This window comes from Salvelinus namaycush, chromosome 25 (assembly GCF_016432855.1).
Source record: "Salvelinus namaycush isolate Seneca chromosome 25, SaNama_1.0, whole genome shotgun sequence".
Lineage (NCBI taxonomy): Eukaryota > Metazoa > Chordata > Actinopteri > Salmoniformes > Salmonidae > Salvelinus > Salvelinus namaycush.
This window is the reverse complement of record NC_052331.1, coordinates 5875271-5938391: the sequence shown is the minus strand read 5'-3', so window position 1 is coordinate 5938391 and position 63121 is coordinate 5875271. Positions and strand designations below refer to the sequence as shown.

The following is a 63121-nucleotide window of genomic DNA, read 5'->3' as shown; positions in this document are numbered from 1 at the left end:
CACAGAGGCAGACCAGGCTTCTTCCCACCTGGAGGTTAAAGACATCACCCCTAACACAGAGGCAGACCAGGCTTCTTCCCACCTGAATGTTGTGGACATCACCACTTACACAAAGGCAGAGCCCATCTCTTCTCTTCTTGTGGACGTCACACCTGAAGAAAGGACTCTCACGATGGCCGACTTCGCCACTCTGCCAGCTGACATCCAAGCAGGTGAGTAACACTTTAAGAGCACTCTGACAGGTGCCGTTTGTCATGTCATCTTAGTAGAACCTTTCAACTGGCCGGTGTTTACAACCTACGGTTTGCATTTGTTTACATTCTGTTCCTCTTTTTTCCCTTTCCAGATGATGTTGCTGTGGTCATCCCGGATGTCACCCCACACGTCACCAAGGACGTGACACTGGATGTTCCATGCAGAGCTAGGAAAGGGGAAGTCCGGCGATTTTTTTGCAGGCTTTGGAGGGCAGTGTGCTGCTGCGCCTGCCACAAGGAAGAGGAGGAACAATATGAATTATTCATCAGACCTTCAGAAATGGGATTGAACCATAGACCATTAAATTATTTGCATTATAATTGTACTCAATTCTGCTTTTCTTCTGTTTACTACTTAATTTCAGAACTTTTCTATAAACTTTCACTTTGCGAGTGTGGAGTAGTTTGTGTAAATACCTGGAAAACATCCCAATTTTAATGCTTTTAATAATTTACTTAGTATTTTTTTTTTTCAAATGTATTATTTGACAACCAAAAAACGAAGGGCGCTCAACCAATTTGAGTTGAGGTGCAACCAAAAACTTGAATCATCATAGAAAAGGAAAAAGCGCAACTCTTCCTCACTATAAAAAATGCATTGTTTTATTCAAGCAAGGTTAAAAGATTAACGTTTTGGCTTAGTCTATGACCATATGCAAGTTGTGTTTGCCCAGTTAAAGGGTGAGCCAGACTCACCCTGGTTCTTGAGGGTTGAAGACAGTGAAAAATTATCATTAAGTAAATGGGACTTTTCAATTCTTGAATAAAAATCTTTAATGAACATGAATTTAAATACAATTGACTTGGGGATCAGAGCAGGCAGGCTGACTGGCTAGCCCTGAAGGCCCTCTGCCTCTACCTCTGTGTGGTTCATCTCAACCAAGAGGTTGTGTGGGTTGTCATTCTCTCTGTGGGTGTGAATCACTATGACCTCTCCCTCTGCCTGCCATTTGGCTGATCAGAAGCCTTCTCCTATTTCTTGCTCACATGAACATGAGGAATGGCCTCTGGGGTAACCTCCTCTATCTAACGCCTCTTCCACCTCCTCTTTCTGACTGTGTTCGACTGAGGTCACTCGTTCTCTCTCCCTGGGTGTTGGATAGTTCCTACTCCTCTGTGTCTTTGTGAGTTTGGAGGGAGTTATCCTGTTCCGGCTCCCTCTAAGGGTGTGCACCTTAATCTCTTTCGGTGTGTTGAGGGGTTCAGTGGTTTTGGAGGGAGTCTGAAGTTCGATCTCTAGCGATGAGTGTGGGGTCTGTCCCGTGGTGCTGTCCTCCTCCCTCCTAAGGAGGAGCCACTAAGACATGTGAAGAGGCCAAGGAAGATCACTCTGCAAGGACGGGAGAGGACACATCACAACACTGCTGCTCATTCATATTCAAACACACCTCAGAGTACGCACACAAATATGGACGCCCCCCCCCCCCCACACACAAAATGAACTTACCTGTACATATCAGAATCATACATTCGACAGCCACCTCTTCCCCCACATGTATTGATCCCACACCTCAAACATGTTGAGTCAATTCCAGATGCTGGAATGGTGCTGGAATGCAGGTGCAGTAGGGCCTAGTATGTAATGATGTGATACCATGTGTACCCCATATCCTGTGTTTGTGTTGATGTTTTTTTAATTGTATTTAACTTTTATTTAAACAGGGAGTCACATTGACATTAAACATCTATTTTACAAGAGTGCCCGGTTGCGCTCAAGATGGCGACATGAGAGGGTGTAAGATTTCTAGCTGAGGAACAATTTTAGGGTTTTCTCACAAAGTTTATAATTTTAGACTGCAGTTGCAATTAGTTTTTTTTTAACCAAAAATGATATCTAACCATACAATGTAGCTATTTTGAATAATTTTGTAATTAATCAAACCATTGGAAGATATTTTTGACGATTTCCAACGAACAAGCTAGCTATCGAAAAGTTTCAGCGTGTGTAGTTAAGTTAGCCTGCTAACGTCTTCATAGCTAGTAGCATGTAATCAGGACATGACCAAACTGTTGCTGAGATAATCGATGTTGAAACTTCCAAGGAGAAAAGAGGCATTGTTGAAACTCACTTATATGCTTGCAGTGTAAAAAAGGGGGGTGAATGCGATTCATACCCGAATACCACAACCAAGGAGAAACTTCCAAAAAAGCTGAGAAGTGAACCATCAATGAGCCAGCTACAGGACAACATTGTCCGCATCCTCACGGCTAAAATCAAAGAGAGCGCAGATGACATCATGGATTTGGTGTAAAACAACACTATCAGTATCGTTAACCTGAAGAAATCAATTGATTTCAATGCTGAGGAAGTAAAAACTCTCGCAGAACGCAACATTGAACATTCAGGTTGCAAAGCAGGAGAAGAAACTCACTGAAATTGAGTCAAAGGTAAACAAGAATGACCGGTATAGTCGGAGATGGAGTCTTCGAATTTATGGAATAGCAGAAAAATCTGCCGAGAACATCAAAGCAAGAGTGAAGGACATTTGCAGGGCAATATTCCCGGAGGATGAGCAAAATGTTGTTGTAGGTTCTCTGGATGTAGTGCACCGCCTGGGTAGGCTGAGAGATGGGGACAACAACCAGCCACCACGACCAGTGAACATGAGATTCATCTCCAGGACAGCGAGGGATATGACATGGAAAAGTGCAAAGATAAATGACTATTTAAAGAAGAACAACCTGAGGATCTGACAGCATTTGACAAAGAAGCTCGGAATCGTCTGTGGCCGATAATTGAGAGAGCAAGAAAGGAAGGGAAAAGTGCATACTTTGCTGGAGCTAAGGCTTTTGATAATGGAAGGGAAATTCACGCTGACGCCTAGTTTGTTGACTGCTGGACTTATCAAGTGTGTTGTGCAGAACTGAGTTTTATTTGCATTTGATAAAACTTTATATTTCTTGAGGAATGAGCATTGTTTGTGTGAGCCAAACTTTTTTATATATATATTTTTTTTATGGCAGGGAAATTTGCACTGACACTTAATGTTAGCTTGATAGCTATTCGTTTTTACCAATCTATGGTACAATGTCATTTGTAATTGTATAAAAAAATATATATAGATAATTTAGGTCAACCACTTGCGTGGTGCAAAGGACTGTTTTTATTTGCAACTAGTAAGAACTTTTCTTTTTGTGAGACCCTGATTCATGTGAACGTATACAAGTTTAATGTGCTTCATCTAGTCACTGTGATAGTAAATGTCCATTTCACTTTTTCTATTAATGCCAGGGGAATCCGTAATATTTTGAAAATTAAATCTTTATTTTTGTATTGTAAAGGTAAGAGTGCCGACTTGTATTTCATTCAAGAAACTCATGCCTGTTCCACAGATACTGCGTTTTAGAAGAGTCAATGGGGGAATGATATTTGGTTTTCATTTGGTACTAATCGGTCAGTAGGTGTCACTATTTTAAAAGGTAACTTTAAGGGCCATATATTGAGTTATGAAGCAGATAATACAGGGAGATGGATTATACTATTGGTAGATGTCAACCATGTTCAATTAATTGTTGTAAATACTTATGCTTCCAATAACAAGTCAAGTAACTGTATTTTATTTAGAGACATTGAGAGGAAAATAAGTAAAATTATGTCTAAATTTCCATTGGCAAAATAAATATGGAGTGGAGATTTTAATACAGTATTACATGATAATCTAGATAGATGGCCTCCTAAGGATAGCAATTATGTTTATGAGATAAGGAATATATGTCTAAGGTTAGGTGTTCTAGATATTTGGAGACATAAGAACCCAGATAAAATTATGTTTACATGGAGTACCAAAGATTTATCTATACAATCCCGAAATTGATTTCTGGCTGATATTTGAAGATATGGCTGTGTCGTGTCTTTACTATCATTAAATGAAGACTTCGTTTTTATCAAAGATTCTCTGTAATTAGTATTACGCAATTAAACTGATTAATCATGTAACTGTAATTAACTAGGAAGTCAGGGGACCAAGGAAAATATTCAGATTACAAAGGTATAATTTCCTAATATAACCTTTCAGATATTTTCATATCTGATCAATAGTCTTCTGATTAATGAATTATTTACTTTACCTCACGTTAGTCTCATTCCAAACGTCGTAAATTGTTGGTTATCTGCACGAACCCAGTCTTCACTATGAGTCATCCATACATCAATTGTCTTAAATCATTTATTTATTACTAACTAAGTAATTCACAGAAATGCATAAACAAACAAACAAAGTAAATATGGTTACAGGAAATGATAGGAGAATGTGCCCTAGTGGGCTAAACCGGCATGGCGGCTTGTTAGACCAAAGGGAAGTGGGGGTCGACTAAGAAGTCACTACAGAGTTCATAATTATAACAATTGAAATGCTAATCCTTTGCACATGAACGCTCACTCATTCGGGAACAATTGCAATCAATATATATATTTACGCTCAGTGTGTCGTCTTGATCGGTGTTGAAAAGTTAGTTTCTGTTGGAGAGTTTCCGTCCTCTCTCTCTCTCTCTCTCTCTGTCGTGGGTAGCTCAGAGTGACATTCATTCGTGTTGTTGTAGAATGGATGTTTCGGCGGTTGTCGTTCTTCACGTTCAATTATAGCGAATTCCTAGCTGCAGACTAGTAATTAATATCAAAGACTTGTTCTTATTCTGTCGGTATCGATAGTCTAAGAGTTTAACAACGTGGTATGGTTAAAAGATTCAGCAGTCTGGTCTCAAACCTTGGCCCTCTCGTTATCGAGGTAAGCTGGTCTGGTGATAGAAAACCTGAGTGGGGGTTTTATTCGGAAGGGCAGAAAAAGGGCCTGTCCCAGGATGCCTGACCTTAACTAGGGCTCATGGGCGGTCCTCTGATTTAGTTCAACTCAAAAGGGAATTGGAGTTTCCTTCATTAAACAGTCAAAAATCACATTACACAATTTTACAAACAGTATCATACTCACTCATTCATCTTATACAACAATTAGATGTAAACCTCATATCTGAGGCTATTATATAAACAGCGTTATGGTAATGTGGCCGCACCGTCTCCCATGAGCTTCCCCAAGTTGTAACAAACGGACCAGTTCGTAGCTGGATTCTTCACCAATCTTTTATTTTGAACGTAAATGTTGTTCGGACCTCAAGTTCTGTGAGGTGGAAGAAATTCCTTTGTTCTCTATGAAAGCTCACTCAATCTCTATACTGTGTGGCCATGAGGCAGGGTCTTCCCTAGGAATTTACGACCTCACTGACCACAGCAGCCTGGTTGAAGGAGGCAGGGAGAGGCAGGGAGAGGCAGGGAGAGGGGGATGGGGCTTGCTGTACCCAAAGAGGGCAACAGTATCAAAGGCTCATGACAGTGTCAAAGGCTTTTATTGACAATTACATGAAGTTGATGCAAAGAGTCAATATTTGCAGAGTTGAACCTTCTTTTTCAAGACCTCTGCAATCCGCCCTGGCATGCTGTCAATTAACTTCTGGGCCACATCCTGACTGATGGCAGCCCATTCTTGCAAAATCAATGCTTGGAGTTTGTCAGAATTTGTGGGTTTTTGTTTGTCCACTGGCTTCTTGAGGATTGACCACAAGTTCTCAATGGGATTAAGGTCTGTGCAGTTTCCTGGCCATGGACCCAAAATATCGATGTTTTGTTCCCTGAGCTACTTAGTTATCACTTTTGCCTAATGGCAAGGTGCTCCATCATGCTGGAAAAGGCATTGTTCGTCACCAAACTGTTCCTGGATGGTTAGGAGAAGTTTCTCTCGGAGCATGTGTTGGTACCATTCTTTCTTTACCATTCCCCCGCCTCTTAAATTTGCAGACGTGTTGCTGTGCGTTTTGTTGCTGTGCGTTTTGTTGCCAACCTTACTTTACTAGCTGACAACTTTACGTTTGTTTTTTTTTCTTTTTAATTACCGTTTATATTTTTAGTTTTTCCATCACAACTTTTTTCCCTCATTCAACTTTTTCACTCCGGACGCTTTATCTGGACATGGTTCGTCAGCACTTTCAACAGCCGAAGCTAAGTAGTAACATTAACATGATGTCTTTTAATTGCAGTCGCTGTACTCATATTATACAGGAGAACGATCGCCTTACGGCGAGGATAGCTGTGCTGCAAGCCCAGCTTCAGACGCAATCGTTAGGCAAGGGTAATTTCAGTGTAGGAAAGGATGAAACAGCGTCTGTGCCACCAGTAAGTACAGATAGTAACGTTAGTATAAATCCCCCGCACAGTCCCCGCAGCCGGACAACTTTCTCATGGCTTCTGGAGGGAAATGCTGTAGGAATGCTCAACTGGTGTCGCTCATTCAGCCGACAGAAACTTTCAACCGGTTTTCCCCATTAAGTAGCGAGTCGGAGTCTGAGGCCGAGTCTTCTCTTGTCTCTACTCCTCCCGTTACGGGGTCTGAGACGCCGAAGGCTCCCACCATTAGCTCTGACAAATTGAAAACCCTAGTCATTGGCGACTCCATTACCCGCAGTATTAGACTTAAAACGAATCACCCAGCGATCATACACTGTTTACCAGGGGGCAGGGCTACCGACGTTAAGGCTAATCTGAAGATGGTGCTGGCTAAAGCTAAAACTGGCGAGTGTAGAGAGTATAGAGATATTGTTATCCACGTCGGCACCAACGATGTTAGGATGAAACAGTCAGAGGTCACCAAGCGCAACATAGCTTCAGCGTGTAAATCAGCTAGAAAGATGTGTCGGCATCGAGTAATTGTCTCTGGCCCCCTCCCAGTTAGGGGGAGTGACGAGCTCTACAGCAGAGTCTCACAACTCAATCGCTGGTTGAAAACTGTTTTCTGCCCCTCCCAAAAGATAGAATTTGTAGATAATTGGCCCTCTTTCTGGGACTCACCCACAAACAGGACCAAGCCTGACCTGCTGAGGAGTGAGGGACTCCATCCTAGCTGGAGGGGTGCTCTCATCTTATCTACCAACATAGACAGGGCTCTAACTCCTCTAGCTCCACAATGAAATAGGGTGCAGGCCAGGCAGCAGGCTGTTAGCCAACCTGCCAGCTTAGTGGAGTCTGCCAATAGCACAGTCAGTGTAGTCAGCTCAGCCATCCCCATTGAGACTGTGTCTGTGCCTAGACCTAGGTTGGGCAAAACTAAACATGGTGGTGTTCGCCTTAGCAATCTCATTAGGATAAAGACCTCCTCCATTCCTGCCATTATTGAAAGAGATCGTGATACCTCACATCTCAAAATAGGGTTACTTAATGTTAGATCCCTCACTTCAAAGGCAGTTATAGTCAATGAACTAATCACTGATCATAATCTTGATGTGATTGGCCTGACTGAAACATGGCTTAAGCCTGATGAATTTACTGTGTTAAATGAGGCCTCTCCTCCTGGTTACACTAGTGACCATATCCCCCGTGCATATCCCCCGTGCATCCCGCAAAGGCGGAGGTGTTTTGCTATTTACGATAGCAAATTTCAATTTACAAAAAAAAAAATGACGTTTTCGTCTTTTGAGCTTCTAGTCATGAAATCTATGCAGCCTACTCAATCACTTTTTATAGCTACTGTTTACAGGCCTCCTGGGCCATATACAGCGTTCCTCTCTGAGTTCCCTGAATTCCTATCGGACCTTGTAGTCATAGCAGATCATATTCTAATTTTTGGTGATTTTAATATTCATATGGAGAAGTCCACAGACCCACTCCAAAAGGCTTTCGGAGCCATCATCGACTCAGTGGATTTTGTCCAACATGTCTCTGGACCTACTCACTGCCACAGTCATACTCTGGACCTAGTTTTGTCCCATGGAATAAATGTTGTAGATCTTAATGTTTTTCCTCATAATCCTGGACTATCGGACCACCATTTTATTACGTTTGCAATCGCAACAAATAATCTGCTCAGACCCCAACCAAGGAGCATCAAAAGTCGTGCTATAAATTCTCAGACAACACAAAAATTCCTTGATGCCCTTCCAGACTCCTTCTGCCTACCCAAGGACGTCAGAGGACAAAAATCAGTTAACCTGTTTGGGCTGAAGGGGCAGTATTGAGTAGCCAGATAAAAGGTGCCCATTTCAAACGGCCTCGTACTCAATTCTTGCTTGTACAATATGCATATTATTATTACTATTGGATAGAAAACACTCTCTAGTTTCTAAAACCGTTTGAATTATATCTGTGAGTCAAACAGAACTCATTTGGCACAAACTTCCTGACCAGGAAGTGGAAAGTCTGAAATCGGGGCTCTGTTCTACTTCCTGCCTATAAATGGGCATGATACGTAAGAGTATACGTGCACTTCATAGACCTTCCCCTGGATGTCAAGAGGCGGTGAGAGAAGAAATTTAGTGTTTATCTTGGTCTGAAGTGGAATACAAGCTCTTTGTATGACGTGTCCGCCCATTTCCTGTTTTCTGGAGAGCGCGAAGGGGGACTTGGATTTGCCTTCTGTTTAGCTGCCGTTATAGGCGACTAATATCTTCGGCTTTGATTTTATTTGATACATGTGACCATATCATCGTAAAGTATGTTTTTTCAATATAGTTTCATCAGATTATTGAACATTTTTCGGGAGTTTTGCCGTGTTCCGTTCTCTTCCGTTTGTTGACATGGAGAGCTTCGAGCCACTTGGCTAGTGTGCTTGCTAAATCGAGAGGGAAAATGGACGTTCTAAATCCAAACAACGATTGTTCTTGACAAAGGACACCTTGTCCAACATTCTGATGAAAGATCAGCAAAAGTAAGAAACATTTTATGATGCTATTTCATATATCTGTCGTACATGTGAACTAGTCGCCGACGCCCAACGTTTGGGTACTCTAGCTATACCGAAGCTGCATATCGTAATGAAGTTATTTTTTAGAATTCTAACACTGCGATTTCATTAAGAACTAATGGATCTATCATTTCCTATACAACATGTATTTTTTAGTTATGTTTATGAATAGCTATTTGGTCAGAATATGTGTGTCAGAAAAAGTGTCAGAAAAATATCGTTGCTGTTTAGACGTTGTGGAAAAAGTAGCTAAGTTAGCACAATGTGTAACCACTGATTTCAGCTCTAAATATGCACATTTTCGAACAAAACATAAGTGTATGTATAACCTGATGTTATAGGACTGTCATCTGATGAAGAATATCAAGGTTAGTCAAAAAATATATATATTTTACTGGTTTGTTACGATCGCTAACTTTTACTGCTGGGAAATGGCTTGTCTTTCTGGCTATTGTGGTAAGCTAATATAACGCTATATTGTGTTTTCGCTGTAAAACACTTAATAAATCGGAAATATTGGCTGGAATCACAAGATGCCTGTCTTTCATTTGCTGTACACTATGTATTTTTCAGAAATGTTTTATGATGAGTAATTAGGTATTTGACGTTGGTGTCTGTAATTATTATGGCTGCTTTCGGTGCAATTTCTGATTGTAGCTGCAATGTAAATTATGATTTATACCTGAAATATGCACATTTTTCGAACAAAACATAGATTTATTGTATAACATGTTATAAGACTGTCATCTGATGAAGTTGTTTGTTGGTTAGTTTGGTTGGTTCTTGGTTAGTTAGGTTGGCTTTGTGCATGCTACCTGTGCTGTGAAAAATGTCTGTCCTTTTTTTGTATTTGGTGGTAAGCTAACATAAATATACGTGCTGTTTTCGCTGTAAAACATTTAAAAAATCGGACATGTTGGCTGGATTCACAAGATGTGTACCTTTCATTTGCTGTATTGGACTTGTTAATGTGTGAAAGTTAAATATTTAAAAAAATATATATTTTGAATTTCGCGCCCTGCACTTGAGCTGGCTGTTGTCATAAGTGTACCGACGTCGGGCTTGCAGCCAGAAGAAGTTAACCACCTAACTGAGGAACTCAATTTAACCTTGCGCAATACCCTAGATGCAGTTGCACCCCTAAAAACGAAAAACATTTGTCATAAGAAACTAGCTCCCTGGTATACAGAAAATACCCGAGCTCTGAAGCAAGCTTCCAGAAAATTGGAACGGAAATGGCGCCACACCAAACTGGAAGTCTTCCGACTAGCTTGGAAAGACAGTACCGTGCAGTATCGAAGAGCCCTCACTGCGGCTCGATCATCCTATTTTTCCAACTTAATTGAGGAAAATAAGAACAATCCAAAATTTCTTTTTGATACTGTTGCAAAGCTAACTAAAAAGCAGCATTCCCCAAGAGAGGATGGCTTTCACTTCAGCAGTAATAAATTCATGAACTTCTTTGAGGAAAAGATCATGATCATTAGAAAGCAAATTACGGACTCCTCTTTAAATCTGCGTATTCCTCCAGGGCTTAGCTGTCCTGGATCTGCACAGCTCTGCCAGGGCCTGGGATCGAGAGAGACACTTAAGTGTTTTAGTACTATATCTCTTGACACAATGATGAAAATAATCATGGCCTCTAAACCTTCAAGCTGCATACTGGATCCTATTCCAACTAAACTACTGAAAGAGCTGCTTCATGTGCTTGGCCCTCCTATGTTGAACATAATAAACGGCTCTCTATCCACCGGATGTGTACCAAACTCACTAAAAGTGGCAGTAATAAAGCCTCTCTTGAAAAAGCCAAACCTTGACCCGGAAAATATAAAAAACTATCGGCCTATATCGAATCTTCCATTCCTCTCAAAAAATTTAGAAAAAGCTGTTGCGCAGCAACTCACTGCCTTCCTGAAGACAAACAATGTATACGAAATGCTTCAGTCTGGTTTTAGACCCCATCATAGCACTGAGACTGCACTTGTGAAGGTGGTAAATGACCTTTTAATGGCGTCAGACCGAGGCTCTGCATCTGTCCTCGTGCTACTAGACCTTAGTGCTGCCTTTGACACCATCGATCACCACATTCTTTTGGAGAGACTGGAAACCCAAATTGGCCTACACGGACAAGTTCTGGCCTGGTTTAGATCTTATCTGTCGGAAAGATATCAGTTTGTCTCTGTGAATGGTTTGTCCTCTGACAAATCAACTGTACATTTCGGTGTTCCTCAAGGTTCCGTTTTAGGACCACTATTGTTTTCACTATATATTTTACCTCTTGGGGATGTTATTCGAAAACATAATGTTAACTTTCACTGCTATGCGGATGACACACAGCTGTACATTTCAATGAAACATGGTGAAGCCCCAAAATTGCCCTCGCTAGAAGCCTGTGTTTCAGACATAAGGAAGTGGATGGCTGAAAACTTTCTACTTTTAAACTCGGACAAAACAGAGATGCTTGTTCTAGGTCCCAAGAAACAAAGAGATCTTCTGTTAAATCTGACAATTAATCTTGATGGTTGTAAAGTCGTCTCAAATAAAACTGTGAAGGACCTCGGCGTTACTCTTGACCCTGATCTCTCTTTTGACGAACATATCAAGACTGTTTCAAGGACAGCTTTTTTCCATCTACGTAACATTGCAAAAATCAGAAATTTTCTGTCCAAAAATGATGCAGAAAAATTAATCCATGCATTTGTTACTTCTAGGTTAGACTACTGCAATGCTCTACTTTCCGGCTACCCGGATAAAGCACTAAATAAACTTCAGTTAGTGCTAAATACGGCTGCTAGAATCCTGACTAGAACCAAGAAATTTGATCATATTACTCCAGTGCTAGCTTCCCTACACTGGCTTCCTGTTAAGGCAAGGGCTGATTTCAAGGTTTTACTGTTAACCTATAAAGCGTTACATGGGCTTGCTCCTACCTATCTTTCCGAGTTGGTCCTGCCGTACATACCTACACGTACGCTACGGTCACAAGACGCAGGCCTCCTAATTGTCCCTAGAATTTCTAAGCAAACAGCTGGAGGCAGGGCTTTCTCCTATAGATCTCCATTTTTATGGAACGGTCTGCCTACCCATGTGAGAGACGCAGACTCGGTCTCAACCTTTAAGTGTTTACTGAAGACTTATCTCTTCAGTAGGTCATATGATTGAGTGTAGTCTGGCCCAGGAGTGTGAAGGTGAACGGAAAGGCTCTGGAGCAACGAACCGCCCTTGCTGTCTCTGCCTGGCCGGTTCCCCTCTCTCCACTGGGATTCTCTGCCTCTAACCCTATTACAGGGGCTGAGTCACTGGCTTACTGGTGCTCTTTCATGCCATCCCTAGGAGGGGTGCGTCACTTGAGTGGGTTGAGTTACTGACGTGATCTTCCTGTCTGGGTTGGCGCCCCCCCTTGGTTTGTGCTATGGTGGAGATCTTTGTGGGCTATACTCGGCCTTGTCTCAGGATTGTAAGTTGGTGGTTGAAGATATCCCTCTAGTGGTGCGGGGGCTGTGCTTTGGCAAAGTGGGTGGGGTTATATCCTTCCTGTTTGGCCCTGTCCGGGGGTATCATCGGAAGGGGCCACAGTGTCTCCTGACCCCTCCTGTCTCAGCCTCCAGTATTTATGCTGCAGTAGTTTATGTGTCGGGGGGCTAGGGTCAGTTGGTTATATCTGGAGTACTTCTCCTGTCTTATCCAGTGTCCTGTGTGAATTTAAGTATGCTCTCTCTAATTCTCTCCTTCTCTCTTTCTTTCTCTCTCTCGGAGAACCTGAGCCCAAGGACCATACGTCAGGACTACCGGGCATGATGACTCCTTGCTGTCCCCAGTCCACCTGGCCTTGCTGCTGTTCCAGTTTCAACTGTTCTGCCTGCGGTTATGGAACCCCTACCTGTCCCAGACCTGCTGCTTTCAACTCTTAATGATCGGCTATGAAAAGCCAACTGACATTTATTCCTGATTATTATTTGACCATGCTTGTCATTTATGAACATTTTGAAAATCTTGGCTCTCTCTAATTCTCTCCTTCTCTCTTTCTTTCTCTCTCTCGGAGGACCCGAGCCCTAGGACCATACGTCAGGACTACCGGGCATGATGACTCCTTGCTGTCCCCAGTCCACCTGGCCTTGCTGCTATTCCAGTTTCAACTGTTCTGCCTGCGGTTATGGAACCCCTACCTGACCCAGACCTGCTGTTTTCAACTCTTAATGATCGGCTATGAAAAGCCAACTGACATTTATTCCTGATTATTATTTGACCATGCTTGTCACTTATGAACATTTTGAACATCTTGGCCATGTTCTGTTATAATCTCCACCCGGCACAGCCAGAAGAGGACTGGCCACCCCTCATAGCCTGGTTCCTCTCTAGGTTTCTTCCTAGGTTTTGGCCTTTCTAGGGAGTTTTTCCTAGCCACCGTGCTTCTACACCTGCATTGCTTGCTGTTTGGGGTTTTAGGCTGGGTTTCTGTACAGCACTTCGAGATATTAGCTGATGTACGAAGGGCTATATAAAATAAACTTGATTTGATTTGATTAGATTTATTCATGGCTATGTTCTCAGGCAAAATTGTGAGTGAGCCCACTCCCTTGGCCGAGAAGCAACCCCACACATGAATGGTCTCAGGATGCTTTACTGTTGGCATGACACAGGACTGATGGTAGAGCTCACCTTGTCTTCTCCGGACAAGCTTTTTTCCGGATGCCCCAAACAATCGGAAAGGGGATTCATCAGAGGAAATGACTTTACCCCAGTCCTCAGCAGTCCAATCCCTGTACCTTTTGCAGAATATCAGGCTGTCCCTGATGTTTTTCCTGGAGAGAAGTGACTTCTTTGCTGTCGTTCTTGACACCAGGCCATCCTCCAAAAGTCTTCACCTCACTGTGCGTGCAGAAGCACTCACACCTGCCTGCTGCCATTCCTGAGCAAGCTCTGTACTGGTGGTGCCCCGATCCCGCAGCTGAATCAACTTTAGGAGACGGTCCTGGCGCTTGCTGGACTTTATAGGGCTCCCTGAAGCATTCTTCACAACAATTGAACCGCTCTCCTTGAAGTTCTTGATCATCCAATAAATGGCTGATTTAGGTGCAATCTTACTGCCAGCAATATCCTTGCCTGTGAAGTCCATTTTGTGCAAAGCAATGATGACGGCACGTGTTTCCTTGCAGGTAACCATGATTGACAGAGGAAGAACAGTGTTTCCAAGCACCACCCTCTTTTTTTTATGTTTTACAGCGAAAACACAATATATATTTATATTAGCTCACCACAATAGCCAAACACACAACGCCATGTTTTCACCATGTTTTCACCGCCAACATAGCTTTCACAAAACCCACAAATAGAGATAAAATGAATCACTAACCTTTGAAAACTTAATCACATGACAGCCTTATAACATCATGTTATACAATACATTTATGTTTTGTTCGAAAAATGTGCATATTTCAGGTATAAATCATAGTTTTACATTGCAGCCACCATCACAACTCTCACCAAAGCAACTAGAATAACTACAGAGACCAACGTGAATTACCTAAATACTCATCATAAAACATTTATGAAAAATACACAGCGTACAGCAAATGAAAGACAAAAATCTTGTGAATCCAGCCAATATTTCAGATTCTTTAAGTGTTTTACAGCGAAAACACAATTTAGCATTATATTAGCTTACTACAATAGCCAACCACACAGCAGCATTGATTCATGCACGTTAGCGATAGCGAATAAACCAGCAAAAGATATTACATTTTTCACTAACCTTCTCAAAACTTCATCAGATGACAGTCCTATAACATCATATTACACAATACATATATTGTTTGTTCGAAAATGTGCATATTTAGCGGCACAAATCGTGGTTATACAATGAGAATAGTAGCCAAGCTGCAAAGAAAATGTCGGGAGAAATCTTGGGAGAGGCACCTAATCTAATCAATAACTAATCATTAACTTGACTAAAAAATACAGGTTGGACAGCAAATGAAAGATACATTAGTTCTTAATGCAACCGCTGTGTTAGATTTTTTAAATGAACGTTACTACGACATACAGCGTGCGTTAAAGCGAGACCGCACCGAAATTAATGGCGGAATAGTAGTTTTACATTTTTCAACAGAACAACGAATTAACATCATAAATAGTTCTTACTTTTTGATGAGCTTCCATCAGAATCTTGGGCAAGTTGTCCTTTGTCCAGAAGAATCGTTGCTCGGTTGTAGATTGTCGCCTTCAACTTTGGAATTAGCAGTAAACATTAGCCATGTGGCGAAGACGTGTCCAACTCACTATAACGCAGCACTAAGAAAATTCCGAAAATCGCAATATACTGATATAAAATGATATAACTCGGTTTAAAATAACTACATTATGACGTTTTTTACACCTATATCGAATAAAATCAGAGCCGGATATATCTAAGGCCTATAACGAGAGCTTTCCAGAATGCCATCCTGAGGTCTGTCTCGCGTCATGGCGAACGTTGAAAAGAGTGCACCCCACGTACCAAGACCCTTTATATGGCCTCAGATCTGCCTAGCAACTCCATTCCAATTCTCACTGCTTGCTGACATCTAGGGGAAGGCGTATGCAGTGCATGTCGACCAATAGAATACATGCAAATTAATAAACTGACCCTAGAACAGTGCCCGATTTCAGATTTCTCACTTCCTGACAGGAAGTTTGCTCCAACTTGAGTTCTGTTTTACTCACAGATATAATTCAAACGGTTTTAGAAACTAGAGAGTGTTTTCTATCCAATAGTAATAATAATATGCATATTGTACGAGCAAGAATTGAGTATGAGGCAGTTTAATTTGGGAATGAATTTTTACAAAGTGAAAACAGCGCCCCCATATTGACAAGAAGTTAATCCTAAATCATCAATTTTATTTTCCAATGATTGCACGTTAGCAAAAAGTATGGAAGGCAGTGGGAGTTTACTCACTCGCTCGCCTCCGGATTCTCAGAAGGATGCCCACCATTCTCACACGCCCACACACAAAATAAAGTAACTGAATAATCATACATTGAGAGACACTCACAAGCACACATTGAAATGAGATTGGCATTCATGAAACCTTTGAAACCATTCGACATCAGTGGAATGTGATTTTCAAAATAAAAGTTGCAATAGAAAACACCTTTACTTAGGCCGGGATTCAATCCGATAAATTGTTCAACGGTTAACGTATTACCTTTTCCTGTTTATTATTATGTTATCTGGTGGTTATTACATTATCAGGTGAGTAGCAACTTTTTTGATGAATAACGTAATAACTTCAACTGATCATGTAATAGCTGTCACGATCGTCGTAATGATGAGACCAAGGCGCAGCGTGAGTTCCACATCATTTTAATCAACTGAAACTCACCTAACAAAACAACAAACAACCAAACAAAACGTGAAGCTACAGATGTGTACTCAGGCAATTCAATGTAGACAAGATCCCACAAATGACAATGGGGAAAATGGCTACCTAAATATGATCCCCAATCAGAGACAACGATAAACAGCTGTCTCTGATTGGGAACCATATCAAGCCAACATAAACATACAAAAACCCTAGATGACATACACAAACCCTAGACATACAAAAACGAGAGTACCCACCCTAGTCACACCTTGACCTAACCAAAATATATAGAAAAACAGAGATATCTAAGATCAGGGCGTGACAATAGCATACTAAAATCTATGTTTTTATGTATTATGTCCTTTATTTTGATGTTCATGGAATAGTTCCAAAAGTGCAGAACCCATCAATCTGGCCAATCAGGGCAAAGCTAAAAGTATTTCAAATAGTATTTGAACCAAGATCTGGAATGCACCGTGTCTTTTGAAAATGTTTCCTTGCTGGAAACCTGAAACCTTTCATTAGCTACTCAAGCTAACATCTTGGCTTAAGTTTAGCAGAGTCTATCAAAGTATTTTGGTGTGCAGAATTATTCTCGTCAGTAACACCAGCGACTATCCAATTCAATCCCACCAGATATTTCTACTACAAAATAACTTGTAATACTGTAATGAACAGGCCTTTGGTTTAGAAGATTGCATATGATTGATGTTGTATTAATGTGGTATGAGGGTTATCATGAATGATGCAATATTGCAACATTCATGAAGGGGTTATTAATTATTTAATAAAGGTCTAATGAACGCATTATGGTATACCCGCTTTTGTGTTGCCAAAATACACATAATGTACTGCTATATTCCCACACATACAGGGTGTGCATGTGTATAATGGAAACATGTATTTTTGTTGTCACCGTGCCCAACCCTATGACACACCAAACGCAGAACAATAAAAAATAATAATACAGTTTTCAATTATGTACAATCACTTCCTGGAACTGTGGTTGAAAGTACCAATAGCAGAACAACAATGATCAAATAAAATTTGAACACTTTTTTTTTACACTTTAGTGTATTTAAACTTGGGAAATCCCTTTTCAACAGGAAAACAAAAAATAATCATTGTAAGTATGTCTTTAAATACATTTGCATAATGTCTGGTAATTTTTTGGGGTCTTAGACCCACTTTTGTAAAACTTTAAATAGAAAATTAATTGTAATGTGTTTTGTTCACAGGAAACATTAACAGTTTGTTTTCATCAGAAAACATCAGAAAACATTACTGTTTATGGAAATCAGTAAATACTACTAAACAAAATTGTGAATGGCTTCATCAGTAGTCAATCAGGTATAATATAGGGAAAGATCTAGGCAACGGGGGCTATCGATTTTTATGATTTTTTTACAACACTGTGAACATGCAGAGATGCAGATAAGGAAGTTTGTATTACTTCTACTTCTAAGTAACTTTGGGTTACTCCTACATGTACATATGTCGGATCTTAATTTGAGCCAGTTTCACACAGCAGGAAAATATTCCTGCAGCAACAAGAAATGTGAATTGTCATGTGGATTATAATTAATGAAAAGTTTGTGGTCATACACACATCCTTAAAAACATACTGTAGGTGCTGGGCTAATAAATCATTCTAGTGTAGAACAAGAAGGTCCGCACACTGTTAAAGCTCCCAATTCACTGCTTTATTGACAACGCTTTGATCTGAAACAAAGATCCGTTTCAGATGGAAGCGTTGGCAATAAAGCAGTGCATTGGGAGCTTTAACAGTGTGCGGGCCTTCTATTTCTATACGATTATAATTAATTGGCATTTTTGAGGGGTTGATACATTTTTTGGTTAGGGCGTATCAAGTCTGGCATTTTAAAGTGGAAATGAAATGTAGATGTATTTTTAAACCATGCATACACTACAAGTTTGCATTTCAAATGTATGCAAGAAGAGAATGATCAAATTAAGATGGGGCATCTGTAAGTCATCATTTCAACATTGTGATATAATAATATAATATATAATATAATATAATATAATAAAAGTGTTTGATGACGAGAAGTTAAGCATTACAATTCCTCCTGAGAATGAAACGCGCCACAAATCATCAGCCACAGATGAACGCTGTGCGCATCAGGATACGATGGCTGTGACGAGGACGCAAATCTTGTTGAAATAAATAAACCTGGAAAGAGGGCGAACTACACACAAGTCAACTGGCCATTGCAGAGCGTTGCTTTGGTGTAGTTGAGGCCTATACATTCATATCAGTTGTGTTCCTCCACTGTGTTCACCATTCCTTATTTGTATTGGGGATTGTGTTTATGCTTGCTGAAGGTAAAGTCTACAAAACTATGAGCAGACCAGTCTTTATATTAAATACATGGAATTGGATTGTGATGAATGAATCCTGCACACATTGTGATATTTCCCATTTTCTTTTCGATCAGGAATTATATTTGATTTTTGGTGTATGATAGCAATCCCTGATCTAATACATATGCTTAAACTTAGTAGGGTAGTAGGTGTTCTGTGGCCTGCAGGAGACCTAGGTTAGAAACTAGTCTGTCCCGTTGGTGCCGTGACCTGGATAGGTGTGTGAGGAAGTGAAATGGGTGGTGGAGTGTAACGAAGGTGGTTCTGTAAACCATTAGAAACCTTTTTTGATACCTAAAGAGGTTAAAGTGGCAGGTCAGTAACTGGAAGGTTGCCAGTTTGAATCCTAGGACTGACAGGAAAAATCTGCCGGGTGTGAGATAGACAGTTGCTGGTGTTTTCGACTTAGTTCAAATCAAATCACATCGCATTTTATTTCTCACATGCGCCGAATACAGCGGGTCTAGACTTTACAGCTAAATGCTTGCTTACAAGCACTTAACGATGCAGAGTAAAAAATAAACACAAATAAAATAGTAACACAAGAAGAATAAAACACACAGAATGAAGCTACAGTATATACAGGGAGTACTAAGACCAGTACCTGAGGCACTTTTTACCCTGCTGAACTATGTAGCCTAGAAGTTAGAGGGTTGCTGGTTTGAATCCTGGGTCTGATTGGAAAGATCTGGTGGATGTGAACCAGCAAATGGAGGGTTGCTGGTATCTAATTCTAGATTCCATCTCCTGCTGTTGTACCCTTGAGCAAGCCACAACTGCAAAACAATTCCAAGATGTAATCTTCTTTATCTCGGGGGAGCTAATGCAATCTTCAGCTCCCACACAAAAATTACACAACATACAAGTGCGGTTCATTACCAAACAACCCTCTGTTACAATTTTAGACCTATCTGGGCAGAGACTGGATTGTGACCCGGGTCTCTCTAACCCGGTCCACCACAAAGTCGCAAGCAAGGTTACTCATCATGATACACATCCTGTTGTGTTTTTGCTGTACACAAGTTTCAGGATTCAATTTCGATCCGCATTGTTGCGCGGTTGACATTTAATGGATAACGTTTTTTTTCAATTGCTTTGGTGCAATTTTCAAAAGGTATGTGGTACATTTTCACAACGCTTAGTACAAAACTCAAAATTCTAAGCACATGTTCAATTGACTAAGTACAACACACAAAATCATATAGTCATTTTTTTTCACCAAACTTAATCAGTGTTTCATCTAGAAATACATGTTTCACATTGCAACACATGTTCATATAAAGTACATGCTTTTCACAATGCAATGCTCACATTACTTTTGATATGATTTACTATTAATCCAAGTTCTCTTAATTGATCATCTCAAAGTGGAGGTGCATACTTTTTTATATAGAATTAAACAGCTTAGAATATATATATATATAACAAATCATTTTCTTAGGTTCTGCCACAATAAATTATATTGAACTGGATAAATAAATTAAAAAAATTAAAGAAAGTCCAGAAAAAAATATGTGTATATTTATCTACATGCCAACAACGCCTAATTTATCATTACAATTACAGATAACAAATCCCAATAGCTAACCTGCGCAATATACTGTATATTCAGTCAATAAAATAAGTGGCATTTAAGATTGATTTATTGAAACCGTAATATCAGCTGGTTATATTGTAGATATATATTGTTGCTTGTAGAAGCCTATGGCTGTGCAATGACACAGCCAGCCATGTTTTGTTCATTTAGTAGACAGACGCTCCTTATTTCCCAAACACGTATCACAGTCAAGACACACCTATTTTATAGTAAAGAACATTATTTATTATAACAGAATAAAATATAATAGAATATTTTTCAAAATGGAAAACGTTGGCAGTGCAAAGTAATGCACATCTCAAAGAGTGATCATTTGAAATGGGTTTGGCGAAGTTGAAAGACAATTTTTCCACGGTTACAAACCAAAATTGGTCTTCCTTTCTATATACATATGTTTGATTTATTTTATTCTGCCTGTTCTTTGACGTTTTCTAAATGGGCAATTCCATATTGAAGACTGCATGGTGATGAATTACGGTCACAGCATCTGTTTGGCAAGGAATGTAGCTTGTGTATCCCATCAGTTAGATACGTTTTTATAGGCATTTATTTCTGTATGTCTAGTGGGTGCTTGTGCGCACATTCTGGACACGTGGGTAGAGGGAGGGGTAAGAACGCAATTGAGTGAGTGAGACACAGAGGGGAAAGGGAATGTACAGAGAGGAACATGGCTTGGTTTCTTTTTTGTTGTGCCCTGCAAAGGCACATGTATGCCTATGGAACACTAGAGTCCATGCAAATTATTTTCAAAATGTGTGATCTCTGTTTAAAGATCGAGTTTTGTCATCCGTCGAAACTCACGCCCATCCCTATCTCTAACATGTTTTTTTTAAAGCGCTGTCACAGTATCACCATGAAAATGTTAAAACCCTGTCCCAGCAGCATACATATTTGATCCATATAGGGTAGAATTTACTTATTTGGTTGATTTTACTTACCAAGCAAAGCCGAACTGTTTTATCAACGTACAAATACCCTGTGCTTTCTCATTTTGCGCATAGCCAGGCACAGCATACAGCTTGGCAACATTGTAACCGCAAAGCGGCCACAGTACGCGTCCATATGGGGCTCAGCCAGGACTTACTTCTGTGAATGAAACATTTCAGCAATGTGATTTAACCGATTCATGTTAGGAAAAAAGATGGCAAAATGCAGAATGGTATTAAATGCCTGTAAACCGCTTGAGGATAAAACATTTCATATATTTAATAATGTAATATAATCCTATACAGCAAATCAGACATGCCCGTGTTCATCGTGGTTCTTACAGGCAAAGTGAAATGACAAAATTTGCTCATGGTGAACGCCTCTCAAATGATGAATAACAACAACAAAAAATTGCAAGCCTTTTCCATTTTAAACACCAGCAGTGCAACTAGTGTTTTCTAACTGCACTGAACAAAACAGTGGAGCAGTAATGATTGCAGAACTTTCCAGTGGGCAAAACCATTCATCATGAGGCGACAGGGGAAGGTGTGCAAAATGCAAATTGTTAATTATTGTTTAATGTTTATAATGGTCAAATCTATTTTAATACCGACTAGCTCAAAACATTACTCATCACTGAAAATGACAGATTACCCAATGGATAATGATACTTTTCTGGTAAAAAGTGGGGGTGTAAAAACACGTTTACACCCCTATTTTGAAAGTGGGGATGCAGCTGCTCCGTTTGCTCCATTGCTCAGGTGCCTGTGTGTGTGCGTGTGCGTGTGCGTGTGCGTGTGTGTGTGTGTGCATTTAAATGAAGTTTGGTAGTTTGGTGAACACACTTACGTGTCTTGTATGAGTTTATGACTATTCCGTTACTTTGGTGTTTGTGTGTTTCTATGACTGTGCATGTGCGTAGCCTACATATAAATGAGTGCTTATGAATGTCTGAGTATTAACGTGTGATGTGCATGAGTTTGTTGGTGGTGTTATGTATATCAAATTGAGGGAAATAGTACGTTAAAACATTGATTTTGGTATTTTATTACATCGGTTGAAGTTATTACCTTATTCATCAAAACAGTTGTTACTCACCGGTTAAGGTAATAACTACTGGTTGATGTAATAACTTATTACATTTAGCGAAAAAAAAGTTGTTATATCAAACTTTCAACATTTTATTACGTTGACCGACACGTTATTACATTAACCGGTTTTATCATTAACAAAATTGAGAAGGTATTACATTTAGAAAAGTTATTACATTTAGAAAAGTTATTACATTAACCGTTATTCATTTGATCACCCTGACATAAAACGTGTAGTGTATTTGAGGTTGAAAAAGTCTTCTGAAGTCTGTAATTTTCACACTTGATTTTCCCTTCCCTTACAATCCACAGAATAATTCACATTTCCTGTTGCTGCAGGATTATTTTCCTGGCTCAAAGTAAGATCCCATACTGTAACTGCAATGTTGTTGATCCATCCTCTGTTTTCACTAATCACAGTGGTAAATCCCAACAACAAATAAATGTGTATTTGGGTTTATTTGGCTTATCTATAACCAGCTAATTTTCTTGGGAACAGTAATATTTAGACAACATGATGCCATGTGTGTTGTTTTTACATAGACAGCCACTCCTTTCCCTTTTTGCAATATATCACACCTGAAGATATTTTAACCACAAATCTCAATGTCCTTATCCGAGACTGAATCAGTCAGCTAAGTCTCTGTTAGAACCAGAATACCAGGGATTGTCCTGCACCCAGACATGAAGAAGGTCCGACTGATACAAACAAAGACACAGCCAGGAGTACACTCAGACTAGCTTGGAACATAGAGTAGCTTCTTGTTTTTTGTACCTCTTATCAGGGTGTTTGACAGTTTGTTGATAATTGTGAGACCTTTGTTGTTTTGGAACAAGAGGTTTCTCTTCTGCACATTGTTTCAGACTAGAAGGACAGACAAAGAGACATAGACGGAAAGAAAAGAGAGAGACACACAAAGCAATAAACACACAGACATTCAGTGTTGGAAGACAGCCATGGGAGTTGAGGAGCAGAGGGCTGGGGAGTTTTACGTGGAGAGGGATGTTATGAATGAGCTTTGCTTGGACAAGTTGGCCAGAAGACGGACTCACTCCACCAGACCTCTCCTGAAGGAGCGGGTGAAAGATTCCCTCAGGTAAGATAGTAACATCCCACTGGGCACAAACTGGTTGAATCAACGTTGTTTCAATGTAATTTGTTAACGTATTGTGATGTGGAACTTAGTAAAATACATTGGATTTGCAAAGTCATCAATGTAGACTGCTATTTAGAGGGTGACATTTCAACAACGGGATTAGTATGTCATGGTAACCAATTTTCAACATAGACAAATAAATGTGCAAATAAATTTGCAGAAATGTGTCTCCACTTAAAAACTCAATACATTCACTATTGCAATCAAAGTCATTTCAAAGGGTAGATTTAACAGAGCAAATGAAAAGTAAATATACTTTATCAATCATATATCATCAATTATGCTTTTTAGGCCCATGTCTTCAACAGCTATCATTTCAATTCAAACCAGGGTTCAACAAGAAATTTGAAAATGGGCTTAGGGTTTCAAGCTTTGGTTGATTTCACATTTATTCTACAAGTTAATAATTAATATGTTGAATTCACGTCTCCATCGCAACCAAAAATCTAAGTTAAAGAATCGGTCTAAATCCAATCAAAATTTAAATAAAGTTTGATCTGATTTGGGGCTCGATTCAATCTGTATGGTAGAAGTTCAGCATAATAGTGGGATTTCAATTTAAAGCCAATGTTCACAATGCTTTCGCATTGATGGTAAATGCTGCATATCTTGGCTCAATCAGAAATTTACTTTACATTTCAATCGTGCAATAGCACTGAACTTCCGCGATATGGATTAAATCTAAATCAAATAAAATTTTCTGGGTCGCATACACATATTTATCAGATGTTATTGCGGGTGTAGCAAAATGCTTGTGTTCCTAGCTCCAACAGAGAAGTAATATCTGACAATACACAACAATGCACACAAATCTTATTCCATCCCTTTACATTTGTGTGTATAAGGTAGTTCTTGTGGAATTGTTAGATTACTTGTTAGATATTACTGCATTGTCGGACCTAGAAGCACAAGATTTGATTTGATTTGATTTGATAAATCTACAAGTAAAATAATAGAATTAAGAAATATTTAAATATTAGGACGAGCAATGTTGGAGTCCGGAGTGTATACTATATATAAATATATATATATACATATACTTTATACATATATACAGTGCATTCTGAAAGTTTTGAGACCCCTTGACTTTTTCCACATTTTGTTGCGTTACAGCCTTATTTTCCTTATCAATCTACACACAATAACTAATAATGACAAAGCAAAAAGTGTTTTTTTAACATTTTTGCAAATGTATTAAAAATAAAAAGCGGAAAAATCACATTTACATAAGTATTCTAACCCTTTATTCAGTACGTTGGAGAAGCACCGTTGGCAGCGATTACAGCCTTGAGTCTTCTTGGGTGTGACGCTACAAGCTTGGCGCACCTGTATTTGGGGAGTTTCTCCCATTATTCTCTGCAGATCCTCTCAAGCTCTGTCAGGTTGGATGAGGATCGTCGCTGCACAGCTATTTTCTGATCTCTCCAGAGTTGTTTGATCGGGTTCAAATCTGGGCTCTGGGTGGGTCACTCAAGGATATTCAGAGACTTGTCCAGAAGCCACTCCTGCATTGTCTTGTCTGTGTGCTTAGGGTTGTTGACCTGTTGAAAGGTGAACGTTCACCCCAGTCTGAGGTCCTGAGCGCTCTGGAGCAAGTTTTCATCAAGGATCTCTCTGTACTTTGCTCCTTTCATCTTTCCTTCAATCCTGCCACTGAAAAACATCCCCACAGCATGATGCTGCCACCTCCGTGCTTCACCGTAGGGATGGTTGCAGGTTTCTTCCAGACGTGACACTTGGCATTCAGACAAAAGAGTTCAATCTTGGTTTCATTGGACCCGAGAATCTTGTTTCTCATGGTCAGAGTACTTTAGGTGCTTTTTGGCAAACTCCAAGCGGGCTGTCAAATAAATTAAATGAAATGAAATTTTATTGGTTAAATACACATGGTTAGCAGATGTTAATGCGAGTGTAGCGAAATGCTTGTGCTTCTAGTTCCAACAGTGCAGTAATAACTAACAAGTAATCTAACATTTTCCCAACAACTACCTAATACACACAAATCTAAAGGGATGGAATAAGAACATGTACATATAAATATATGGATGAGCGATGGTCGAGCGGCATAGGCAAGGTGCTATAGATGGTATAAGGTACAGTATATACATATAAGAGGAGTAATGTAAGATATGTTAACATTATTAAAGTAAAATTGTTTAAAGTGACTAGTGATCCATTTATTAAAGTGGCCAGTGATTCGAGTCTGTATGTAGGCAGCAGCCTCTCTGTGTTAGTGATGGCTGTTTAACAGTCTGATGGCCTTGAGATAGAAGCTGTTTTTCAGTCTCTCGGTCCCAGCTTTGATGCACCTGTACTGACCTCGCCTTCTGGATGGTAGCGGGGTGAACAGGCAGTGGCTTGGGTGGTTGTTGTCTTTGATGATCCTGTGACATCGGGTGCTGTGGTTGAGGGCGGTGCAGTTGCCATTGGGTACTTGGTCAACTCCCTGACCAAGGCCCATCTCCCCCGATTGCTCAGTTTGGCCAGGAGGCCAGCTCTATGAAGACTCTTGGTGGTTCCAAACATATTCCATTTAAGAATGATGGAGGCCACTGTGTTCTTGGGGACCTTCAAAACTGTAGAAGTTCTTTGGTAACCTTCACCAGATCTTTGCCTCGACACAATCCTATCTCGGAGTTCTTCGAACAATTGCTTTGACCTCATGGCTTGGTATTTGCTCTGACATGTATTGTCATCTGTGGGATCTTATATAGACAGATGTGTGCCTTTCCAAATCATGTCCAATCAAATGAATTTACCACTCCAATAACGTTGTATAAACATCTCAAGGATGATCAATGGAAACAGGATGTACCTGAGATGAATCTCATAGCAAAGGGTCTAAATACTTATGTCAATACATTTGCAAAATTTCAAAAAAACTGTTTTCACTTTGTTATTATTGGGTATTGTGTGTAGATTGACGAGGAAAAATAAATAATTTAATACATTTCAAAATAAGGCTGTGACGTATCAAAATGTGAAAAAAGTTAAGGGGTCTGAATACTTTTCCGAATGCACTTTATATACTGAACAAAAATGTAAATGCAGCATGCAACAATTTCAATATTTTACTGAGTTACAGTTAATATAAATGAATTAGGCCCTAATCTATGGGCGCAGCCATGGGTGAGCCAGGGAGGGCATAAGCCCACCCACTTGGGAGCCAGGCCCACCCAATGGGGAGCCAGACCCAGCCAATAAGAATGAGTTTTTCCCCAACAAAAGGGCTTTATTACATACAGAAAAACTCCTCAGTTTCATCAGCTGTCCGGGTGGCTTGTCTGAGATGATTCTTCTACCTGAAGCCGGATGTGGAGGTCCTGTGCTGGCATGGTTATATGTGGTCTGCAGTTTTTAGTCTGGTTGGACGTTTTGCCAAATTCTCTAAAACGACGTTGGAGGCGGCTTATTGTAGATAAATTAACATAAAATTCTCTGGCAACAGCTCTGTTGGATATTCCTGGAGTGAACATGCCATTTACACGCTCCCTCAAAACTTGAGACATCTGTGCAATTGTGTTTTGTGACAAAACTGCACATTTTAGAGTATCTTTCTATTGTCCCCAGCACAAGGTGCACCTGTGTAATGATCATGATGTTTGTCCAGCTTCTTGAAATGCCACACCTGTCAGGTGGATGGATTATCTTGGCAAAGGATACATTTCTCACTAACAGGGATGTCAACAAATTTGTGCACAACATTTGAGAGAAATAAGCTTTTATTGCGTATCTAACATTTCTTGGATCTTGGGAACAACACTTTACATGTTGAGTTAATATTTTTGTATGCAGTACCAGTCAAAAGTTTGGACAAACCTACTCATTTAAGGGTTTTTCTTTATATTTACTATTTTCTACATTGTAGAATAATAGTGAAGACGTCAAAACTATGAAATAACACATATGGAATAATGTAGTAACCTAAAAAGTGTTAAACAAGTTAAAATATATTTAATATTCTGAGATTCTTCAAAGGAACCAACCTTTGCCTTGATGACAGCTTTGCTGTAACGATAGTCTATTTCGTCCTCCTCATCGGACGAGGAGAGGCGAGAAGGATCGGAGGACCAATTTGCAGAGTGGTAGGTTTCCATGAATTTAATGTACACGAAAACAATACACGATATAAAACAACAAACGAAACTACCGTAACAGTCCCGTGTGGCGAAACACTAACACAGGAACAAACACCCACAAACCACACGTGAAACCCCGGCTGCCTAAGTATGATTCTCCATCAGGGACAACGATTGACAGCTGCCTCTGATTGAGAATCATACCAGGCCGAACACAAAAAACCCAACATAGAAAACACACATAGACAACCCACCCCAACTCACGCCCTGACCATACTAAATACATACAAAATAAGGGAAAATAAGGTCAGGAACGTGACAGAACCCCCCCCTTAAGGTGCGAACTCCGGGCGTACCACCTAAAACTCTAGGGGAGGGTCTGGGTGGGCGTCTGTCCGCGGTGGCGGCTCTGGCGCGGGACGTGGACCCCATTTCACCATTGTTTTTGTCCGCCTCCTTAATCGCCCCCGTGGCCTCTTATGAGCGGCGATCCTCGCCGCCGACCTTGGCCTGGGAACCCTAGCCATGGGTCCCGAATGGACAGGATACCCCGGCATCACCGGAGTGAAAGACGACTCCAGCAGTGCCGGAGTAAAAGGCAATTCCGGCATCGCCGGCTTGACAGGCAGTTCTGGCAGATCCTGGCTGACTAACAGCTCCGGCAGGTCCTGGCTGACTGACAGTTCCGGCAGGGCCTGGCTGGCTGGCTCTGGCAGGTCCTGGCTGACTGACAGCTCTGGCAGGTCCTGGCTGGCTGGCAGCTCCTGGCTGACTGGCTCTGGCAGCTCCTGGCTGGCTGGCTCTGGCAGCTCCTGGCTGGCTGGCTGGCTGGCTCTGGCAGCTCCTGGCTGGCTGGCTCTGGCAGCTCCTGGCTGGCTGGCGGCTCTGGCAGCTCCTGGCTGGCTGGCGGCTCTGGCAGCTCCTGACTGACTGGCGGCTCTGGCGGCTCCTGACTGACGGACGGCTCTACTGGCTCGGGCAGGCAGGCAGCTCAGACGGCGCTGGGCAGGCAGACAGCTCAGACAGCGCTGGGCAGGCAGGCAGCTCAGACGGTGCTGGGCAGGCAGGCAGCTCAGACAGCGCTGGGCAGGCAGGCAGCTCAGACGGCGCTGGACAGATGAGAGACTCTGGCTGCGCTGGAGAAGAGGAAGGCTCTGGCAGCGCTGGACAGGTGGGAGCAACTGGAGAGATAACCCGGAGAGACAGCCTGGTGCGGGGGGCTGCCACCGGAGGACTGGTACGTGGAGGTGGCACCGGATATACCGGACTGTGAAGGAGTACAACAGCTCTTGAGCACTGAGCCTGCCCAACCTTACCCGGTTGAATGTTCCCCGTAGCCCTGCCAGTGCGGCGAGGTGGAATAGCCCGCACTGGACTATGCTGGCGAACCGGGGACACCATTTGTAAGGCTGGTGCCATGTACGCCGGCCCGAGGAGACGCACTGGAGACCAGATGCGTTGGGCCGGCTTCATGGCACCCGGCTCGATGCCCAACCTAGCCCGGCCAGTGCGGCGAGGTGGAATAGCCCGCACTGGGCTAAGCACGCGTACTGGGGACACCGTGCGCTCCACCGCATAACCCGGTGTCTGACCAGTACGACGCCCTCTCACTCCACGGACACCACGGGGAGTTGGCTCAGGTCTCCTACCCGGCTTAGCCACACTCCGCGTGTGCCCCCCCCCCCCCAAATACATTTTTGGGTCTGACTCTCGGGCTTCCAACCGCATCGCCGCGCTGCCTCCTCATACCAGCGCCTCTCTGCCTTCGTTGCCTCCAACTCTGCCTTGGGATGGCGATATTCCCCTGGCTGAGCCCAGGGTCCTTTTCCGTCCAGGATCTCTTCCCAAGTCCATGAGTCCTGTGTCTGTTTCCTCTCCCACTCTGCTTGGTCCTTTGGAGGTGGGTGTTTCTGTAACGATAGTCTATTTCGTCCTCCTCATCGGACGAGGAGAGGCAAGAAGGATCGGAGGACCAATTTGCAGAGTGGTAGGTTTCCATGAATTTAATGTACACGAAAACAATACACGATATAAAACAACAAACAAAACTACCGTAACAGTCCCGTGTGGCGAAACACTAACACAGGAACAAACACCCACAAACCACACGTGAAACCCCGGCTGCCTAAGTATGATTCTCAATCAGGGACAACGATTGACAGCTGCCTCTGATTGAGAATCATACCAGGCCGAACACAAAAAACCCAACATAGAAAACACACATAGACAACCCACCCCAACTCACGCCCTGACCATACTAAATACATACAAAATAAGGGAAAATAAGGTCAGGAACGTGGCATTTGCACACTCTTGGCAGTCTCTCAACCAGATACATGAAATGCTTACTTACAGTACAAGCCCTTAACCAGCAATGCAGTTTTAAGAAAAATACGAGGATCGGACCCTTTAAAAATTTTTTTGCCTAAAGTGTCATACCCAAATCTAACTGCCTGTAGCTCAGGACGTGAAGCAAGGATATGCATATTCATGATACCATTTGAAAGGAAACACTTTGAAGTTTGTGGAAATGTGAAATGAATGTAGGATACTATAACATGTTAGCACTGGTAAAAGATAATATTAAGAAAAAACATTTTTATTTTTTTCATCATCTTTGAAATGCAAGACAAAGGTCACAATGTATTATTCCAGATTAGGTGCAATTTCACTGTAAAGCTACTTTAAATTGGACAGTGCAATTAGATTAACAAGATTTTAAGCGTTCTGCCCATATAAGATATGTCTATGTCCTGGGAAATGTTCCTGTTACTTACAACCTCATGCTAATCACATTAGCCTACATTAGCGCAACTGTCCCTCGGGGGTGACACCGATCCTGTAGAGGTTCATTTAGATTGACAACCAAATACAATTCAATAAAGCTTTAGCAATACAGTTAAATAGCCTAAAGGTAACACTATCTTACTATTGTAACAATATTTATTCAACCTTAAAATTAGAAACACATCCATGGACACATTTGTCTTGAAGTTTACTGTAACTATAAATGTCCTCCTATGTAATCTTAGAAAGTGTGCATGTTCAAGATAGCATGCACATGTTGCAGGTCTGTGGAGATCACATTTGCTTTAATAATCTGCACAGAACTTTGTTGTCCTTTAAAATGGTTAAAAGCACAGTGACACATTGGGAATTTAACAAACTTTTGGCTGTCTTTTTGAGTGGGTACCGAACAAAAATATAAGCGCAACATGTAAAGTGTTTCATGAGCTGAAATAAAAGATTGCAGAAATGTTCCATACGCACAAAAAGCATATTTCTCCAAGAATGTTGCACAACATTGTTTACATTGCTGTTAGTGAGCATTTGTCTTTGGCCAAGATAATCCATCCACCTGACAGGTGTGGCATATCAAGAAGCTGATTAAACAGCATGATCATTACACAGGTGCACCTTGTGCTGTGGACAATAAAAGGCCACTCTAAAATGTCCAGTTTTGTCCCACAACACAACAGTTTTGATGGAGCGTGCAATTGGCAGGTAGACTGCAGTATTTTCCACCAAAGCTGTTGCCAGAGAATTGCATGTTCATTTCTCTACTGTAAGCCACCTCCAAAGTCGTTTCAGAGAATTTGGCTGTACATGCAACAGTCCTCACAACTTCAGACCATGTGTAACCATGCCAGCCCAGCACCTCCTAATCCGGCTTCTTCACCTGAAGGATCGTCTGAGACCAACCACCCAGACAGCTGATGAAACTGTGGGTTTGCATAACCAAAGAATTTCTGTACAAACTGTCAGAAACTGTCTCAGGGAAGGTTATCTGCATGCTCATCGTCCTCACCAGGGTCTTGACTTGACTGCAGTTTGGCGTCGTAACTGACTTTAGTGGGCAAAAGCTCTACTTCGATGGCCACTGACACACTGGAGGAGTGTGCTCTTCATGGATGAATCCCGGTTTGAACTGGCAGATGGCAGACAGCATGTATGGCGTTGTGTGGGGGAGCGGTTTGCTGATGTCAACATTGTGAACAGAGTGCCCCATGGTGGCGGTGGGGTGATGGTATGGGAAGGCATAAGCTACGGACAACGATCACAATTGCATTTTATTCATGTCAATTTGAATGCATAGAGATACCATGATGAGATCCTGAGGCCCATTGTCGTGCCATTCATGTAATTTTTGTGCACATAGAAAGGAGTCATGAGTGCATTCAGGTACGTGTTCCGCAGCAAATTGTATTCACAATACGACAAACAAATGCTCATTCGGTTCAGGACAACCCAGTGAATAACATCCTTGCATCTGTGGATTAAACATAACAATCATAAAGGTTGATAGTGTAAATTACATGAGTTTTCAAATATGTAAATGTGACGTAGACATTTGGACTCATGGGTGTGTGGTTTGATTGTATGACATCAACACGGTCTTTATTAGAATCCTCAATGTCTCATCTTTTAGAACACATCGACTCTTCTCAATGTACAGCATTTCCCTCACTCAGACAACAACAAATGTGCAAAAGTAGTCCAATTAGTGTGAGGAATGGGGGCATCTTCTTGTTGCACTGTCCTCAAGTTTATAACAGCTGTCAGTCAAAACTCATACAGAGCTGTGAAGTGGAGAACTTGAATTCCTACGTCATGTATAGGATGTTACCATACAGCTAATGCGTTCCAATTTATGCGCTTATTAATGACAAAATGTGCCATTTTCAACCCGTATACAGGATGACAGGGAATGTGAGTGGAAAGGGCTACGTTATGCAAATCTTTATTGGTTTTAGTTAAAAAGGTTTACACAGTATAAAAATCTGTATGCAAGCAATCAAACACACAGTTCAGACACAGAACTTATGGTGAGTCATAATTAATTAAAATTAAGAGTGGGTTTGCACGTTTGAGAGTTTTAGTTGGCGTTCTGACTGGTTTCAAACACCCGCTCTCAACACTGCAGACTTCCTCGTTGGTATTGGGTATGTCAATTCAGGCATAACAGCGACTTCTTCTGTGGTTCTTCAGAAACCATAACGTTTATTGTACTAAAAAGACAAAGAAAGACGATTCACACACCTGTGCCAAAGTTAAAGCAGTAATATGTAACTTTTTGGGCGACTTGACCAAATCACATAGAAACGTGAGTTATAGATCTGTCATTCATGTTGAACACAAGTCTAAGACACGGTCAATCTATTCTATGTGCACTATTTCTATGCTTCCCGTTCTTAAGTTTAGTTTTGACGTCTTTTACTTTCGGTTTTGTACAGCAGCTTCAAACAGCTGAAAATACAATATTTTTGGTTATTGAAAAGGAATTTCACAGCAGTTTAGATGGTTCAATGATTCTCTACACTATATATGGTTCATTGTGCCACATAAACCGAACTTAGCTAAACTATTAGAATTTTAGTAACCAGGAAATGGCGTTGCGATTTCTGCATATTGCACCTATAATGTTTGAAAGAGTGAATATGATCGGTTTAATGTGTCTCGGTTAATGTGTCTTCAGATTTCATAACATTAACTAAGGAATCATGAAGAGTCTCCTCATACATAAAATAAACAATAAGTATGTTAGCGATGATGATATTATTGTGCAACGTAGACATTATATTTTCTCCCAAAATTGTTAAACAATTCGTATGTTGATGTACTGCCCATCATGTTTCAACCTCTGTGTTGAGAAGTCTTGTTTTTACTGTTAGTTGCCCAAAATTACACTAACCATGAGTCTTTTAGCATTTCTGCTGCCACAGAAACAGACCCTGAGTCTGTTCTAACTTGTCCACCTGCGAATCCGGGGACATGTTTGTGGCTGTATCGCATTAGTGGAAACCAAGTCTGTTCTCAGGCAAGGTCTGCCGGTTTAGACTAGCAGAAGTTACTTTTTGTTTGGAGAACTTACGCTGCAAGTTAGAATAATTAACGTGGTTGGTTAAGAGAATAATGTGTCAGGTTAGGAGAATTATGTTAAGGTTAGTAAAAGTTAACACCGGTTACTTAAACAAATCTAGCTACAACCAGGGCCTGCCCCGAGAACAGTCTTGGTTTCCACTAATGTGATGCCGCATTATTGTGCTTCCGTTGTGGGTGTGGTAGCAAAGCAAACTTTATTTAGAATTATAAAACTAAGATATAAATCTAAAGTTGTGCTTTTCCTTCAGCAAGCACACCTAATAAGACTATGTAAGAAATCTAGAGTGTTCGTTCTTGCCTTCAACAAGCACACTAATAAACACAGTTACATTAGTTTGTAAGATAGCAGTAACTTTAGGCTATTTACTGTATTAAAAAAGTAATAGTCTCGTCAACCAGCCGGCTCTTCCTCTGTCAAGATGTCTGGATTCACAATGCCTCAGAATGGGACTTGACCAGGAGTCTATGGCAGGAGCTGCAAAAACAGTTGCTGGTTTTAATTGGCTGATCTCTAAGTTCATCACCATGTAGCGCAACCCTTAGAACACGGATCATCAACTAGGCGGATGGTCGGGGGGCCGGAACATAATTAGTAATAATTACAATTATTAAGTCAATTTGACGGAAAGAATCCCAAACAGATATAATATTTGACTAAAACATAATAATTTCAAAACTTTCTTTCATTTTTATACGATCATGTCACTCTACCATGTGTGGGAATACTTGGGAACAGATTTCAAAAATGTAAAATCACTTGGAGCTGATTTCTTGGTGTTTTTACAGTCTTTTGTGTCCAATGACAAAAGGCAATTTTGGGGGCCAAATAAAACCATTTGTGGGCCAAATTCGGCCAGTAGGACGCCAGTTGGGGATCCCTGCCTTAGAACCTCCCCCCTACATTGTGAACTTCAAACCGCGATTAGCGCAAGTGATTTGTACAAAATCTGAGCGTAAACATCTTATTAAGATGTTTAAACTTAGAATCAATTATGCTTCCCCTAAATAATATTGTCAAAGTGATAGAACATTTATTTTAATTGCAGAATTTCGCCATTTTTCTAAATCCTATGTAGGCTTACTCCCTCGATTTTACCTACAGCCCTATGGCACAGTGTTACCAGGCTCTATGTGCCACTAAAGGAGATGAAACCTGGTCCTGAATGGCCACAATGTGTGCTGTCTTATGTTCCAGCCTAGCTGTAAGACTCCTGGTTCGTTTAATTAGATGTGTAAGAGATGGAATGGAACCAAATCCTGCACTCACTGTGGCACTCAAGGAGCTGAGTTGCCTGCATGCCCTATCCACCAACTTCAACTTCAACACACAGCAGACACATATCTGTTGTCACAAATGGATAAAAAAAAATTATTATTCTTTTCTCCACTTCTCCACCTCTCCACCACTCCAACTCTTCCCCCTGGTCTCAGGTGTTCAGTGCCCAAGCTGAAGCGTTCTGTGCTGAGCTTTGTACCTATCCTGTCATGGCTGCCTCGTTACTCATTGAGACAAGACGCACTGGGAGACCTCATATCTGGCATAAGCGTTGGCATCATGCACCTGCCTATGGGTCTGTACCACCTCTACTGTTTGAACACACAGGGTCCAATCCTAACTTGAAATCAACAACACATGGTGGGAAAAGTATTAAATTGTCGAACCTGACCAAAATGTATAGAAAATGACTCAAGTAAAAGTGAAAGTTAACCAGTAAAGTACTACTTGAGTAAAAGTCTAAACTATTTATTTTAAAATGTACTTACTGTAAGTTCAAAAGTACCAATTGTTATACTTGAGTATAAGTAAAGTTAAATTCTTATATTAAGCCAACCAGACAGCAGCACAAAAAAATCTCCAACAATCTGACATTATTTACAAATGAAGCATTTGTGTTTAGTGAGTTCGCCAGATCTGATGCAGTAGGGATGACCAAGGATGTTCTCTTGATAAGTGAATAAATTGGACAGTTTTCATGTCCTGCTAAGCATTCAAAATGTAACCAGTTCTCTTGGGGGTGAAGGAAAATGTTTAAAAAGTACATTATTTTCTTTAGGAATGTAGTTGAGTAAATGTAAAAGTTGTGACAAATAGAAATATTAAAGTACAGATAGGCCTTCCCAAATGAATTACTTAAGTAGTACTTTACACCACTGAGTGAAACCGCATGTAAATATTTCATTGTTACCAATGCTTGAGGTGAAAGCCTGATTTACACAAGTTGATCTCAAGTTAGTGTTGCATCTCTTTGGGCTGAGAATACTATATGATAACTATCTATTTTGTGAAGACGATGGAGACTGACATTTCTGTAATGTTTCCCCAGGTTTGGCCTATGCTCTCCTGGCCTCTGTGCCCCCAGTGTATGGCCTCTACACTTCCTTCTACCCTGTACTCATGTACTGCATCTTTGGCACCTCCAAACACATCTCCGTAGGCAAGACAGAGCGTTGAAGGGGGGAAGGAGAAAGAGAGAGAATTTGAATGTTTTAATATCATTTGGTCAAAGGAATATGCTAATTAATTCACTAACATGATCTTGTGTGTGTTATGTGTGTGTGTTCCCTCAGGCACATTTGCTGTGACCAGCATCATGATAGGCACCACAACAGAGAGGCTGGCCCCAAACAGTAACTTCATGACCCTAAATGGAACCAATGGGACTGCAGTTCTAGATGTAGTAGCCCGCGATGCCCTCAGAGTACAGATAGCAGCCAGCACCACTTTACTGAGTGGGATCTTTCTGTTTCTGCTGGGAATGATTCGGTTTGGTTTTGTGGTGACGTTCCTGTCCGATCCCCTGGTACGTGGTTACATGACAGGAGCAGGTATACAGGTGGTACTTTCCCAACTCGCAAGCCTCTTTGGGATCCGCACTGCACGCTTCTCCGGACCGCTGTCTCAGGTCTATGTGAGTGCACACAACACATCCACACACAGAAACAGATGATTCACACGTGCAAAAGTTGTATATGTTTTCCAACTACTGCATGTATGCAGAAACACTCTCTCTCTCCCTCTCTATTCTCTCCTCTCTCTCTCTATTCCCTCCTCTCTCTCTCTCCCTTCTCTCTCTCTCTAGCTCCTAATAGATATCTGTAGACATCTGCCAGAGACTAACGTTGCGGCCGTGGTGGTAACTCTAGTGGCCTTGGCAGTCCTCATAACGGTCAAAGAACTCAACATTTACTATGAGAAGAAAATGCCTGTGCCTGTTCCTATAGAACTCATAACGGTAAGTCCTCTACACCAGGGTTAACCAACCTCGGTTATTTGAATCAGCTGTGTAGTGCAACGGGCAAAAACAAACACGTGGACCAAGTTTGGGAAACCCTGCTCTACACCTAACACCTCTCTGTGTGTTTCCGTTTATTTGTCATACAATCATCCTCTAGTCTTTTGCTCCTCATTCCTCTCTCTCTCTTTTGGTCTCTTGAACGACACTTCTAGTGAAAACCACTAGAGGGCAACCTGTCCCCATGGCCTGATAGGAGAGTAAGGCCAGAATGTGGTTAACCTTATTTTCAGTTTAATGTTCCATATTTTCACATAATTTTGTAATTTCATCAAGAGGAGTGTATGTGTTTCTCTGTGTGCATGTGTGTGTGTGCCTAGTCAGTCACATTGATCCATTAAAATATGGTGAAGTGATTAGTTATGTTAAATAATCGGCCTGTATTTGTGCATGGAATCCAAACACAGCAAAGCCACAAAGGTCTGAAATAATGATTTACTAAAAAATGCACATGTACACAACAGGACAGGCGATGTTGTGTTTTTGTGAGCATGGTAACTTATGTGTGTCTATGTGTGTGTTACAGATCATAGTAGCAACACTTATCTCTTACTACTGCAAACTGCGCAGCCAATACAAAGTGGCCGTCATCGGACAGATCCCCAAAGGGTGAGTGTTTATGAGTGTGGGTTTGTGCGTTAGTGTTTGTTTGTGGATGGGTGGGGTGTTCTAAGATCAGTTGAATCCACAGGAGAAGAGGAGAGGAAGAGGAAAGATAGGGGAAGGTGATATGGTGTAGTTCATTGGGAGAGAGTCATCCTATTCGCCTTGTTCTGGAATGTCACAGTGATCGCGAGTTAGTTGCAACTGTGTTTCTATTTCCGGCAACATTTGTGCGACGCTGGCACATGCAAAAGTGGTACTTTTAGTTGAGAGCTTGATAGTTTTACACTGACAGAACCGCACAGAATCATAAAATTGGTCAACATGACAAGCATTATATGTTCAGTACGAGGCTGTCTCAACAATTGGATGAAGAGGAGGCAGTTTTTACAGCAATGTTTTGAACACCAACCTCTACGTCGATCTGAATGTACCTGTGGAGCCCCATACGACCTGCATCCACCTCCTAAAGACGCGGAGACTGCGGTTTTGGCTCAAAGCATTTGAACCTAAAGAAATCACCAAAACATCCCTTTGTGGGCTCCTACCACTTCTTTGACAAGAAGCCTACAGTGGAGCATCCTTACCCCAAAAAATGGCTTGGCTACGACGCTCCACTCATGAAGAAGCATCGGGTGTTGGTCAGGCAGTCATCAGTGACAGGTAAGCCAAATGCTTGAACAGTTTTCCTGCTCTCATTTTGTGTCTCCCTCTTACATTTGTATCTAAGCACAGTCTCATAATATACGCATTTTTTTCCTCTACAACTCAATAATAAAAACTCACATTTTATATGTAATTAAAACTTCTTCAGGCTAGGATCTGTTTTTCTCCACTTCCTGTCTGATTGACGTGCCCAAAGTCAACTGCCTGTTACTCAGGCCCAGAAGCCAGGATATGCATTTAATTGGTACCATTGGATAGAAACACTTTGAAGTTTGTAGAAATGTTAAAATAATGTATGAGACTATAACACAATTGATATGGTAGGAGAAAATACAAAGAAAAACCAACCGGAAAAAGTTTTATTTTTTGAGAGCGAATGCTATTTCAATGAAAGCTATGGGTCCTATGCAATTCCAGCTCCCATATTGCAATTCCTATGGCTTCCACTAGATGTCAACAGTCTTTGTTCAAGGTTTCAGGCTTGTTTCTTCCCAAATGAGGAAGAATGTTGAGTTTTAGTACTGGGAGTCAGAGTTGGAAATCAGTCTGTGAGCTCGCGACGAAGAGGACGTGCACTTGCTAATTTTACTTTTCTATTGAACATCCTTCTTTCTGTATGAAATATTATAGTTTAATTACATTTTAGGGTAACTGAGGATTTAGTAGAAATGTAGTTTGACTTGTTTTAACAAAGTTTAGCAGTAGTTTTTTGATTCCTTTCTCTGCACGTTGAACGAGTGGATTACTCAAATCGCCGGTGTCAACTAAACAGATTCTTTGGGATATAAAGAAGATTTTTATCTAACAAAACGACTATGCATGTTGTAGCTGGGACCCTTGGGATTGCAAATCAGAGGAAGATGTTCAAAAGTAAGTGAATATTTAATTGCTATTTGTGATTTTACAAAGCCTGTGCTGGTTGAAGAATATTTTGATGTCGGGCACCGTCCTCAAACAATCGCATGGCATGCTTTCGCTGTAAAGCCTATTGTAAATCAGACAATGCAGTTAGATTAACAAGAATTTCAGCTTTTAATTAATTAAAACCTCTCTGGGATAGGAGTCCCGCTAGCGGGACACCTGTCGACAACTTCTGGTGAAATCGGAGGGCACGCAATTCAAATAAATAATACAAAAAATTATGGATATTAAACATTTTGGTACATACAAGTATCTTACATCGGTTAAAAGCTTAAATCCTTGTTAATCTGACTGCATTATGAAGTTAACAGATTTCAGGCACTTGTATGTACCTAGATGTTTAATATCCAGAATTTTTACGAATTTTTATTTGAATTGTGCGCCCTCCAATTTCACCGGAAGATGTCGACAGATGACCCGCTGGCCCTAAGAAGTTTTAATTATTATGATTATTAAATATTATTAGGAGCGTCCATGCAGTATGGTGTATTATTGTATGGTTTTGTTATTAATTGTCCATTGACTTGTTTAACAAGCCATACTGGTTTCTTAACAGATGACACAACAGGCTCAAGTGTCACCAAATTGAAAATGGGAATTGGCCAACACAGATAGAACGAATGTATATGCCTTCAGAGAAGGATGCCCAAACCCAATGGGAAGACCCGTCTCTAAGTGATCACAACTACAGCTCAGGTGATCATGTAAAGCCCACCACCTGTGAGGCAGGGACACAGTGCCCAGCAGCACCTCTCTCCAAAACCCTGCTGAGGAACGAAGCACTCTGTCGACTGCATACAGGCGTGTCTCTTGGTGCCTTTTCTACCCTGGAGGAACATCTTCTATCCCTCTACAAAGGCAGCTTTCAGTTGGACTTGACAGACCAACTCCTGATGACACTGATGACGCTGAAGCTCAACTTGCTGCACCAGTACCTAGCAGGGAGGTTTGGTGTTTCCCAGAGTGTTGTCAGTCGAGTGATTAGTTATTGGATTGACATGATGGAAAAGAATCTGAGGGAGTACATTCCATGGCTGCAAAGGTAGACCATCCGTGCTACAATGCAACAATGTTTTAAGGACCACCACCCAGGAACAACCTGCATTATTGACTGCTCAGAAACTGCTTTACAGAAGTGCAAGAATCTGGATTCAAGGGGAGAGTCATTCAGCCATTACTACGCCCAGAACACTATCAAGTACCTGGTGGCCATTGATGTTCATCTCCTCAGCATATGGAGGTATATGTAGCGACAAATATATAAACATCGGATTCTGGGTTCCTGGAGTACCTCTGTCCAGGTGATGAGGTCATGGGTGACCGGAGCTTCACAATCCGTGATCTGCTACACGACAGGAAGGTCAAATGAACAACTCCAACCTTTACAAAAAGAGGCACACAGCTGTCAGAGGAGGACACCACATGTACAAGATGGATAGCTTGAGATAGAAGAGCCATTTGTGTGTGTTCCTAAATGTTTTGTTTTTGTTAATTTGTTAAGATGTGTTAATGACGCATGTTTTTTAATTATTAGCTGGCTACCACTCTGAGGTAATTCGCTAGCGTGGACAGAAGTTGTGAAAGGGAAACACAAACACAATCGCGTTCGAATGGAACTGGGTCGAGTGGGCCGGGCTAGATAAGGCGAATAGATAAAAATGTCAAAGTCAGATAAGGAAACACAGATACAGTGAGCAGAGAAGTGTGTTGACAGTGAAACAATTATCAACAGCCTGTAAATGTCAACCTGTTTCATCAAGATTTGCTAAGGCAGTTTTGGACATGTGTTTTAGCTGATTCTGCATGGTCTTCAGATTTCAGGACTGCCAAAGACAAAAGCTACAGTAGAAAGTGGCTACTGCTACTGCTCAATAGCAGCTGTTGTAGGCAGCTTATCTGAATGGAGGAGACAGTATTCATAAGCTTGATCATTGTTACTGGTGTAAATTGATCATTTCATTCTTTCAAGTATCAAATCATTTTCTTCATAACAATGCTTTACCTCAGGTAGCCTATAGGTCCTTTATCACTTTGTTTATCATTTAGGTTACTTTGAGCCATCATAACATAGCCTGTGCATTGATACACAATTAAACCCCAATGTAATTATTTGTTTGTGTACATGTTTCAACACTTGTTACCAGCAGCAATAATCAAGGGGATGTGTTGGGCAAGGAGGGGTCTGGATGAGGCAGTAATCAATGAGATACATTTTTACAGTGTCTTTGAACCACATAATTCTCTTCTATCCCTTCCTCCCCCTGTCCACTTGAATCTCTCCCTCTCCTTCTCTCCCTTTCTCTCCACTCCTGTCTTCTCCCCATCTCCCTTTCCTCTCTATCCTTAGACTACAGCCTCCCAGTTCACCTGACATTAGTCTGTGGGGTTCGATAGTTGGTGATGCATTCGCAGTTGGCATAGTGGGATATGCCGTTAACATCTCCTTGGGCAAAATCTTCGGCCAAAAACACGGCTACACTGTGGACAGCAACCAGGTGGGACATGCACGCACGCACGCACGCACAAACACACACACACACACACACACACACACACACACACACACACACACACACACACACACACACACACACACACACACACACACACACACACACACACACACACACACACACACACGCACAAACACAAACACACACACACACACACTGGCATGCAAGCAGACCAACAGAGGCATGTGCTTGGGGTTGCTTTGCTCTGAAGGAGTGAGACAGGAAGGGAACACACAGTGTCTGTACCAGCTTACAGCTCTGGTCCTGAATGTTTAATTGCCGACACGCTCTGCTCAGTCAAATATGAAGGAGAAGTACACCAGGAGCAGTGAAAAAAATTCTGAATATACCACTGAATAAGCACTATGACTTATTTACTGGGGGTGGCCACAAGTAAATAAACCCCAATGTAATTGAGCCTCTGCATTCCTCTAATCTCCCCCCTCTCTTTCACTCTCTTGGTCTTCTTTCTCTCTTTCCAGGAGATGGTGGCTATTGGTCTCAGTAACATAGTGGGAGGATTCTTTCAATGCCACGTTGTTGCTGCTTCTCCGCCCCGTACCCTCCTCCAGGATAGCACTGGGGGCAAGACACAGGTAACACACACAGACATACACTCATGCATGCACATACACGCATCTACACTTGCTAATATTTACGCAAACGTACACACTAACTGATGTGTGTGTTTGTACATTTTGTCAGGTTGTGGGGCTGATTTCTTCAGTACTTGTGCTAATCTTCATTCTGCAACTGGGGACACTGTTTGAGGAGCTACCCAAGGTATCTATCTCTCCATCACCTCCACGCCAGCCAAACAAAGATAACACCACTGATCTGATGAGTGTTTGTGTGTCCCCTAGGCTGTCCTGGCCTGTATAGTGCTTGTGAACCTGAGAGGCCTTTTTATGCAATTTAAAGACATTCCTGAACTCTGGAAGAGCAGTAAGGTCGACCTGGTGAGAACTTTTATTATTATTGTTACCTTTATTTAACTAGACAAGTCAGTTAAGATCAAATTCTTATTTACATTGACGGCTTACCCTGGCGATGCTGGGCCAATTGTGTGTCCGGCTGGACTCCCAACCCCAGCCAGATGTGATTTAGCCTGGATTCGAAATAGGGTCTATAGTGACGCCTTGTATACTGAAATGTAGTGCCTTAGACCGCCGCGCCACTCGTGAGTCCGAGTGGTGAGCAACACATCTATACACTAAAACATGCATCCTAACTTGAGATTAACGTATATGGACTCCCAAACCCAGCCGGATGTAATTTAGCCTGGATTGGAACCAGGGTCAATAGTGACGCCTTGTATACTGAAATGTAGTGCCTTAGACTGCCGCACCACTCGTGAGTCCGAGTGGTGAGCAACACATCTATACACTAAAACATGCATCCTAACTTGAGATTAACGCATATGACTCAAATGGGGTTTGGGAAACCCTGATTCCTGGGTATTCCCCATATTGATTACCTGTGTCTCTGCTGTCCCCTAGCTGGTGTGGTTGGTAACTCTGGTGTGTACTATTTTGCTGAACCTGGACCTCGGCCTGGCTGCATCCATCGGCTTCGCTATGCTCACTGTCATCTTCAGAACACAACTGTGAGTCTGAGTGTATTTTATTTGTATTTATTATGGATCCCCATTAGCTACCTCGGCAGCAGCTACTCTTCCAGGGGTCCAGCAAAATTAAGGCAGTTTATACAATTTTAAAAGTGTGTATGTGTGTGTGTGCGTGAGCTCACGTGTTTGTTTGCTTTGTTTTGTTATAAGAGAGAGTAATAGAGAGATAATATAAAAGAGAGATTTACCTTCTAAAACAGTGGTATTCAAACTTTTTCAGCGGGTACCCCATTTTTTTGCGCAATAATTTCTCGCGACCCCACCCCAAATATGATGATACAACCTTAAAATCGGTACATTTACATTTTTACATCAAAAAATAACCTTCATTACATTTCAATCTCTTACCGAAAAGAAAAGAAACCAGTAAATATCTTTCTCAAAAATGTTATATATTGTCCCATACATAAATGTTATATATTGTCCCATACATAAATGTTATATATTGTCCCATACAAAAATCTGTACTAGTATTATTATAATATTTGGGGCGACCCTACTGGTCGCGACTCTTTCTTCCTCTTTCTTCATAAAGTAGATAACATCCGTTCTCTCTCTATCGCGCTCTCTCTCCCAGGCCGCGGTACTCTATCCTGGGGCATGTTCCTGGGACTGAGCTCTACCTGGATACAGACACATATGAGGAGGTGAGTCGGAAGAGTTTACAGGTTTTTTGTATCGCTTTAGTGCAATTTTCACAAGCATGCGGTACATTTTCACAACTTTTAGTACAAAACTCAAAACAGGTCTCCAAAAAGTACATTTTCAACTGAACAACTACAACACAAAATCATACAGTCCCTTTTTCACCAAACTTAATCAGTGTTTCATCTAGAAATACATGTTTCACATTGCAACACATGTTCATATAAAGTAATTGCCTTTCACAATAAAATGCAGAGTTCACACTGCTTTACTAAAATTGTGTTGGCCAATACAGTACTGTAATATATGCCAATTACTTAGCAGACCCTTTTGTCCAAAGTGACAACATTTTTGGTATGTGACCACAGTTGGAATCGAACCCAGAACTCTGGTGTGTGAACTCTGGTGTCTAGTGCCATGCTCTTACAAACTGAGCCAAATACAGGACTTCTACAATACATAAGTACAATACATTACTGTAAAATACACATTACATCATTACAATACAGGTGAAAGATTTATGATTGCCATCCCCATGAGCGTACCACCTCATGGATGAGGCATGCAACGATTTCAGTGGTTGTGTGGTGAACAAACAAGATTAATGCACAATGAAAGGTTTTGAATGCAAGACTATCAATGTTACAAGTGTTACCAGTTTGGAGCTTTGTACTAAGAGTTTTGGAAACTCATCACATACTTTTGAAAATAAAATCAAAGCAAAAAAACAGAACTGTAATATGTAATTAGGTGGGTGTGAGTGGGTTATTCAACAGTGGGTTTTAAAACAGTTTTTAGATGACCATCTATTGAAGTCCCCTGTTTGTGTGTTGGTTTGTCCCACAGGCAAAAGAGATACCAGGTATCACTATCTTCCGTTCCTCCACCACAATGTACTATACCAACGCTCAGCTATACCTGGATGCACTGCAGGAGAAGGTATACACCCACACCCTTCCAACACAGAAAATCTGCATTTTAACATACTTAAAACAATTCTAAAGGAAATTATTTGATGATGAAATATGAAAATGATAATGAAAATGATAATAAAATATTTAACAAATAAACGAAAGTAAAAAAATAATAAAAAGTAACACAAAAACATAACATTAACGAGGCTATATACAGGGGGTACCAGTACCAAGTCAGTGTGCGGGGGTCCAGGTTAGAGGTCATTTGTTCGTGTAGGTAGGGGTGAAGTGACTATGCATAGATAATTAACAGCGAGCAGCAGTGTACAAAAAAAATGGAGGGGGGGAGTCAATGTAATAGTCCGGTGGCCATTTGATTAATTGTTCAATAGTCTTATGGCTTGGGGTAGTGTCCCATTGGTAGGATAATCGTAAACGTAGGTCATCAATTTCATTTTCCAATGATTGCATGTTAGCAAGTAGAATTGATGGTAGTGGGAGTTTACTCGCTCGCCTACGGATTCTCAAAAGGCAGCCCGATCTGCGTCCTCTTTTCCTCCGTTTTTTCATCACGCAAATGACGGGGATCTGGGCCTGTTCCTGGGAGAGCAGTATATCTTTCTCATCGTTAAAGGAAAAAGATTCTTCCAGTTCGTGTTGAGTAATCCCAGTTCTGATGTCCAGAAGTTATTTTCGTTCATAAGAGACGGTAGCAGCACATCGATATGAATCATCCAGAGTCTTGATATTACATACAGACCATAAGCAAGTATCCTAGTGCTTAAGAGGGTTAGGCAAGTAATCAAAAGTTTGCTGGTTTGAATCCCAGATCAAACTTGGTAAAAAATCTTACGATGTGCTCATGAGCAAGGCATGGAACCCTAATTGATCCTGTAAGTCACTCTGGATAAGAATGTCTGCTAAATGAGTTAAATGCAACTTAAGACAAAGGAGATGATTGTGGACTACACGAAAAAGAGGACCGAGCACACCCCCATTCTCATTGACAGGGTTGTAGTGGAGCAGGTTGAGAGCTTCAAGTTCCTTGGTGTTCACATCACCAACAAACTAACATGGTCCAAGCATACCATGACAGCTGTGAAGCGGGCACGACAAAACCTATTCCCCCTCAGGAGACTAAAACGTTTTTGCGTGGGTCGTCAGATCCACGCTGCACCATCAGGAGCATCCTGACGGGTTGCATCACTGCCTGGTATTGCAACTGCTCAGCCTCCGACCTCAAAGCACGACCGAGGGTAGTGTGTACAGCACAGTACATCACTGGGGCCAAGCTTCTTGCCAACCTTGACCTCTATACCAGGTGTTGTCAGAGGAAGGCCCTAAAAATTGTCAAAGACTCCAGCCACCCTAATCATAGACTGATCTCCCTACGACCACACGGCAAACGCTACCGGAGCGCCAAGTCTAGGTCCAAGAGGATTCTAAACAGCTTCTACCTCCAAACTATAAGACTCCTGAACATCTAATCAAATGGCTACCCAGGCGATTCGCATTGCCCCCCCCCTCCCCATCTCCACACCACTGCCACTCTCTGTTGTCATCTATGTCACTTTAATTAACTCTACCTACTTGTACATACTACCTCAACTAACCTGTGCCCCCGCACATTGACTCTGTACCGGCACCCCCCTGTATACAGTTGAAGTCGGAAGTTTACAAACACCTTAGCCAAATACATTTACACTCAGTTTTTCACAATTTCTGACATTTATTCCTAGTAAAAATGCTCTGTCTTAGGTCAGTTAGGATCACCACTTTATTTTAAGAATGTGAAATGTCAGAATAATAGTAGAGAGAATTATTTATTTCAGCTTTTATTTCTTTCATCACATTCCCAGTGGTTCAGAAATTTACATACACTCAATTAGTATTTGGTAGCATTGCCTTTAAATTGTTTAACTTGCGTCAAACGTTTCAGGTAGACTTCCACAAGCTTCTCACAATAAGTTGCGTGAATATTGGCCCATTCCTCCTGACAGAGCTGGTGTAACTGAGTCAGGTTTTTAGGCCTCCTTGCCCGCACATGCTTTTTCAGTTCTGCTCACAAATGTTCTATAGGATTGAGTTGTTTTATTTCACCTTTATTTAACCAGGTAGGCTAGTTGAGAACAAGTTCTCATTTACAACTGCGACCTGGCCAAGATAAAGCAAAGCAGTGCGACACAAACAACAACAGAGTTACACATGGAATAAACATGCGTACAGTCAATAACACAATAGAAAATAGAAAGTCTATATACAGTGTGTGCAAATGGCGTGAGGAGGTAAGGCAATAAATAGGCCATAGTAGCAAGTAATTACAAATTAGCAAATTAACACTGGAGTGACAGATGTGCAGATGATAATGTGCAAGTAGAAATACTGGTGTGCAAAAGAGCAGAAAAGTAAATAAAATGTACATGGGGATGAGGTAGGTAGATTGGATGGGCTATTTACAGATGGGCTATGTACAGCTGCAGCGATCGGTTAGCTGCTGGGATAGCTGATGTTCACAGTTAGTGAGGGAAATATAAGTCTCCAGCTTCAGCGATGTTTGCAATTCGTTCCAGTCACTGGCAGCAGAGAACGGGAACGAAAGGCGGCCAAAGAGGTGTTGGCTTTGGGGATGACCAGTGAGATATACCTGCTGGAACGCGTGCTACGGGTGGGTGTTATGGTGACCAGTGAGCTGAGATAAGGCGGAGCTTTACCTAGCAAAGACTTATAGATGACCTGGAGCCAGGGGGTCTGGCAACGAATATGTAGCGAGGGCGACATCATTGATAAATACCGAGAAAAGAGTTGGCCCGAGAATTGAACCCTGTGGTACCCCATAGAGACTGCCAAAGGTCCGGACAACAGTCCCTCCGATTTGACACACTGAACTCTGAGAAGTAGTGGGTGAACCAGGCTGTTAAGTCTGCCGATAAGAATACGGTGATTGACAGAGTCGAAAGCCTGGGTCAGGTCGATGAAGACGGCTACACAGTACAATCTTTTATCGATGGCAGTTATATCATTTAGTACCTTGAGCGTGCTGAGGTGCACCCGTGACCAGCTCTGAAACCGGATGGCACAGAGGAGAAGGTACAGCGGGATTCGAAATGGTCAGTGATCTGTTTATTAACATGGCTTTCGAAGACTTTAGAAAGGCAGGGCAGGATGGATATAGGTCTATAACAGTTTGGGTCTAGAGTGTCACCCCCTTTGAAGAGGGGGATGACCGCGGCAGCTTTCCAATCTTTAGGGATCTCGGACGATATGAAAGAGGTTGAACAGACTGGTAATATGGGTTGCAACAATGGCGGGCGGATAATTTTAGAAAGAGAGGGTCCAGATTAACTAGCCCAGCTGATTTGTACTGATCCAGGTTTTTCAGCTCTTTCAGAACATCTGCTATTTGGGTGAAGGAGAAGCTGTTTAGGCTTGGGCATGTAGCTGCGGGTGGTGCAGAGATGTTGGCCGGTGCAGGGGTAACCAGGAGGAAAGCATTGCCAGGCGTAGAGAAATGCTTATTGAAATTCTTGATTATCGTGGATGTATCGGTGGTGATAGTGTTACCTATGCACAGTGCAGTGGGCAGCTGGGAGGAGGTGCTCTTGTTCTCCATGGACTTTAGTGTCCCAGAACTTGTTGGAGTTAAAGCTACAGAATGCAAGTTTCTGTTTGAAAATGCTAGCCTTTGCCTTCCTGACTGACTGCGTGTATTGTTTCCTGACTTCCCTGAACAGTTGCATATCGCGGGGCCTATTCGATGCTATTGCAGTCCGCCACAGGATGTTTTTGTGCTGGTTGAGGGCAGTCAGGTCTGGAGTGAACCAAGGGCTATATCTGTTCTTAGTTCTACATTTTTTGAAAGGGGCATGCTTATTTAAGATAGTGAGGAAATTACTTTTAAAGAACGACCAGGCATCCTCGACTGACGGGATGAGGTCAATATCCTTTCAGGATCCTCGAGCCAGGTCGATTAGAAAGGCTTGCTCGGAGAAGGGTTTTAGGGAGCGTTTGACAATGATGAGGGGTGGTCGTTTGACCGCGGACCCATAGCGGATGCAGGTAATGAGGCAGTGATTGCTGAGATCCTGGTTGAAGAAGGCAGAGGTGTATTTGGAGGGCAAGTTGGTCAGGAATATATCTATGAGGGTGCCCATGTTTACGGATATAGGGTTGTACCTGGTGGGTTCCTTGATAATTTCTGTGAGATTGAGGGCATCTATTTTAGATTGCAGGACTGCTGGGGTGTTAAGCATATCCCAGTTTAGGTCACCTAACAGAACGAACTGTGAGGTCAGGGCTTTGTGATGGTCACTCCAATATCTTGACTGTGTTGTCCTTAAGCCGTTTTGCCACAACTTTGGAAGTATGCTTGGGGTCATTGTCCAATTGGAAGACCCATTTGCGACCAAGTTTTAACTTCCTGACTGATGTCTTGAGATGTCGCTTCAATATATCCACATAATTTTCCTCCCTCATGAAGCCATCTATTTTGTGAAGTGCCACAGTCCCTCCTGCAGAAAAGCACCTCCACAACATGATGCTGCCACCCCCGTGCTTCAGTTAGGATGTTGTTCTTCGGCAAGCCTCCCCCTTTTTCCTCCAAACATAATGATGGTCATTATAGCCAAACAGTTCTATTTTTGTTTCATCAGACCAGAGGACATTTCTCCAAAAAGTACGAGCTTTGTCCCCATGTGCAGATGCAAACCGTTGTCTGGCTTTTTTATGGTGGTTTTGGAGCAGTGGCTTCTTCCTTGCTGAGCAGCCTTTCAGGTTATGTCAATATTGGACTCGTTTTACTGTGGATATTGATACTTTTGTACCTGTTTCCTCCAGCATCTTCACAAGGTCCTTTGCTGTTGTTCTGGGATTGATATGCACTTTTGTGCGTCTCCTTCCTGAGCGGAATGATGGCTGCGTGGTCCCATGGTGTTTATACTTGCGTACTATTGTTTGTACAGTTGAATGTGGTACCTTCAGGCTTTTGGAAATGTATCCCAAGGATGAACCAGACATGTGGCGGTCAAAAAAAAAGGTTTTGGCTGATTTATTTTGATTTTCCCATGATGTCAAGCATAGAGGCACTGAGTTTGAAGTTAGGACTTCAAATACATCCACAGGTACACCTCCAATTTATGCAAATTATGTCAATTAGCCTATCAGAAGCTTCTAAAGCCATGACATCATTTTCTGGAATTTTCCAAGCTGTTTAAAGGCACAATCAACTTAGTGTATGTAAACCTCAGACCCACTGGAATTGTGATACAGTGAATTATTAGTGAATTAATCTGTCTGTAAACAATTGTTGGAAAAATTGCTTGTGTCATGCACAAAGTAGATGTCCTAACCGACTTGCCAAAACTATAGTTTGTTAACAATAAATTAGTGGAGTGGTTGAAAAACAAGTTTTAATGACTCCAACCTAAGTGTATGTAAACTTCCGACTTCAACTGTATATTGTTATTTTTTACTGCTGCTCTTTAATTACTTTTATCTCTTATTCTTATCCATATTTTTGGTTAGGGGCTCGGTTAGGGGCTCGTAAGTAAGCATTTCACTGTAAGTTCTACATCTTGTATTCGGCGCATGTGACTAATAAAATGTTATTTGATTGAAATACATTAATGTCAGTTGAGAACTCTGAACATTCCAGTAATAATAAGATACATCAGTACTCATCTGAAAAAAAATGCGCATATGGTTCTTTGGTTGAAGTGTTCTACTAGGAATATTCAGAGTTGATGACAATGCAAAGACTGTCAATGAACTTGAGACAACGGCATGCCATATTAGGCTGGCTTCACTTGCTTGTGGGAAGTCTTAAGTCTGACATGGATGTGTTCAAGTGCTTCTGAACTCTGAACAATTCTTCAACCAATAAGATTTTAGATAGCAATGTCAGCAAGCGTATCAAGCTAATAATTAGGTAGCTAGCTTGCTTAACATTGACAATATGGTCAGACCAGCTTCATTATTCATATTGATGAGCAATTTATTTCCATCTTTTGGTTGAAAGAGTAAAAGGTCAGTGGTGAAACGTCACAACTCGGCAACTCGGGTAACAACATTTTCTCAGAGTTTCCCACTTGTTATTCTGACTTGGATTCGGGGTCATTCAAGTGAAATTTCCCACTGGGAACTAGTAGCTTCCGATAACTCCGATAGCATGTGGACACGGCATTAGGTCATGAAACATGTTGATTGGCCAGTGAGTGGCCATGCCCTCGTCACACCTACAATGCATTTATTTATTCATTAAAACAGTCGTTTTGTGCCACTTCCACCTATTGCGCTCGTAATTTCCACTGTGAAAATAGCACAAATATTTCCTGACACACCCCTGTGGTTGAACATGTGTTATTAGCAATTGTGGGTGTGTGCGGGTGAACAAACAGCTGAACCACGCATCACTAGTGTTTGTGTGTCTTTCTCTCAATAGCCCTCTTTCTCTGAATTGCTTTCTCTCATTATCTCAAGCGCACCGTTTCATTTTCTTACACAGAGTGGAATTGACATTGGAATGCTGCTGATGATGAAGAAGAAAAGAGACACTGAAGAAAAGAGGAAAGACAAGAAAGAAAAAAACAAAGCTAAAAAAGAGGCAAAAAAGGTATTATACACACACGTCCAACACACCACTGTTCAAATGGTTGGGGTCACTTGCTTCTACACCTGCATTGCTTGCTGTTTAGGGTTTTAGGCTGGGTTTCTGTACAGCACTTTGAGATATCAGCTGATGTACGAAGGGCTATATAAATACATTTGATTTGAATTGACTTAGAAATGTCCTTGTTTTTGAAAGAAGAGGACAAGTACATTAGAGTGTCTAGTTTGAGAAACAGACGCCTCACAAGTCCTCAACTGGCAGCTTCATTAAATAGTACCCGCAAAACACCGGTCTCAACGTCAACAGTGAAGAGGCGACTCCGGGATGCTGACAATGGGACCAACCTGATATGGTTGGACCAATTCTTTGCAGAGTTGCAAAGAAAAATCCATATCTCAGACTGGCCAATAAAAATAAAAGATTAAAGATGGTCAAAAGAACACAGACACTGGACAGAGGAACTCTGTCTAGAAGGACAGCATCCCGGAGTCGCCTCTTCACTGTTGACTTTGAGACTGGTGTTTTGCGGGTACTATTTAATGAAGTTAGTTTCTAGGCTGTTTCTCGCATGGAATAGCCTTCATTTCTCAGAACAAGAATAGACTGACGAGTTTCAGAAGATAGGTCTTTGTTTCTGGCAATTTTGAGCCTGTAATCGAACCCACAAATGCTGACGGTCCAGATACTCAACTAATCTAAAGAAGGCCAGTTTTATTGCTTCTTTAATCAGGACAACCAGTTTTCAGCTGTGCTAACATAATTGTAAAAGTGTTTTCTAATAATCAATTAGCTTTTTAAAATGATGAACTTGGATTAGCTAACACAACGTGCCAATGGAACACAGGAGTGACGGTTGCTGATAATGGGCCTCTGTACGCCTATGTAGATATTCCATTAAAAATCAGTCGTTTACAGCTACAATAGTCATTTACAACATTAACAATGTCTACACTGTATTTCTGATCAATTTGATGTTATTTTTATGGTAACAAATTGGCTTTTCTTTCAACAACAAAGTGACCCCAAACTTTTGAACGGTAGTGTAGGATTAACAAACACACACACAAAAATTGCACTGTTAGTGACCTTATTTCTCTTCCCTTCCCAGAATGGTGTGAATGGATACCTACCCAACAATACAGTCCATCCAGAGGACAAGGGGGATGAAGAGAAAGGTTCCCCAGACCTGAAATTGAACCAGACAGCCATTGCCCTAGTTGACCGACCCATCAACGGACAGGTGTGTAGTGTGATGTACTACAGTATAGTGAGGTATTTAAGCAAATCAATTGTGCAGATGTATGTACCCTGAAAATATTTACATCTGGAGCCACCACACATTTGGCACCTGGGGGCCATGGTGTCCATCTTACAAATGGCCACTGTCGGTAATAAAATGTTACAATTCTGACGGCCTTTTTTGAGATACATGCACAACAATTGGCACAGAGGTAGATTAATGTACCCTGGAAAGATTTAGAGATTGAGACATCATATATTTAAAAAAAAAAAACAGAGCTAGATTTATGAACCCTGAAAAAACTTAGATATGGAGCCACCACATATTTGGCCCCTGGGGGTCGTGGCATCTTACACAATGGCCGCTGTTGGTAATACAATGTTACAGTACCGAAGGCCTTTTTTTAGATACACTTACAGAAGGTGCCATATAGGTAGATTCCTAGGGGCATGCAGGTGGGGCAACCCAGCTATATTGTGTGCCAGTAAAGAACTCTACATTATTATTATTATGAGATGAATTCTATGGAGGCTGTGCTTTGTCTGTGTGTTTATGTATGAATATTTGTGTTTTTGATGTTTCATCTTTGACATTTGTTTCTAAACCTTACCCTTGGGAATTTATAAAAAAAAGGTGGGAAGGAAATAGTGCTGGGGAGAGTTAAATTATTGACAGGCTGGCTGTGCAATCTCGCTGTTCTACTGGTCACTCTTGTGGCGGTCGATGGGCTTGTCGGCCCGGGTGGCTTGGGCTGGTGGCAAGTGTCTTGGACCCTTCTATTCCTGACCAGTGTCATATGGTTGGACCCATTCTGGTATGTGTGTGGGGGGCGGTGTGTGTGGGGGTCTGTGTGGGTCTGCTTGTCCGCACGCATAAACATGGACTGAGTATGCTCGAGGGTAATGTGGCTCCCTGTATCTTTGTGGCAGCCGTCTTACAAAATGCATTAGACCCCAATTAGGCTAGATGTTATACTGTATGTTATAGTGAAGAGACCTTTGTGTACATCTCCTAACATTTTTGTAACATGCCTGCCATTGGTTGATATACAGCATTGGTTGATGTGCAGCATACACTTGAATACAGGGATTTAGGTCAGGTCCAAGGCCAGGAGTTTATTTTGCTTAGTAGCCACTAGGAAATTAGCTGACTAGTGTCAGGGCTTTTGATGCTGTACTCATCTCTTTCTATTCTGTGTATGGCTCCACTGACCCAGTCATTATTTTTTGAATGATGATTTTAGAGGTCCATGAAATACACCTTTACCTGATGCTGTCTCAAATCAACAGTTAACAGCTAAATCCATGTCAGACTAAACTCTGTTATAGACTTTAATTTCTTCCAATTGCAGTCCATTATAATCAGCTGGAATTAGAAAAACTGGTTGAAATTCAAATATTATGCTCGACAGGCACATTTCTGACTGAAACATAACCTGAGATAATAGTTCACTATTCCACCTCATTGGCTAGGATATTTTCCAAAGTAGCTTTAGTGGCCATTTGTTAAATACCTCATGTGGTAGGACGTGAACCCCGGTCTCCCGCTTCGGGACCAAACGTCTTAACCAGTAATCCAAAATATTATTCTGTGTTTGGCCGAAGGTGGTTTTATGTGTGTGTTTTAACTCACCTCCACTGCATTCATCTGAGAAAATGTATTTATTCTACAATTTGGCCTACTGTAATATACTGTGTTACTGATACAGTTTTTGGTTTTCAGGTGATCCAGGGCAAGAAGTATAGGCCAAAAATACATAAAAGAAGTATAGGCAATAACTTTGTGTAGATTAAAGGTTAGTAAAGTAGTGGTACAGTCTGCAACCTTTTAGTAAAATGTCTGTCACGATCCAAGGGCCAGATCTATGATGGGTCTATATCTAAATCTTTTCAGGGTACATGCATCTTCCTCTGTGCCAAATTTGGTGTGTTTATCTAACATTGTATTACTGACAGTGGCCTTTTTGTAAGATGGCCGCCACAGTCCCCAGGGTCCAATCAATCAATCACATGTATGTATAGAGCCCTTACATCAGCTGATGTCACAAAGTGTTGTACAGAAACCCAGCCTAAAACCCCAAACAGCAAGCAATGCAGGTGTAGAAGCACGGTGTTTAAGGAAAAACTCCCTAGAAAGGCCGGAACCTAGGAAGAAACCTAGAGAGGAACCAGGCTATGAGGGGTGGCCAGTGGTCTTCTGGCCACCAACTTACTATCCTGAGACAAGACCGAGGATAGCCCACGAGATCTCCCCCACGGAAGAACCCAAAGAGGGGGGCGCCAACCAGGACAGGAAGATCACGTCTGTGACTCAACCCACTCAAGTGAGTTGCACCCCTCCTAGGGATGGCATGGAAGAGCATCACTATGCCAGTGACTCTGTAATAGGGTTTGAGGCAGAGAATCCCAGTGGAGAGAGGGAAACCGGCCAAGCAGAGACAGCAAGGGCGGTTCGTTGCTCCTGTGCCTTTCCGTTCACCTTCACACTCCTGGGGCAAACTAGACCTACTGAAGAAATTAGTCTTAAATAAAGACTAAAAGGTCGAGACCGAGTCTGCTTCTCTCACATGGATAGGCAGGCACTTTCATAAAAATGGAGCTCTATAGGAGAAAGTCCTGCCTCCAGCTGTTTGCTTAGAAATTCTAGGGACAGTAAGGAGGCCTGCGTCTTGTGACTGTAGCGTACGTGTAGGTATGTTAAGCAGGACCAAATCGTAAAGATAGGTAGGAGCAAGCCCATGTATTGCTTTGTAGGTTAGCAGTTAAACTTTGAAATCAGCCCTAGCCTTAACAGGAAGCCAGTGTAGAGATGCTAGCACTGGGGTAATATGATACAATTTTGGGGTTCTAGTCTAGATTCTTGCTGCCGTTTAAGCACTAACTGAGGTTTATTTAGTGCTTTATCTGGGTTATCGGAAGTCGAGCATTGCAGTAGTCTAACCTAGAAGTGACAAATGCATGGATTCATTTTCCTGCATCAATTTTGGACAGAAAGTTTCAGATTATTGCAATGTTACGTAGTCCAAATCTATGGTGGCTCCATATCTAAATTTTTTCATGCTAGATAAATCTGTGTGTTTTTCTCAAGATAGACCTTCTGATTTGTAAAATAGTGTTATCATATACGGCTATTTAAAAAAATTGCTGCCACGTTCCCCCATGGGCCAAATCTAGGGTGGCTCCATACCGAAATTTTTTCAGTTTACATAAATCTACCGCTGTGCTAAATTTAGTGCTTCAGTACAACCTCCAGGTGCACCTAGGCTAGCCCATAATGCTTTTGAAATGTGTATTTTATCAGAGCAGAGTAAAGATTGAAACTGTCTCTCTGTCAATCTAAGGTGAACTGGGCCTTTGAGCAGCAAGGTAACGGGTTCGACCAGGACTCTAAAACTGGTATTCATGGCGAAGATCACATAACCCAGACGTCCAGTACCGGAGGAGAAGGAGAGATGGGGAGGAGCTCCGTCAACGACACACACACCATCATCCTGGACCTATCCACAACCAACTTTGCTGACACGGCCACTGTGAAGACGCTGAAAAACGTAAGAGTGTCTGTTTTTGAACAATGGTGATGAAGGGGTGGGGTTTGAGTGCAAAAGGGATAGAGAGGAGACAAGGAAAGTGTGAGAGAGAGAGAAATAGGTTAGGTTAACAGATGTTTTCAGAAATGTGTTATTATTAGTTTAGTCTCTTATTAGTCTCTTATGTAACATAGTTTGCAGTCGCTCTCCTGTGTGGCCTTGAGCTCAAAACAAACAAAGGTCTTGTGTTATGTGAGTTGGCAGGCCTAAATTATATTTTATGTACCCTATGTACATAAAAGAGGCACAGATAGAAAGAGGAGGTGGAAATGAAGAGGGAAGGAAGAGAAAAACAAGATAAATCAAACTGTGTAACAAACGGTGTAACAAAAACAGTCCCTGAGAGAAACATAGACTTCTTTTTGACCTTCTCTGTCTCTCACTTTCTTTTTTTACAGATATTCCTAAACTACAGAAAGATCGACATTGACATTTATTTAACTGGATGCCAAGGTGAGTATGTGTCAGTGGAGGCTACTCAGAGGAGGAAGGGGAGGACCATCCTCTTCAGGGAAATTCTGAGAAAAAAAAATAGTCAAACATATAACATAAACTATACTAAATATATTCACGTCACCAAATCATTTATTAAACCACAATGTTTTGCAATGAAGGTCTACAGTATATTCAACAGCACTCTGTAGCGTAGTTTCCGTCCTCCTCTGAGTACATTGACTTCAATACAAAACCTAGGAGGCATGTGGTTCTCACCCCTTTCCATTGACGTACACAGTAATTATGACACCTTCCGGAGGACATCCTCCAACCTATCAGAGTTCTTGCAGTATGAACTGACATGTTGTCCAGAGAATGAACGTAGTACTGAAAGCTACAGCTACAGCTAGCTAGCAGTGCATGTAGGCTGTGTGTAGAGGTTAGTGGTTATTATATTAAGGTTTGGCTTGGAAAGATTTTATCGCCTGGTTTTAGACAGCTGATGTGTTGTTACTGAAGTCCACATACGAAGGGAAAAGGTGAGAGGAGGAAAGCGCGTAGATGCGAAAAGGAATTATACAACGATCAAAAGAGATCATGCTGTTTGTATGTGGCTGATAAGAAATTTAAACGTGTTTGCTTTTGGGTTGTATTCATTCCGCCAATTCTGTTGAAAAAAAATTCTTAAACGGAAGCAAACAGAGAAACATTTATTTGATGTATTTAATTTTACCAGCTTTGTTGACTGAGAACACATTCTCATTTACAGCAACGACCTGGGGAATAGTTAAAGAGAAGAGGAGGGAGGATGAATGAGCCAATTGTAAACATACCTGAATTTGTCCAATAAAAACTATCATTTGCAACTGTTGGACTAATGATTACGCTCCAGATCAGCTAGACGCTGGAAAGAGTGTGTGTGTAAGGCGGTATTGAATGTCTTTTACCTTGTTTACTAAAATTTCTCTCAACCTGTGCACCTACATTGTAAACGTTCATTCATATGCTAGGTTGTAGCAACCTCATGATGGGTATAGGAAACATTTGAGTATCATGTAGTAGCCTAAAACTATCGATGTTACGTTTCGCTGGGTGAATAGAATATGAATGACAGTCATCCGATATGCTGTAATAGAAATACTGTAAGGCCATGCTCATAAAAAAATAATCGCCATCCCTCTTCTTAAACGGCACCGACCGCCACTGGTATGTGTGGTAATTCAGGCTCGTCACTCTGGCCTTAGCTTGTGTTGTCTGTGTGTGTCTCTGTGGTTCACGTGTGTATTGTCTAACCTTGTTTGTCTTTCCTCCAGTCTGTGTGGTGGAGCAGTTCTCGAGTGCAGGCTTCTTCTCTGAGTCCATCCCTAAGAGCTGTGTGTTCACTACGATCCACGACGCGGTGCTACACAGCCTCCGACTGCATGGGGCCTCAGACGTACCCATCATCTATGAGTATGCTCTGGTGAGTGGAGCGGACTTTATGAGCTACTTTCTTGTTATTATTTCTTAGGAATGGATTCATTCACATAGTCACAGAATCATATCTTATGTTCCTTCTGACACTTCTGATATCTCCTCTTCTATTAGGACCTGACCTGCACTACCAAGATGTAACCAACAGAGGTCACTTTGCTCCTCTTCCACTCCACCTCCCTTCCACTCCGCCTTCCTCCTTCTCCTCCTCTCGTCACACCGCCTTCCGCTGCCTGGCTTCCCATTGGTTCCCCTCAACTCTTCCCTCTCTGTGAAAGAGAATGCACCACCACTGTGTGTGTGTGTGTGTGTGTGTGTGTGTGTGTGTGTGTGTGTGTGTGTGTGTGTGTGTGTGTGTGTGTGTGTGTGTGTGTGTGTGTGTGTGTGTGTGTGTGTGTGTGTGTGTGTGTGTGTGTGTGTGTGTGTGTGTGTGTGTGTGGCCGGTTGGCCCAAGGCAGTTCCTCGTTCATGTAATGTTTAATAACTGAACACAAAATACTTCCCCGAATTAAAACTATAATACTCCCCAAATTATTTGTCAGCCACCTGAGATGTGTAGTCTAGTTAGCAGTTCTCTTCACTTCCCCCATAACCATCTCCCTCATCATATTTAATCCATTCCTCCTGGGGCCAGTGTGACCCAGACAGTAGTATGTCCTGTACCTCAGGGGCCTTCTCCGAAATATATACACGTATACACACACAGTACCAGTCACAAGTTTGGACACACCTACTCATTCAAGGCTTTTTCTTAATTTTTACTATTTTCTACATTGTAGAATAATAGGTAAGACATCAAAACTATGAAATAACATATAGGGAATCATGTAGTAACCAAAAAAATGTTAAACAAATCGAAATATATTTTACATTTGAATTTCTTCAAAGTAGCCACCCTTTGCCTTGATGGCACACTCTTGGCATTCTTTCAACCAGCTTCATGAGGTAGTCACCTGGAATGCATTTCAATTAACAGTTGTGCCTTGTTAAAAGTTAATTAATTTATTTCATTCTTCATACATTTGATCCAATCAGTTGTGTTGTAAAAAATAAAGAAAAACCCTTGAATGAGTAAGTGTGTCCAAACTTTAGACTGGTACTGTATATATAAATATAACACCCTTGCCTTTCATGAACTAACACTCACACTTGCCTTTTTCCCCCTTCTAGCACTGACTTTGCTGATGGATGAGGATGGATGATTGAGGAAAAATGTACTTACTATGACTGAGATATGTGGTTGTCCCACCTAGCTATCTTAAGATGAATGCACTAACGGTCAGTTGCTCTGTAATAGAGTGTCTGCTAAATGACTAAAATGTTCATGTAAATTACAATTGCTTTAATATAATTAGCTCTAGCTAAGTCCTCTGTCTCTCATAGGCTAGGGTTATATGGTTTCATTGCCAAGGGGAAAAAATACAATGGGTTATTTCTTAAGCCTCACTGCTGATAATGTAATCATAATGATCATAATCATAATCATAATAATTTCCTAAAACAGAAACATGTTCAATATCCACTGAGTGAGTATGAATAGCAGCTACTCACTCTGTTATCCAAAGGTGTTTCTATCATATCACTGACAACTTTCACATTTTAGTTAATTAGCAACTACTTACTACATGTTAGCTACTTTGCAACAACATAGCATCCTTCCCCTAACCCCTAGCCTAGCTAACGTTATCCACCTAGCTAACGTTAGCCACAGCAAATTGGAATTCGTAACATATCATACAGTCCAGGTTGGCATCACATAGCCTTGAGCCACATCTATACATCATATATTTCATGGTCAAATCAATGCCAAAGGGAGTATAGTTCTCCCCTAGTTTGAACACTGTTATAGAGCTAATCTCGTTGTATCTTTCTGTATTTTTCTAAAGAGGATGTGAATAATTCATGTTAATGTGCATTTTGAACATTTTACTAAATTGTTCATTTCCTGATCTAAGTTAATCTACTTTGAATACATTGAATACGATTTGTAATTTTCTAGCATTGATCGAACACACTCCAATATCTTAAAGTAAAAATTCTTGTTTCTGAGTACATGGCTAAATAAACGTCAGTAAAATGAGCAGATCTATTGTGTGATTTATTGTGTGTATCTGTTTCATATTCAGCACTTGTATGATTGAATACACTTCTGAAGCATAGCTGCACTCTTTATTCTCTCCAAAATAATATCCTTGTAACGTCAGGAGAATGATGGGTGTAGAGTCAGGCGCAGAGAGCAGAAGTTTCACGGGAACAAACGCTTTAATGTCCACAGTCAACAGGAACAGGTACAAAAGGGGTGACGCCAAAACACAGGCGCAAAACACAACCCAAAGACCACTGTTAAATAAACTGGACAGAGAAAACCCAAAATCAATAATACACCTCCTACGTACAATGACAACCAATAAGCCCGCACAAACACTAGCGGGCGAAACGAAACTAAATAGTACACCTCCCAAAACCCCAACAAGGAACAGGTGAAAACAATTAGACAGACATAAACGAAAAGGAAAAAGGGATCGGTGGCAGCTAGTAGACCGGCGACGACGACCGCCGAGCGCCACCCGAACGGGAAGGGGAGCCACCTTCGGTAGTATTCGTGACAATCCTACAAGTTTCATCATTAGTTTCACATTGCAAACTAGGTGAAACATCTGTTGTTGTGTCCTTGAGCAAGGCTTTTACCCAAATTGCTCCTGCAGTTGCTCTGGATATGAGTGTCTGCTAAATGACTAAAATGTAATGTTTTATCCTAGTCCCAGATCATATCTTTATGTGCTTTAAACATCTCTCCTGACTAATCATGACATGTAGTTGGTTCAAGACCATACCGATCTGAGACCAGGCTATGAATGTGTGACTCTGATAGTAACCGTCAGTGATTGAGCTTTGAGAGTATCTGCAAATACATATATTTGTTTAAGTGATAATACCCTCAAAGCTGGAGTTTGGAGGATATATTTGCACGGGTGTCAGGGGCCAGCCAACCGTGCCAATATATCCTCCAAACACCGGCTTTGAGGGCATTATCACTCTTATACAACGGGTGACCAACATATTCAAATAATGATTGAGATATTTTCTTTAATTTATTCATTCCGCTTCATCCTTCAACAAGATATAGTCCCGACACAAGTCTGGAGTTGCTACCCAAGCCGGCTGGTCGTTCATTCTATCGGTTCGGTTGCCAGAGATGCGACCCAGTCGTTGAGTCTTTTTGTTCTGTATCTATGGACGCGACACAGTTGTTTGTTCTAAATGTTCCATTGCCATACTGGCTGGCAACGTTCTTATCCCTTGCTTGCTAGCTAAACAACTATGGCTAACTTAGTCACGTCAAAAAGTGCAGCCAGAATAACAGCAAAGTAGCCACACCTGCATATGTTTAAACTGTTTTCTAGGGACATTTATTTGGATACATCCATAACAATGAGCTAAGGAGGCGTGATTTCACCTGGCATAGAAAATGTGCTCACTTGTCAGGACACTGTTGTTCAGAGGAGCTAGCCAACAACACAGCTAACACAATCACTTCAAACTGAAGCTGGAAAGACTGCAAACCAGCTGCAATTGTTTTCAATGTACATTTCTTTGTATATATCCATACAAATTATGCCAGTTGATTCATGACTTCGACTGGCTGAGAAACGCTGCCTACCTGTCTGTCTACTCCCGACACGTTCATCACTATGGGACAGCTGGAGATTGAATTTGAATATTTGTTGCAATGTTGCAATGTTGCAAATGTCAGACAGACCGTAAGGTGGACACAAATCTCTGCTGTGGAGATCAAGTTCTTAAAGTGTCTGGCTGGGCTGATGAGACAGCGGATTGCGAGGTCAGACCTAACAGAGTAAATTGCCTTATTAACGTCATAGATTTAGCTTATGGTAACTTGTGGAATAGACACCGGCTGGAATGCGGTTTTAACCAATCAGCATTCAGGATTAGACCCACCCGTTGTATAAATACATAATATTGTCTATAGATATAGAGACGAATATAGATATAGAGACGAAAGAATAAAGTGTTTCCATCTTGTATTTTATTGCTTCTCTCTTGGCTTGGCGTTAAGACACATTTCTCTCTCCCTCCCTCCTTCCCTCTCTCTTTCTTTCTCAATCGGTAGGCTTCTCTCTCTCTCACCACAAATATTGATAATGATCTCCTCCCCAATATTATCATTAATTCACACTCACACAATACTCAGGATTCACATTAGTTAGTTACACTGGAAGTGGTGGTGCTTTGTTTTTTTTATTTTACAGAGGGAAGTTTCTTTACAGTTTGAAAGGTGAGGGAGGATAGAAAATGGCAGTTGGGTGACAGGTTGAGCTCAGAGTCAAATGCGAACACAAACACAGAAAACATGGAGAACAGTACATCTCTTCCTAAGTCGCATGCACACACAAGCTCACACACATGCTCACACACGTAAACGCTCACATCTACAGTACAGTAGACAGATGTGTTTATCAGCTTGGGATCAGTAACATTAATTCAATACCATCAGCAGGGACTGTTGGGTTAATACAAAGACTGGGTCAGCAGCGCTGAACAGCCCCACAAAATCCATTACACAGGAAGGAATGACAAACACACCCACAGGAGAGAGGAGAAAGGGAGAGACACAGTGCAAAGAGAGAGATGAGATATGGGGGCAAGATATTGTAAATGTGTTTGACATCACAATCACAGAATGAGACAGGACCAGACAGCACTGAGGCACAGATCAAAGGAGGGAAAGAGAGAAAATGAAGGATGAGAGAGGTAAAGAGATAGAGAAAAGCAGGAGGAATGTCAGCCTGAATTTATTGTGTATTTGAGCTCTTGTCCCATCATTTCTTTGGTTCATTGGGATATTTAGTGTGTACGGTGTATGTGTGTGATCTGTTTTGGAGTGCCTGCGTGTGCATTTCTGGCTCAGACAGGGCAGGGTGTGTGAGTGTATTGTGACGGCCCTGAATTTGTCTGAACCGTCTCAGTGCTTCTCCTTCCAATAGGGCGCTTCCCCTTTCATTTCCAATTAAATAGTGCTTCTCCTTCCAATAGGGTGCTTCCCCTTAAATTACCAATTAAATAGCCAGCCTCAGCTGCGCAAAAGTGGGGTTGTGATGGAGCCGTGAATGAGGAATTGTTCAACCCTCAGTTCCGAAGCG

At 41.5% G+C, this 63121-nt stretch overlaps 1 protein-coding gene across 1 annotated transcript; it reads left to right on the top strand.

Moving 5' to 3' along the window:
• Positions 1-23277: 23277 nt before the first annotated feature.
• LOC120020103 (solute carrier family 26 member 6-like) lies at positions 23278-58210 on the top strand. Its single transcript, XM_038963549.1, has 19 exons — positions 23278-23417; positions 34871-35010; positions 35764-35874; positions 36008-36348; positions 36520-36672; positions 37259-37341; positions 41270-41417; positions 41918-42031; positions 42141-42218; positions 42299-42394; positions 42935-43041; positions 43640-43709; positions 44554-44646; positions 51121-51228; positions 52334-52465; positions 55806-56012; positions 56450-56504; positions 57800-57948; positions 58074-58210. The coding sequence occupies exons 1-19, from the start codon at positions 23278-23280 to the stop codon at positions 58098-58100; spliced, it is 2352 nt and encodes a 783-aa protein (XP_038819477.1). The 3' UTR covers positions 58101-58210.
• Positions 58211-63121: the final 4911 nt, after the last annotated feature.

Bases quoted from the DNA above. Each gene is read 5' to 3' on its own strand.
- LOC120020103 (XM_038963549.1), top strand. From the start codon at position 23,278: ATGGGAGTTGAGGAGCAGAGGGCTGGGGAGTTTTACGTGGAGAGGGAT. The intron at 35,011-35,763 runs GTCTGTACCACC...ATGTTTCCCCAG, and splicing joins CATCATGCACCTGCCTATGG to GTTTGGCCTATGCTCTCCTG. The intron at 44,647-51,120 runs GTATACACCCAC...TTTCTTACACAG, and splicing joins TGGATGCACTGCAGGAGAAG to AGTGGAATTGACATTGGAAT.